The following is a 52,602-nucleotide window of genomic DNA, read 5'->3' on the forward strand; positions in this document are numbered from 1 at the left end:
CCAGAAAAGAATAGCAAATTGCCTGTATGCAGGCAATCAGACCTGGCAGTATAGTGAACAGAAAGTCGCAGGGGACAAAACAGTGCTCTGAGAAACCGATAAACCGATACAAAAGTGAAGTAAGCAAAGTGAAGGAATATAGTATGGGTACGGTCAGGGCTGTGGAAACAAATCATCCGACTTCTCAGCTTATGAAACCACCGACTCCAACTCTATGTACCCAAAACGTTTTTTTTGTTTTTTTACGTTCATTCACAATCTTTATTATGAATGGACATGGCCCCTTATCAGGGTCCTGTCCATTCATTGCAAGCACTGGACAGGTTCGGGGAAGCCTTGCTTCCCTTCCCCAACCGCCAACATGAAAATAGTGGCGAGTCCGTGCGGCAGTCGCATGTGCGCACCTGTGGCTTAAACAGTGGACAAGAATACTCGTCCAGTTAGCCTTTAGCGGCGCCTATCTGGACGAGAATTCTTGTCCAAATAAGCTTAAGTGGTTAAAGGGAACCTAAACTGAGAAGGATATGGATTTTTCCTTTTAAAATAATACCAGTTGCCTGGCTCTCCTGCTGATCCTGTGTCTCTAATACTTTCAGCCACAGCCCCTGAACAAGCATGCAGATCAGGCGCTCTGACTGAAGTCAGACTGGATTAGCTGCATGCTTGTTGCAGGTGTGTGATTCAGCCACTACTGCAGCCAAAGAGATCAGCAGGACTGCCAGGCAACTGTTATTGTTTAAAAGGAAACATCCATATCCCTCTCAGTTTAGGTTCCCTTTAAATGTTCCCTAAAAACTCACCTTTTCTGTCAAGCATACGCTCTACCTTAGGCCATTTCCCTTTTGTCCTATGGCCAAGTTGTACTCCTACTAGATAACCTAAAACACGCTGCCTCTAGGTATGTTTATTGTATACTACCCCACCTCATTATTCCTTTAGATTGTAAGCTCCCAAGGGCAGGGCTCTCTCACCCTTTTGTGTTTTGGAATTTGTTACACGTTTTATTCACATTATTTTTGTCACTGTGATTATCAATTCTGTATTTGGTACCAACTCTGTCTTTCGTATTTCGGTGTATACATCGCCATGGAATATGTTGGTGCTTTATAAATCAATAATAATCCTGTCCAGGAAATGATCAATATCTTTCATACTGTACTGTGAGTGTGTTGAAGACAACCATTCATATTACTTGTTTAAATGATCAAATCAAAATCTCTCTATCCATGGCTGATTATTAGGAGTCAAACATGTTGATCAAGTACTGAGCCTGTTGTGATACAGCAGGAAAGACAAGCACCCTAATCACTCACCCCCCCCCCCCCCCCCCCCCACTGTTAGCACATATGTGGAAGTCAATAAACCATCTGCATCCTTTCCTCCAGTGCCCGGTATGATCTCTACATATACATGGATTGTGGAAAGGTTAGTTAATTAATGATTGAGCTGTTACAGTTGAGTGCGCAGCCACAGCAGAGACTTGACAAATTCAGCAAGATTTTCAGTTCACTTTGTAAATCAAGGCAAGTCAAAGTGGCTCTACTAAAGGCTGTCACACGTAAAACATTTGTGATTTACTTTACAGATTGATTTAGGTGGCTGTTAAGGAACGATTGCTGTACAGAGACTCTGTTTGGCTCTTAGCTGAGCAGTGTTTTCTGATCTTTAGAGAAGGGAGGAGAGTAGGATGAGAGTGAGCAAACTGCAGACACCTACGGCCGTGCGTAACTATAGCAGTCAGGTATGGTTAGTCACTTACCAGCATGCTCAACCATTAACCTCCTGAGCGTTCTGGACGAGAAGCCGGAGGCTGCCGCTCAGGCCCTGCTGGGCCGATTGTCACGAAATAAAAAGGAGCACACGCAGCCGGCACTTTGCCAGCCGCGTGTGCTACCTGATCGCCGCTGCAGCGCGGCGATGGGCCGCGTGCAGCGGCAAAAGAGGGTCCCCCCAGCCGCCCGAGCCCAGCGCAGCCGGACCAAACAGTTCCGGCCAGCGCTAAGGGCTGGATCGGAGGCGGTTGACATCAGGACGTCGGCTGACGTCCATGACGTCACTCCGCTCGTCGCCATGGCGATGAGGAAAGCAAAACAAGGACCGCTCATCGCGGCCCTTCTTGTTACTTCTGATCACGGATTAGTAACACCCTCTAGTGGGCTTTCATGCAGCCAACTTTCAGTTGGCTGCATGAAATAGTTTTTTTTAATTAAAAAAAACCCGTCCGGTCACCAGCCTGGCGATCTTAATAGAAAGCCAGTCAGGTTAAACTGAATATGAGCCATCTCAAAGAAAAAAAGTTAGATACTAAGGTAGAGGAAAGCCTATGGATGGTCCAGAGGCTTCCTATCTCCTTCTTGACTCTGAATGATCCTGCAGCTCGTCCAGAGTCACCATGGGCCCCTTGACTGCATATCTGATCAGCGTTCTCCTTGTTCGGCCTGTGAGTTTAGGTACACGGCCTTGTCTTGGTAGGTTTACAGTTGTGCCATACTCCTTCCATTTTTGAATGATCGCTTGAACAGTGCTCCGTGGGATGTTCAAGGCTTTGGAAATCTTTTTGTAGCCTAAGCCTGCTTTAATTAAATTTGTCAATAACTTTATCCCTGGCCTGTCTGGTGTGTTCTTTGGACTTCATGGTGTTGTTGCTCCCAATATTCTCTTAGACAACCTCTGAGGCCGTCACAGAGCAGCTGTATTTGTACTGACATTAGATTACACACAGGTGCACTCTATTTAGTCATTAGCACTCATCAGGCAATGTCTATGGGCAACTGACTGCACTCAGACTAAAGGGGGCTGAATAATTACGCACACCCCACTTTGCAGTTATTGATTTGTAAAAAAAATGTTTGGAATAATGTATGATTTTCGTTCCACTTCTCACATGTACACCACTTTGTATTGGTCTTTCACGTGGAATTTCAATAAAATTGATGCATGTTAGTGGCAGTAATATGACAAAATGTGGAAAACTTCAAGGGGGCCGAATACTTTTGCAAGCCACTGTATTTATACATGGTCATCACCCCTTAGCCATCTTTTTTTCCAAGCTAAATAAACCCACTATGTCCAAACCAATTATTTATTTAGTTCCCTGTCTTTTTACCTGTCCTAATATGTCAATGTCCTTGATAAAGTGTGGTGCCCAAAACTATATTCTATATTCCAGATGTGGCCTCGCAAGTGATTTATGAAGGAGTAGTATACTAACATTTCATGATTTTATTTTCCATTTTTGCATCCCAGAATTGTATTTGCTTTAGCTGCTGCTGCCATTGATTATTCTTGTTTAACTTGTTATCAACCAGTATTCCCAAGTCCTTCTCTAGATGTTCCCTACTGTGAGCCATTTATCTTATATGGTGCTCTACCATTGGCACATTCAAGGTGCATGACCTAACATTTCTCTACATTAAATTTCCGCTGCCATTTGTCTGCTCATATAGCCATGCTGTTAAAGTAAACCAGAGCTGTGGAAAAAATCTGATGGCTTCCGATTTGATAGCTTCCGAGCATGGACATCTCTCTTTAACTCACACCACAGATTTTCAATTATATTCAGGTCTGGGGACTGAGAAGGCCATTCCAAAACGTTTCTACTTGTTTCTCTGCATGAATGCCTTAGTGGATTTTGAACAGTGTTTAGGGTTGTTGTCTTGTTGAAAGATCCAGCCCCAGCGCAGCTTTAGCTTTGTCACTGATTCCTGGACATTGGTCTCCAGAATCTGCTGATACTGAGTGGAATCCATGCGTCCCTAAACTTTGACAAGATTCCCAGTCCCTGCACTGGCCACACAGCCCCACAGCATGATGGGACCACCACCATATTTTACTGTAGGTAGCAGATGTTTTTCTTGGAATGCTTCATGCATAATGCCCCTTGTTATGCCCAAATAACTCAAGTTAAGTTTCATCAGTACACAGCACCTTATTCCAAAATGAAGCTGGCTTGTCCAAATGTGCTTTAGCATACCTCAAACAGCTCTGTTTGTGCTGTGGGCGGAGAAAAGGCTTCCTCTGCATCACTCTTGCATACAGCATCTTATTGTGTAAAGTGCGCCAAATGGTTGAACGATGCACAGTGATTACATCTGCAGAAAGATGATGTTGTAGGTCTTTGGTGCTGGTCTGTGGGTTGACTTTGACTACCATTCATAGCTTCTGTCTATCCGAGATTTTTCTTGGTCTGCCATTTCAAGCCTTAACTTGCACTGAGCCTGTGGTCTTCCATTTCCTTAATATGCTCCTAACTGTGGAAACAGACAGCTGAAATCTCAAAAACAGCTTTCTGTATCCTTCCCCTAAACCATGATGGTAAACAATCTTTGTCTTCAGGTCATTTGAGAGTTGTTTGGAGACCCCCATGTTGCTATTCTTCAGAGAAAATTAAAAGAGGAGGGGAACTTATTGATCCCCTTAAATACTCTTTCTAATATTTGGATCACCTGTGTATGTAAGTCCCCCTGACTCACTGAGCTAACCAAGGCAATTTGAGTTCCAATAATTAGTTCTAAAAGTTTTGGAATCAATAAAATGACAACAGTGCCCAAATGTATGCACCTGCCACTGTGTGTGTCTCCTACAAGATATATTTAACTGACATTCTTTTATCGTAATAACCAATGATTTATACAGGGAAATCATGTCGATTAACAAGGCCTAAACTTTCACATCCCACTGTGTGTGTGTGTGTGTGTTTATATATATATATATATATATATATATATATATATATATATTCTTCTAAAAAAATAAATAAAGATAACACAAAAATAAGACATCCTAGAGCTGAATGAATGAAATATTCTTGTTAAATACTTAGTTCTTTACATAGTTGAATGTGTGGACAACGAAATCACACAGAATTATCAATGTAAATCAAATTTATCATCCCATGGAGGTCTGGATTTTGAGCCACACTCAAAATTAAAGTGGAAAAAAACACTACAGGCTGATCCAACTTTGCTGTAATGTCCTTAAAACAAGTCAAAATAAGGCTCAGTAGTGTGTGTGGCCTCCACGTGCGTGTATGACCTTCCTACAATGCCTGGGCATGCTCCTGATAAGGTGGCAGTTGGTCTGAGGGATCTCCTCCCAGACCTGTTCTTTTTTTTTAATAACTCTTTATTAACTGCAAGAGAATGTCATGAACAATGCAGTACATATCTCCAGTTCAACACATAGACATTTTTGCTCAAAAGAGGAACACAATAAAAGCAGCGCAGTTTCTAGGCTAAAATGCACCCAGGGCGAGGGTGTAAAAATTGCGCCCCCCGAAGCAAGGTATGGGTGCCCGCAGTATAGGTTAGCCAGGTCTAGTTGCACTCAGTATAGATTCCCCCAGTATAGGTAGCCCAGAATAGGTACCCCAGTATAGGTAGCCAGGTATAGGTCCCCCCAGTATAGGTAGCCAGACATAGGTGAGCCAGTATAGTTCCCCCCGATATAGGTTAGCCAGGTAGGTGCCTGCAGTATAGGTAGCCAGTATAGTTGCCCCCAGTATAGGTTAGATAGGCAGGTGCCCCCGGTGTAAGTTAGATAGGTAGGTGCCCCCAGTACAGGTTAGCTAGGTGGGTGCCTCTAATATAGGTAGCCAGGATAGTTGCCCCTAGCATAGGTTAGATAGGTAGATGCCCCCAGTATAGGTAGGTTAGGTAGGTGCCTCCAATATAGGTAGCCAGTATAGTTGTCACCTGTATAGGCTAGGTAGGTAGGTGCCCCCAATACAGGTTAGATAAGTTAATGTTCCCACTATAGGTTAGATAGGTAGCTGCCCCCCAGTATAGGTTAGATAGGTAGGTGCCCCACAGTATAGGTTAGATAGGTAGGTGCCCCCCAGTATAGGTTAGAATTAGGTAGCTGCCCCCTCAGTATAGGTTAGATTAGGTAGCTGTCCCCCAGTATAGGTTAGATAGGTAGCTGCCCCCCAGTATAGGTTAGATAGGTAGCTGCCCCCGAGTAAAGGTTAGATTAGGTAGCTGCCCCCCAGTATAGGTTAGATAAGGTAAGTGCCACCCAGTATAGGTTAGATTAGGTAGCTGCACCCCAGTATAGGTTAGATTAGGTAGCTGCCCCAGTATAGGTTAGATTAGGTATTGCACCCTATTTAAACACTGCAAGAAGGTCACTTGTGGCCTAGGTCATTTGGTGCCATTTAATTCCTAAGTGCCATTTATTACAAAGTGCTTTGCAACAACTTACCAAGAATTCACCCAGGAATTCAAACAGGAATCAACAGCCAAAGGACTCTGCTGGAAACTACTACTCTGCATCCACAACTGCCTCCAATGCTGTTGCTCAAAATGCCACTGCTGGACATATGTTGCACTACCAAGTAGACTCTTTATGTACACAGGTTTGCTTGCACTAACTGCATACTCATATAAACTGTTTAGGAGTTGGAAATTTCCTGCTGATAATCATTGACACTTACCATGTTTACTGCACTTTTTCTTATGTTCTGCCTGTCTGCAAACATCTACAAGTTGCATTGCAATATGCATCCTCCCAGTGTACCTCACTCCATATTCATTTCACCTGCTCTGCTTTCCTCACCTTACTCAGCTTCTCATGAACTATTAGCTCTCCTGAAATCTCTCTCTCCCTCCAGCAGCTCAAAAACCTCACAAACATTTAAATCCCATTCACATTTGCTTACTCTCTCCCTCCTACTCTTACTTGCTGCTGGTGATATATCGCCTAACCCTGGGCCACAGCCTGCTGCCAGACAAGCATCCCCTGCTGACCCGCTTCACAGCTCTCTGTCCACAAATAACTTCAACACCCATCCTCGCCCCAACCTCATTTCCATCCATCCCACTCACAAGCACATGCTCCCCCTACCCTGCGGTCTCTGGAATGCCAGATCCGTCCGCAATAAACTTACAGAGGTCCACAACCTCTTCCTCTCCAAATCCCTCACCATCCTCGCACTCACTGAGACATGGCTCACCCCCTCTGACTCTGCCGCAGAGGCTGCCCTCTCATACGGGGGGCTTCACCTCAGTCACACCCCCAGACCAGACAACAGGACCGGGGGAGGGGTGGGTCTGCTCCTCTCCCCATCCTGCACATTCCGTGTCCTCACTCCACCTTCCTCCCTACAATTCACATCATTTGAGGCCCACACTATCCGCCTCTACAATCCCCTCCCAGCCATTGTTGCAGTCTTATACCGCCCTCCGGGCTCCACACGACAATTTCTCGACAACCTTGCCTCCTGGCTCCCACACATCCTCTCCTCTGACCTCCCCACCATCATCCTCGGGGATTTCAATATACCCATCAATGATCCCAAGAACTCTGTTGCGACCCGGCTACTCACCATAGCCAACTCACATGGCCTAGTACAACACACCAACGCCCCCACTCACACTGCACGTCACACTCTCGACCTTATATTCACTTAATCCACCACCATTGCAGACCTCGACATCGCACCATTTCCACCCTCAGACCATTACCTTCTCGCCTTCAACCTCCTCACGGAAGGCACCTCCAAACTACCCGCCCACCCACCTGGTCGATGGCAGCGAGACCTACGCAAGCTCAACCCTGGCGTCCTTGCTGACTCCCTCCATGGCCTATCCTCCACTCTCCCCACCCTAACCTGTCCTAATCTTGCTGTAGCTCAGTATCACCAAATTCTCTCATCAGCCCTAGAGAAAGCTGCTCCACCAATATTCCGCCGCAACCGACCCCCTAACCCCCAGCCCTGGCGCACTACCCATACTCGCAACCTCCAGAGGGAAACACGCGCCACTGAACGAAAATGGCGGAAAACTCGACTAAACCAGGATTTCCTACAGTACAAGACTAACCTGCAGCAGTTCCACACTGCCCTTGCTCATGTGAAGCAGGAATACTTTACCAAGCTCATCGGAGCACAAGCTTCCAATCCCCGGCGTCTTTTTAGCACCTTCAACTCCCTGCTTAAACCCACCCCCCACCTTCTGTTTCATCCCTCTCTGCCACAGATTTAGCCACCCACTTCACCAACAAAATAGTCTCCATCCGTCAGGAAATATCCAATCTTCAATCTTCACCTCCCACCTGCTCACAACCTACTCCTTCTCCACCCTATCCTCCCCTCACCTCCTTCACTCCTACTACCACTGAGGAGGTCAACCACCTACTGCAGACTTCCCATACCACTACCTCACCCCTTGACCCTATCCCTTCTGATCTACTTCAGCCTCACTTCACGGATCTGGCCCCAGTCCTCACTACCATGTTTAACCTCTCCCTATCCACAGGCACCTTCCCCTCAGACTTCAAGCAGGCCACTGTACTGCCTCTGCTCAAGAAACCCTCCCTCGACCCCTCGCTACCCTCCAACTACCGCCCGATCTCCCTCCTCCCCTTCGCCTCAAAACTCCTTGAGCGTCTGGTTCACAAACGCCTGACCCAGTACCTCAATGCCAACTCACTACTAGACCCACTGCAATCTGGATTTCGGCCTGCCCACTCAACCGAAACGGCTCTCACCAAGGTGGTCAATGACCTTGCCTTAGCTAAAGCTGAAGGTAAATACACCATTCTCCTCCTCCTTGACCTTTCAGCAGCTTTTGATACAGTAGATCATCCCCTACTCCTCCAGTCCCTCCGATCCATGGGCATTCACGATCTCGCCCTGACCTGGCTTTCATCCTACCTCTCCAACCGATCCTTCACGACCTCCTTCAATGAGTCCTCGTCCACCCCCAACCACCTCTCAGTGGGAGTCCCCCAAGGCTCGGTCCTTGGCCCCCTACTGTTCTCCCTATACACATCCTCCATTGGCAAGGTTATCTCCTCCATGGGTTTTAACTATCATCTGTATGCAGATGACACCCAAATCTATCTCCACACCCCTGACATATCCACCACTACCATGGACAAGGTCTCCTCCTGCCTATCTGCCATCTCCTCCTGGATGTCCGCTAGGTTCCTAAAACTAAATCTAGACAAAACGGAATTTATGATCTTCCCACCCCGGTCATCCCTGGACCTCCCAGATGTGCAGGTCACTGTTAACCACACTACTATTCACCCTACCTCTCAAGCCCGCTGTCTGGGTGTCACCCTGGACTTCGCACTCTCCTTCACTCCCCACATCCAAAACCTCACAAAGTCCTGCAACTTCCACCTTCGTAACATCTGTAAGATTCGCCCTTTCCTGACCCCTGCCACCACCAAACTCCTCAACCATGCCCTCATAATTTCCCGCCTCGACTACTGCAATGCCCTTCTGTCTGGACTCCCTAAGACCCGAATAGCCCCACTGCAGTCCATCATGAATGCGGCTGCCAGAATTATCCACTCCTCCCATCGCTCCACCAGGGCGGCTCCCCTCCGTGAATCCCTCCACTGGCTTCCTATCCAGTCCAGAATCAGATTCAAGATATTGTGTCTGACCTACAAATCCATCCACAAAACCTGTCCAACCTACATTTCTGATCTTACTCAGAGATACACACCAAGCCGCTCACTCCGCTCCTCCAATGAACTTCGCCTGACCGTCCCCCGCATCACCCAGTCCCATGCACGCCTCCAAGACTTCTCAAGAGCCGCTCCGACACTATGGAACTCCCTACCTCCACCCATTAGGGCAGCCCCCTCCTTCAACACCTTCAAGAAGGCCCTCAAAACTCACCTTTTCACTCTTGCCTACCACCCCTCACAATTGCTCTAAACCCAGCCGAACTCTGGTCCCCTACCTCTCGTGTCCCTACCTCTCCCTCTAGATTGTAAGCCTTTGGGCAGGGTCCTCACTCCTTTTGTGTCCTACCTGATCATGCACCTCTATTACTGTGCACCCATGCTATGCATTTGAGTGAACCTTACTTGCCTAACTCCGTGCTCCCATCCAGTGACTGACTAAGCATTACCTTGTACTCATACTGTGCTGTGTGATCTGGTTTTCTTGTATTCCTGTATTGTCATATTGCTGTTTGTCACCCCTAAATATTGTCTGTAACCTAAATTAATGTCCAGCGCTGCGTAATATGTTGGCGCTTTATAAATACAACAAATAAATAATATTAGGTAGCTGTCCCCTAGTATAGGTTAGATTAGGTAGCTGCCCCCCAGTATAGGTTAGATTAGGTAGCTGCCCCCCAGTATAGGTTAGATTAGGTAGCTGCCCCCTAGTATAGGTTAGATAGGTAGGTGCCTTCCAGGATAGGTTAGAAAGGTAGGTGCCCCCCAGTATAGGTTAGATAGGTAGCTGCCCCCCACTATAGGTTAGATAGGTAGGTGCCCCCCAGGATAGGTTAGATAGATAGGTGCCCCCCAGAATAGGTTAGATAGGTAGCTGCCCCCTCAGTATAGGTTAGATTAGGTAGCTGCCCCCCAGTATAGGTTAGATTATGTAGGTGTCCCCCAGCATAGGTTAGATTAGGTAGCTGCCCCCCAGTATAGGTTAGATAGGTAGCTGCCCCCCCCCCCCCCCACACTATAGGTTAGATAGGTAGCTGCCCCCCAGTATAGGTTAGATTTGGTAGGTGCCCCCAGTATAGGTTAGATTAGGTAGGTGCCCCCCAGTATAGGTTAGATAGGTAGCTGCCCCCCCCCCAGTATAGGTTAGATAGCTGCCCCCCACTATAGGTTAGATAGGTAGGTGCCCAGCAGGATAGGTTAGATAGGTAGCTGCCCCCTCAGTATAGGTTAGATTAGGTAGGTGCCCCCCATTATAGGTTAGATGGGTAGCTGCCCCCCAGTATAGGTTAGATAGGTAGCTTCCCCCCCCCACTATAGGTTAGATAGGTAGCTGCACCCCAGTATAGGTTAGATTAAGTAGGTGCCCCCCAGTATAGGTTAGATTAGGTAGGTGCCCCCCAGTATAGGTTAGATAGGTAGCTGCCCCCCCCCCCCCAGTATAGGTTAGATAGCTGCCCCCCACTATAGGTTAGATAGGTAGGTGCCCAGCAGGATAGGTTAGATAGGTAGCTGCCCCCTCAGTATAGGTTAGATTAGGTAGGTGCCCCCCATTATAGGTTAGATGGGTAGCTGCCCCCCAGTATAGGTTAGATAGGTAGCTTCCCCCCCCCCCACTATAGGTTAGATAGGTAGCTGCACCCCAGTATAGGTTAGATTAAGTAGGTGCCCCCCAGTATAGGTTAGATTAGGTAGGTGCCCCCCAGTATAGGTTAGATAGGTAGCTGCCCCCCAGTATAGGTTAGATAGGTAGCTGCCCCCCACTATAGGTTAGATAGGTAGGTGCCCCCCAGGATAGGTTAGATAGATAGGTGCCCCCCATGATAGGTTAGATAGGTAGCTGCCCCCTCAGTATAGGTTATATTAGGTAGCTGCCCCCCACCATAGGTTAGATTATGTAGGTGTCCCCCAGTATAGGTTAGATTAGGTAGCTGCCCCCCCCTCCAGTATAGGTTAGATAGGTAGGTGCCCCCCCCCAGGATAGGTTAGATAGGTAGGTGCCCCCCAGGGTAGGTTAGATAGGTAGCTGCCCCAGTATAGGTTAGGTAGGTGCCCCCCATGATGGAGGGGGGAGCCGCAGCTGCGGGGAGGGCAGAGAGCACCCCACCCTCTCCCTCCCATCCTCTCCCCGGGCCGCCCTCCGTGCTCCCCCCTCGGACTGATAAGCAATGGGCAGGGAAGCGCTATGCAAAACGACTCACCTCCCTGGTTCCAAGCGCTGCTCTTTCGCCGCCAGTCTCCTCTCTCCATAGACACTGGTGCACACACACGCTGCTTCCTGTAAACAGGAAGCAGCGTGTGTGTGTGTATCAGCGTGTATGGAGAGAGGAGACTGGCGGCGAAAGAGCAGCGCTTGGAACCAGGGAGGTGAGTCGTTTTGCATAGCGCTTCCCTGCCCATTGCTTATCAGTCCGAGGGGGGAGCACGGAGGGCGGCCCGGGGAGAGGATGGGAGGGAGAGGTCGGGCTGCCCTCCCCGCGGCTACGGCTCCCCCCTCCATCACAGCGCCCCCCTCCAAACAGCGCTCAGGGCGCCCGCACGGGCCGCACGGCCCTAGAAACGGCCATGAATAAAAGCAACTGTAAACATCATCTATGTCTATGCGTGGTTATTACAACAATTGGGTAAGAAAATAGTGCATTGTATGAACGCATAAGCCAGTACGCTTCTCTTCTTTTTAGTATGTCCATCACATAAAATGCTGTAAGAAAGAGACCTAAAGGATCATATGGGTCTAGAAAAAGATACAGAAAATGAAAACATCCGTATAGATTCTCTCATAGAGCTAAGACATTATATATATCCCTTAAAAATAAGGTAACAATCTGCGTCAAATCTCCCCCCTTCCCTCCCCCTCAACATTCAGATCCCAGTAGTTCCAGATCTTTTTAAATTGTTCTTCCTTTTCCTGGACTAGAGAGGTAAAATATTCCATAGATCTTATATTTCTGATTCTGTTCATCACATCCTCTACTCTGGGGCATGAATTCCTTTTCCAGAATGCTGCTATAGTTAATCTAGTTGCAGTGAGAGGGTGGTTAAGCATACGTTGGGTATGCAACCTTAAACCTGAAGCTGGTTTTCCCAATAAGTATATTCACGGATCTAGTGGAATATGTTTCTTTATGGTCTTATAAATTAAAGATTGAATTGATTTCCATAGAATAGAAGCTTTTGGGCAGTACCAGAAGATATGGTCGATAGTACCTACCATCCCGCATTTTCTGCAGCACAAATTGGAAGTACCCTGGTATCCAGACCTGTTCTAAAGCATCCACCAACTCCTGGACAGTCTGTTGCGTTGGTGGATGGAGCGAGACATGATGTCCCAGATTTGCACAATTGGATTCAGGTCTGGGGATGGGCGGGCCTGTCCATAGCATCAATACCTTCGTCTTGTAGGAACTGCTGACACACTCCAGTCACATGAGATCATTGTCTTGCATTAGGAGGAACCCAGGGCCGACCACACCGGAATATGAATATCAACCACCGACTTCCATGACTCCTCAAAAAACATCAAATCCACATAGTTCAATGTATAAAGGTAAACAATGTATTAGGGATGTATCCCTAATAATTTTACCGTATAAATTCGGAGCTCCGAAGAAGCACGTCAGCGTGCGATACGCGTGAGCCTGTCTGTGTGTGATCCAGTTATATGATAAGTGGTGGTCTCAAACATTTTTGGTCAGCCTGCACAATTTATATTTGCTATTTACCGAGTGACCTACATTGATTATCGGTGCAGCAGGCAATTGATGTCCATTATTTGTCTTATGACATATTGCATTGTGACTTTCTTGTATGGCCCTTTACCAACCTCTGACTGATTATGAGTGCATTGTACACAGTTTATTCTTGGATTGTTGGATTTCACCTTTGCTGTACCACTGCAGCAGGTTTTAATTGTTTTTAAAGGGATACAACCCTAATAAATTGTTTACCTTTATACATTGAACTATGTGGATTTGATGTTTTTTTGAGCAGTCATGGATGTCTGTGTTTGATATTCAGTTTGGTTTACTTACATGGATTGGCAATGTACTTTTAGGCTATATACAGTATCTGTGTTTGCTGCACCAGAATATGGTCTCACAAGGGGTCTGAGGATCTCATCTCAGTACCTAATGGCAGTCAGGCTACCTCTGGCAAGGGCTGTGTGCCCCCCCACCCAAAGAAATTCCACCCCACACCATAACTGACCCACTCCCAAACTGGTCATGCTGGAGAATGTTGCAGGCAGCAGAACTGTTTCTGACTGTTTAACGAGAACCTGAACTTAAAATAAAAAGTCAAAATAGCCATACACAGGTCATACTTAGCTCCCATGTAGTCTACTCCTCAATCTCTTTCTCCTCTCCTGCGTCCAGTTTTTCCACAGTGATCAATGGAATTTTCCATCCTCCATTTAAAAAATGGCCATTACCCCATAACAGCTTTTTGGTCAGCACACTGTTAAAATGTAATATCACCCAATTGAGCCATAGGGAAACGTGGACATTACCTTGCACATTCAGTTGTAACTGACAAAAGCTGATATATAACTGACAGCAACTGGTATGTTTCAGTTCTGACAAAATATTGTCAGAAATGGAAGGGATCACTGTAAGAAGAAAATGGTGAGCTTCTGAGAGGAACCGAAGGTGAGGTTCGTATGCAATATTCATTTGCAGCTAAGTCATGTGTTTATTTTGAATATTTTTACTCGCTTCAGGTTCCCTTTAAGTAGACAGGGCTTTGGCAGTGCTCCTCCTGTTCCTCCTTGCACAAAGGAGGAGGTAGCAGTCCTGCAGCTGGTTTGTTGCACTCCTATAGCCTACTCCACATCTCCTGATGTATAGGCCTGTCTCCTGGTAGCCCTTCCATGCTATGGACACTACGCGGACAGACACAGCAAACCTTCTTGCCACAGCTCGTATTGATGTGCCATCCTAGATGAGCTGCACTACCTGAGCCACTTGTGTGGATTGTAGGCTCTGTCTCATGCCACCACTAGAGTGGAAGCACCGACCAGCATTCAAAAGATGAGCTGAACTTTGTTTGGTCGCGCTGACATCATCAGAACTGTACTGTGCAGGTGCAGTAGTTCTGCGCAGTACAGACCTGATGACGTCAGCACGACCACGTGAGCCGAATGGTGGAGCGCAGAAGAAGCCGACCTGGCGAGGTCGGCATCTGCAGCGGAAAAGACCAGAAGCCACCGGAGCTGCGGTGAAGTCACAGGACGGCTGCCAGGGGCTAGAAGGAGCCCCAGGTAAGTGGATTTTTATTTTTTCATTATTTTGGACGTATCCTTTAACCTAGTCTGGGAACAACCCAGAGCTGTATTATGAGACAAGGGCACCACCTTGGTAAAGACAGAAGCAAAGCATGCATTTTAAATTTCAACTTTAGCTTAATCTTCCACAATTTCCTAACTGACCTCTTAACCTCCCTGGCGGTAAGCCCGAGCTGAGGTCGGGCTATGCCGCCGGGAGGCACCGCTCAGGCCCCGCTGGGCCGATTTGCATAATTTTTTTTGTTACATGCAGCTAGCACTTTGCTAGCTGCGTGTAACCTCCGATCGCCGCCGCTACCCGCCGAACCGTCGCGCCGCAGCCCCCCCCCCCAGACCCGTGCGCTGCCTGGCCAATCAGTGCCAGGCAGCGCTGTGGGGTGGATCGGATTTCCCTTTGACGTCGATGACGTCGGTGACGTCATCCCGCCCCGTCGCCATGGTGATTTTAACAAACCGCCAGGGAGGTTAAAGTGCACCCGAGATGGGAGGATTTAAAAGAAATTTGCACACCTGGGGCTTCCTCCAGGATCACTGCTCCCTCGTTCTCCTGCACCGCCTAGATCCTCCACAATTTGGCCCTGGATGTCCATCAATTGGGCCCAGTCAGTGCAGGCGCAGTCCACCCATGCGCACTATCCCGTCTCGCTCCCTGCAGACTTTCCAGGACGAATTGTGGAGGATTCAGGCAGCACAGGAGGAGGGGGTGGAATCGATGAGCCTGAAAAGGGTCTGGAGGAAGCTCCAGCTGGAGCTGGGAAAAAAGGGCGCAGGCAGCTAGTGGACAAAAAGGGCGCCGCCATTCACTCTCATAATAAATAACGTTTAATGGGCGCCGAGCAGGAAAAAAGGGCGCCGGACGTAAATAACGTTTACAAACGGCGCCCGGAGATTTTTAATGATTTATAAGTGTGCTTGTGGTGATTTACGTTTATAAAATGCACCAGTGCCGAATAACGTTTATAAAAATACTAAACATATTTATCTTATTTAACTAATTAAAACATTGTTTAAAGTTTTATCCCTTACTGTTTGTAAAACATTATTATTCACAAAATAAAGCGATCAGTACGTAACGTAAATTGCAATATATTTTTTGCAGCCACAATTAGTAAAACATTATTATCCACATAATAAAGGGGGGTCTTAGGTTTAGGCACCATCAGGGGGGTCTTAGGTTTAGGCACCACCAGGGGGGTCTTAGGTTTAGGCACCACCAAGGGGGTCTTAGGTTTAGGCACCACCAGGGGGGTCTTAGGTTTAGGCACCATCAGGGGGGTCTTAGGTTTAGGAACCACCAGGGGGGTCTTAGGTTTAGGCACCACCAGGGGGGTCTTAGGTTTAGGCACCACCAGGGGGGTCTTAGGGTTAGGCACCACCAGGGAGGTCTTAGGTTTAGGCACCACCAGGGGGGGTCTTAGGTTTAGGCACCACCAGGGGGGTCTTAGGTTTAGGCACCACAGGGGGGACTTAGGTTTAGGCACCACCAGGGGGGTCTTAGGGTTAGGCACCACCAGGGGGGTCTAGGGGTTAGGGATAGGTACAGGGAGGGTTCTGTGTAAGAGTAGGCTTAGGTATAGTTTTAGTAAAATTTTAGTAATACTTACTAATGTTTTACAACATTTATTACGAACGTAGTTATATTTATATCATCGTTATAAAGAATATTTTCAGATTTTATTATAAGAACAAACCATAAATGAAGGTTATTCACAATAATATACAATTATAACAATTAAACATATATTATTGTTTTTTTAATAAACGTAATTATAAGTTTAACTTTTGAAACAGGGAAGATTAACGTTTTCACAATTGCCGATTTCATAAACATTATTTAATGATTTATAATTTTGTAAAACATTATTTGTAAACAAAATATAGCACACTATTTTTATAAACGCTATTAATGATTAATTATTAATTAGCGTGTACACCCCGCGCCCTTTTTGTCCGGGCGCCGTTTTTGTACGTACGCACTCCAGCTATGTATATTTTTTAAATCTCTCCGTCTCGTGTTCCCTTTAAGAGTCTTATATTTTCTGCCTTCTTATTTTTAAAAGCTCATTCATATTGGTTGGCTGCTCAGTAGTTTTAAGAATATTACTACAATAAATATATTTTCAGTTATTTATGTTACATTTCTGTACTTCCTCTTATTTTGTTTTTCTCTTAAAAAGGAAGAAACCTATACATGGTGCACTTCCCTGTATGTTCTGCATAGTCAGCATTCAGAGGTTTTGTACGGTCTGACAAATTTGTTAAAGAATAACTCCCAAGTCAGAGCACAATGTTCAGTAAAAAAACATTTGCCTGCATACCCACATATATCAGTTGATTAAGAGGAAGATGAATCCCCCTTAATGCCATACATCTAGCGATAAATGGGCAGTATCGACCAAGAGACAAATCTCTCTCTAATCGAATCTGATAAGAGAGAGATCTGTCAGCTGCTCATACACTGCAGGCCGATTCCCAATCAATTTCAGCATGAAATCGATCTGGAATTGGCTTTGTGACATCTCATCCGTCTGCCTCCCCGCCCCGACGCTGTCCCCTAATGATAAATGTCCCCCCGGTGCCCAGTGCGAGGTATACATTACCAGTCCGCAGCCTCCGCTTGTCCCCCAGTGGCTTCCCGGGATTCCTCCTCTGCATACACGTACGCCCGACGTGGTTTCCTAGTAAGGGCACGCATGTGTGACATCAGACGTCATACACATGCGCCCTTACTAGCGAAACCACGTGGGGCTTGCATGTATGGAGAAAACAGTATGCCTGGAGCAAGCGGAGGCCACGGACAGATAATGTATACCTTGCACGGGGCACCGGGGTGAAGGGGGTGTAGTTATCATTAGGGGGGGACAGTGTTGGGGGTTTCGCATTCGTCGATTATTGCAAAATAGAGAGGACTGGAGTTCGGCATCCCTGAATTTTATGCCCCCTTTTAACGCAGGTATATAATTTACCATGACTACTGTGACAATACATTCCACATTTTAATCACCCTTTCCTAAAGAGATGGCACATACACAGATGATGTTCCCTAGTCCTTCGCACAAGCGGAGGGACAAAAAGCTAATCTGCAGGGCCTGATTTAGGCCTAGGTCACCTAGGCCATGGCCTAGGGCACCACAGAAGCAAGGGCACCAAAGCAGCAGGCTAAACTAGTGCAGCATTTGCAAGCTTGCAAATGCTGCAATGCAGGAAAATCAGGCGAACACCTGACTGTGGTACTCTGCTGCTAGCCGCCTGTGCAGCAGTCATCTTGCTCTCTGTGCACGTTTGCATTGTGGCCTGCGGCTATGAACTTGGGCAGAATTGGAGATAGAGGGGAAGAGGATGCTTCTGCACTGGAGAAAAGTCGAGAAATGAGTGACACTGATGGCTGCTGCCGTGTGAAGGCGAGCTAACTACGCATACTAAAGGGGGAGGGGAGGAGGGATTGAGGGAGTCATCTGGCTACCTATACTGGAGGGAAAGAGGGGAGGGGGCAATTGGTTACCTATACTGGAGGGGAGGGATCATCTCGCTACCTATATTGAAGGAGGGCGGCTGGTGACAGTGGCCTTGGGCGGTAAAGAGTACAAATCCAGCCCTGCTAATCTGTAAAGATTTATAAACGGGCAGTATTTAAAGAGACACTGAAGCGAAAAAAAATATATGATATAGTGAATTGGTTGTGTACTATGAATAATTACTAGAAGATTAGCAGCAAAGAAAATATTCTCATATTTTTATTTTCAGGTATATAGTGTTTTTTCTAACACTGCATCATTCTATAATATGTGCAGATTACACAACACTCAGCATTCAAAATGATTCTTTCAGAGCAGTCTGTGAAGTAATGACATCTCCTCTAGCAGAGGAAAAGTAAACAGTTCAATTACAGTTGAGATAATAAAAGTCAGATAACAGCCCTCTCCACGACTAAGTTAGTCGGAGAGCTTAATAGCTTTTTTGCATAGAGATAACAACTGGAGTTTCTCAACTCTTCCTGTACTGGAAACAATTAGACTGATGTATCTGATCTTAATGGTTTTTTTCTTAGCTGTACTACACATACAAATCATAATATCATCATTTTTTTTCCGCTTCAGTGTCTCTTTAAGTGTTCCTGAGATCAAACAAAGAGAAACATTTATACTTACCTGGGGCTTCCTCGGGCCCTGTGTAAGTCGTGGGCTCCCTTGCTGTCCTCCTGGGCCGCTCCGTTTTTTCTGCAGTTAGCTTCGGTCAGTCGCCCTCAGTTGTGCTCCATTGCCTATGCAGGATCCTGGCTGCGTGCGTCTCCTGATCGCACTCCCATGGTTCTGTGTCTGTGCAGTTACAGTCTCAGCGAACTGCCAGCCACGGGAGCGTAATCGAGGAGGGAGGTTGTTGCGTGCGACTGGGACTGCGCATGGGCAGTGGAGGGAGACTTCAATATTTACCAAAGCTGAATGCAGGACGATGGAGCAGCCTGGGAAGACTACAAGGGAGCCCATGGTCTACAAAAGCCTGGAGGAAGCCCCATGTAAGTATAAATGCTTCTCTTTATTTGATCTTAGGGTGAGCCCCTCTGAGAAACAGTTAGGTGACAAGACAATATACTCTGTACATTGCTCCAGAAGATGTCGGCGCTATATAAATACTAAAATATAATATGTGAATGTAATCATTGCAAATACCAATACGTTTAATAAGGCAAATTGTATTTTGTTATTAGTCTTGAAATCATTACTTTAACTAGTTTAGCTAATAGGATCAAATGACAAATACTGTAAAATGTTAAAGGAGTAGTCAAAATTCTGAAAATTCAAACTTGAATAACATAGGATCGAATGATAGTGTAGTAGGGACATCCAGTGGTCATTGTGTGGTATTACATTTAAAGTGTACCGGAGACGCTGCAAGAGTCTAGGGCCCATATGCAATTCACTTTTTCACCTGAGTTTTCTCCTAGGTGATAATTTTAAACTTGCCAATAAAATTTCTTTTAAGCCCCCAGCAAGCAAGAAAATACTCAAAATAATTTTAATAGTACTTTCTCGCCTACTTTTTGGTCCTTGTTAAGTTGAAAAGTGCTGGAAAGTTATTTAAAATTGAAGATGAAAAATTATCTTCTAGGAGAAAACTCAGGTGAACAAGGGAATTGCATATGGCCCTGGGTCTTCTGCGCAGAAGACGCCGACTGACACGACTGACTCTGAGCCAGTTACCGGGGCTGATCGCGGCTGAACAGAGGCACATGGGAGGATGGTGAGGGACTCAGCAGTGCTTATTGGGCTGGAGGAAGCCCCGAGTAAGTATCAAATCTTTCTTTTGCAGCGTATCTGTTTTCCGTTAAGAAAAGACCAGGATTTCCATCGATTAATAAAATATATAAAAAAATTAAAAAAAAATTTCAGACTGCTACAATATTACCGCCTAATGAGCATATATGAATGCCAATAGGCAAAAGAGAAGAACCCATAATGGTATACAAATAATACAAACAGTTCCTTAGGCCCTGTTAAGTCCAATAAACCTTTGCAGCATTAGCCAATCAGGTAACGTGTGCACTTTCTACTGGCTACAGGCAGGCCATTCCAACAGTCAATTGTGTGTACGAACAGTGGTCACCATCCTCAATGAGTCAACCACCATACACCCCGAAAGGGAGAGAACTCACCGCCCTAGGGCACAGGACGGCTGCCAGAGGCTGGAGGAAACCCCAGGTAAGTAGATTTTTTTTATTAAGTACCTCGGATATTCCCTTTAAAGAAAAACATATCTTTGTTACAGCTGATACAGATCCTGCAATAAATCTACAGTGCGTCGACTTCCTGCTTTCATGGAAGCTGTTAAGCATGTTTACAAATTAGCTGCTCTCCTGAGGCAGCCAGCTGACACAGCTGAGAGATCAAATTACTCTCGGGATTAGTCACAGATGAGGAGGAATTACACAGGCTAAACTCTCTAAATACATATAGCGTGTATTTCTCTCTGTTTTCTTTCTGTCCTGTGCAAGAGTTCAATTCCAATTTAAACAAAAGTGTCAGGGCTGAATATCTAACATTACTGTAATTTATAATTATAATACTATAGAGCACAAAAGATGTATGAGCTGGAGCTGGGAAAGTTACTATGTTTTCAAAATAGGTAAGGCAGCGTCTGAAAAGATGGCAGTGATGTTGTGAACATGTAATAAAGGCACCAAGGTGATTCGGGCACCGGAGATATTTATTAGTAGAATATTGGTAAAATTACAGATACAGTACTACTGGGCAGTGGTAACTACCATAATAATTTATCTGTAAATGATTACCAATATTTTACTATTATTCTCACTTGAGCCCTCCCTTTACTTATTCATATCCCCAACTGACGCCCCCTCCAGCGCCTAGCCTTTACCCCATCGACTCCCCCCCTGCAATCCCCACTGCTATTAGCACCGCCTTCACTGCTAGTTGTGCTCTCTCCACCGCCGCTATAGCTGCAATTAACATTGTGGTCTACGTGGCGCCCTTTTTAACAAACTGCCACTGGCCCCAATTACCTGCCCTAGGGATGTTGTACATGATGTCATCATAGCAACAGAAAACATGAAGGCGATCCCATTTACTCCAGGAGCTTTCTAATTGGCTGTTCTCTCTGAGATACTCAGATTGACTGATTCTGGTTGGCGCATAGCCTCATTTCACACTGATGTGCAGAAGATATCATTCCATATTAAATTGTGTACCCCTCGGATGGTCAGTAAGTGACAAGACCGTAAAAGGCTGCCAAATATGTCAGCGCTATATGGATGCTAAATCATAATGTTTAGACACCGGCATCTGTCGCTGTGACAATAAAGTGGATTCAGCAAAAACAAAAAAACATATTACACAATCTCTGTTGATATAATATAGATGAGTTGCACATTGCAGAACATTCCATCAGGTCTCTGGACTTTAAAGGGGAACTTTAGGAAAAAGGGGAAAAGAAAAAATAATACATTGCAGAGAGAGAAATTACAAAATAGAAGGGAGATCAAGAAATGATTGATATTCACCATGTGATTTGTTCATTTTGTTTGATCCACATTCGGCCTGCACGCAATCATCTTTAATACTGGCAGACGTGAAAAAACAGCACCAACTGCCATTATCTATAACCACAACCCCTAACAATGCAATAAGCTAAAAGGTTGTCTTTTTATAGATAAATATATGCACAGAGGGAGATACTGGTTGCTTAGCAGTTGGAAACAGTTATTTTAATAATGCAAATAGGCTCCCACGTTGTTGTGACCTAGGTTCTGACATCACACTGTGGGAGGGGTTTCACCACAATATCAGCCATACAGATGTCCCTGATAATCTATTGGAGAAGAAGTAAAGAAAGGGGGGTAACAGCTACTGATTGGGATGAAGTTCAATCCCTGGTTACAGTTCTTCTTTTAACTATGGAAATTGCATTGTGCAGCTAGTACAGCAGAAAACCTAAAAGGCTTACAGCAGAATCTTCTTACTAGGTTTTTGGAACTCTACTTTAAGCATTTGGAGCGTTTAACACCCTTGTGTATCCACATAATCCATCACCATTTACTATCGACCTTTGAATTAAAGTCTGCTTTGAGTGCAATATAAAAAAGCTTGGTAGGCAAATAAGGAATTTATTTATGGACAGATAATGGAATAACACCTGCGGACAAAAGCAGAACCATGCAAAACATTAACAGTTAGGAACCACAAAAGTCAGACTTCATTTTATTGTTGTTTTGCGAGAACAGGGTACACAGTGTTATTTTGTTGGTTGTAGTTGCGTTGTTTTTTCAAAGCTGCATTTGTTTCAGTAATAGTTGGAGCTTCTGCTGTCATCATGAAATCCCCATCACCTGGGAAACTGTAGTTTAGACCAGCTGTGTTACCCAAAGAAACAGGAGCAACTACTGGACTCTGGTAGTCATTTGCTAGCACAAGCACCTAAATATGATAAAAAAGAAAAAAAAAGAAGGAAGACTCATAAAGTAACTAACATAATAGATACAATATGCAAAAGTCTTAGGGCCTGATACTAGAAATAGAAATGATAAATTTCCCTGCCTTCACTTAGTCATTCTTGTCAGATTTATGAACATTTCTAGATTTTAATTCTCTTGAGCCTAAATCAAAATGGACAAAGTTTAATTTCCCCTTTCCTTTATAGCACCATGACCTTATGCCCTTAATCAGTGCTGTAAAGTATAGGTAACCAGAGAGTGCCCCATCTCCCCACCCTCGTCCCCAGTATAGGTAGCCAGAGAATCCCTTCCCCCCCCCCCCCCAAGTATAGGTAGCCAGAGAATCCCACCCAGTATAGGTAGCCAGAGAAACCCCCCCCCCCCAAGTATAGGTAGCCAGAGAATGCTCCCCCCTCCCAGCATAGTCAGCCAGAGAATCCCCCCCCCCAGTATAGGTAGCCAGAGAATGCTCCCCCCTCCCAGCATAGGTAGCCAGAGAACCCCCCCCAGTATAGGTAGCCAGAGAATGCTCCCCCCTCCCAGCATAGGTAGCCAGAGAATCCCCCCCCCCAAGTATAGGTAGCCAGAGAATGCTCCCCCCTCCCAGCATAGGTAGCCAGAGAATCCCTACCCAGTATAGGTAGCCAGAGAATGCTCCCCCCTCCCAGCATAGGTAGCCAGAGAATCCCCCCCCCAGTATAGGTAGCCAGAGAATGCTCCCCCCTCCCAGCATAGGTAGCCAGAGAATCCCCCCCCCCCAAGTATAGGTAGCCAGAGAATGCTCCCCCCTCCCAGCATAGGTAGCCAGAGAATCCCCCCCCCCAGTATAGGTAGCCAGAGAATGCTCCCCCCTCCCAGCATAGGTAGCCAGAGAATCCCCCCCCCAGTATAGGTAGCCAGAGAATGCTCCCCCCTCCCAGCATAGGTAGCCAGAGAATCCCCCCCCCCAGTATAGGTAGCCAGAGAATGCTCCCCCCTCCCAGCATAGGTAGCCAGAGAATCCCCCCCCCCAAGTATAGGTAGCCAGAGAATGCTCCCCCCTCCCAGCATAGGTAGCCAGAGAATCCCCCCCCCCCCCCCCCAGTATAGGTAGCCAGAGAATGCTCCCCCCTCCCAGCATAGGTAGCCAGAGAATTCCCCCCTTCCCCAGTATAGGTAGCCAGAGGTTGCCCCCCCCCCCCCCCCCAGTATGTGTAGTCTGTCAGAGAGTATGGGCAGCACAGCTAACTAACTGCAAATGACAGAACTTGTAGAGTCTAATTGTTATTTTGATATGTCAATATCCAATGCACCTAGAAAAATATGATGTAAGATGTAATCGTAAATTAAGAAATGACAACTAGACTGGCCTACCAATGTAATAAAAGACCATTATCCCCTTCTGGTACTCTCTGTACATTTCTAAAGCCAGCCTTATTATTTAAAGCCTATACGTATTTTAATATGTCATCAATGCTGTCAAAAGATCTGCTGCAGCGTTCCTCAACAAGAGCCTTAAAGTGTACCGGAGCTGAAGCTCGAGTAAAAAAATCAGATACTTACCTGAAGAGAGGGAAGCATCAGGATCTTATTGAGGCTTCCCTTGCTATTCCGCTGTCCGCCGCCGCTGAGCACAGCCCCCCGGAAGATTAGCAACAAGGTATTGCCACTAATCACATGAGGGCCGCACAGCTCCTTTTCCTCCAGCATGGCCGCGCAATAGCCGACCCAGCCTGCCCACACATGCGCAGTAAGCTGGAGCTACAGACTCTGAGCTATGGCACATGCGGGGGCGGGCTCACGCGGCTACTGCACGCTCATGGTAAAGGAAGAGGAGCAGCGCAGCCCCAATATGGAGGGGACACACACTCAGCAACAGGGGGCTTCCAACAACCGAGGGAAACCTCAATAGGATCCTGAGGCTTCCCTCTCTTCAGGGTAAGTATCTGATTTTGAACCCAAGCTTCCTCTCGGGTTCACTTTAAAGCAAACCCGAGGTTTTAAAAAACTAAAAAGTTGGATACTATGAAAATGGAAGCCTCTGAATAGTCTAGAGGCTTTCCATGTACTTCTGTCGCTGCTGGCTAAGACCCTCTTTTAGTATGCGGTTGTACTTTCCTTTATACACAAGTGTGGTCGTACTGTGCCTGCGCGAGGACAATTGCGCTTGGGCAGTAGCATGCAGCTTCTTAAGAAAGAGAAGCTTCAGCTTACCGCACAGGTTTGGCCATATACAGGTGTGAGCGGCCACAAGAACACATCCTACAAACTTGTCGCATATGTTCGGAGGGTCCATGTGCCATAACAATGGGGTCAAGGAAGACATCTGAAGCCTCTGGACCACTTCCCTCTACCTAGTTAAGTCTATTTGCTACAGCACCATTAGCTGCAGCCCTAAAGACTAGATCAGACTCAGGGGCAAACCCGGGATTGTCAAGGGGGGGGGATTCCTGAAAGGTCTCTCTCAGCCATGCACAATACAGTATAATAATAGGACACCATGCTGGGTACTGGGGTTTTGTTTTAAGAGAATCTGTAACTTCAAAAAAAAAAAAACCCAGACGCTTTCCTTGGGAGGGGGAAGCCTAATAAGGCTCCCCTCCTTCTCCTCAGCCAGCCCAATCCAGAGCTGGCACCCCCAAACAAACAAACAACAATAACATTCGCGGCTGCACACAGGCACACTAACTAGCGCAGGGGTCTCAAACTCGCGGCCCGCGGGCCATTTGCGGCCCTCGATACAATATTTTGTGGCCCTCGCTGACAAAAGCTCCCTTATAGTTCGCTTCAGTGCTCCCAAATAATCCGCTGCATCCCCGCCGCTAAATGAGGGGTGCAGAGCCCCCAAATCGCCCGGGGGGCAATCCGCCGGCATTTCCTGGAAGGGGCAGAGCTTTCAGCTTCAGCTCTGCCCCTCGTGACGTCAATCGCCGCGCGGATCGCTGCCTCTCCTCGCCCCTCTCTGTGAAGGAAGAGTGAGAGGGGCGGGCAGAGGCGGCGATGCACTGCGATTGTGAAATTCCTTATGCGGCCCAGCCTCATCCTAACTTTGCCTCCTGCGGCCCCCAGGTAAGTTGAGTTTGAGACCCCTGAACTAGCGGCTTTCTACTCGGACTCCAGAGGAAATAGCCAAGCTCAATTGGGTCCACTGTACCACGCAGACGGCTTGCACCAGCATAGTTGAGTGGACCCAATTGGGCTCGACTATTTTTGCTTTAGGATCCAGAGGCTTCACATTCCTAAGGTAAATAGCCCCCTACCCCCTGCCCCTCCCCCCCCCCCCCCCCGGCACTTTTTTCCCCTTCAGGTTTATTTTAAAAGACATATTTATTTTTTATTTTTTGCACTGTCATGTGAATTGAAATGACCTATGATCACTAAATAACTATTATTTTAGATGCCAGGGTATGATTACACGTTTGTAGGATAATGCTGTTGCCCACCTGTGGAAGACTGGAGTGATTGTCAAGAAAGCGACACCCAAAAAAACTGACAGAAACTGATATGCAGAGCTGCAGCACGCTGGCACCAATCAGGAACCCAAGCGCAATCTCCCTCAGTCGCTGCAAGAAGAAGGCACAGACTTGTAAGATTATCTTTGCACATAGGAAAAGTACAAAATCCTGGATGCATCTCGTCCTGATTTATTTCATTTATATGGCGTTACTATACTTATGCTTAAAATGGTATATTACGGTATAATAAATAACATGCCGAGTTATATCATATGTGTATATTGAATATAGCAGTTACTAATCTTTCATGAGCATTGGTGTCCTTCTTCATTGGTCCATGCCCCCTCCTCAAACATCACTTTTCCCAAGCCGCATTTATACGTTTTCTGTCCCTAGGCCAAGTATGTTGGGGCTGCCCTTCCATGTGCAGCAACACCCTCCCATTCCATGTGTAACCCGCATTTCCCTGTGTAATATCCATGTATTGTAGCCCCCTCTATATCCTGTACAGCTCCCTTTTGCATCAGTTTCCGCTTTCATGTATTGCTCCACATTTGCAACCTCCTCTTTCATATGTATCAACCCCTATTTCATGTCCAGGTGTGCCCTTGTGCTGCAGCCACCCAAGGCCCGGGCTTTTGTTGCCTTTCTAGATATCCAGCCCTGACTTTTCCTGAAGCCTCAGGTGCTGCTAGGAGAGGGCATCAGTGGGGTGGGTGAGTGGCCAACAATTTTAAACTTCCAGTAGGAATGGCGATGCTGTGAAAGGCAAATTGAAGGGTGCAGCTGAAGGCGCTGTCACAGCATGGGACCAACCACAGTGCTTACATTTTGGCTTGCACTGACCGTGTGTATGGAAGGAATACAGAACCTGACCATGTCACTAAGGGTGGTGACTGGAGAGGGAAGTTTTTTATTCTACTCCCTGCACCAATTACCGTATGAGAACTCCCATTAACATGGCTTTTAGTGTAATGCTATTTTCCTGGTTCTAGTGGAAAAAGATACACCCTTAAGTTAGCATATACGGTGCACTCAAATAAACATCAAAGTGTCAGTATCAGCAATGCCCAGTCTCCAGTTCCTAACTGGAAATGAAAACTGGGCATTGCTGTTACTGACACTTTGATGTTTATTTGTGTGCGCCATCGCACTATATGCGCTGTATATGCTAAGGGTCCCTGTTGAAAGGACCCCGGAAGTAAGTTATTGTATACTCAATTCTTGTTGACTGGAATACATTTGTGGTTTTAACTGGAGAAGAAGTGACTAATATTTGTGCTTTTTTTCTTGGGCGATGGTCACCTACATAAGTTTGCATTGAGCTGATCTGCAGAATACTAAAGGAGAGTGCCAAAGCGCTGTGGTTTTTATACAAGTACATTTTGCTGGTTCTGCTGGGGGACAATGTACATTCAACCAGCAACAATAAACACAGAAGATTCCTCCAAACACGAGCGCTTCCTGCCACTGGGCATGTAGGGCCTGTACTTGTGCTAAATGTGGTAAATATCAAATGTTTTTTTTTTTTTTAGACTTCAGGATAGCTTGATTAACAGCAGATTCACACAGGCTTTCACCAGCGTTGCATTCATGTGATGCTAGAAGCTTTTTCTGCAAATGAGCAAAGAAGTTTTAAGTAATGCTTACCGGCATTTTGTAGTCATGTTGCGTTTTTGAGCACCCTATGGGGACATGGAAGTGCCGAACGTAGCCGATCCTGGACACTTCATGGAACATCATGTAACATCCAGGACAAGAAGATCAATGAGAAACCCGGTACCATCATTTATAAAGATCTTCCATTTATTTGAAGAAACAGTGCTTAACCACTTCAGCCTTCAGTCATTTTCACTTTATGCATCCGAGCAATGTTCACCTCCCATTCATTAGCCTATAACTTTATCAATACTTATCACAATGAACTGATCTATATCGTGTTTTTTCCGCCACCAATTAGGCTTTCTTTGGGGGGTACATTTTGCTAAGAGCCACTTTACTGTAAATGCATTTTAACAGGAAGAACAAGAAAAAAACTGAAAAAAATTCATTATTTCTCAGTTTTCGGCCACTATAGTTTTAAAATAATACATGCCTCCATAATTAAAACTCACGTATTGTATTTGCCCATATGTCCCAGTTATTACACCGTTAAAATTATGTCCCTATCACAATGTATGGCGACAATATTTTTTTGGGAAAAAAAGGTGCATTTTTTCCATTTTGCATCTATCACTATTTACAAGTTTAAAATAAAAAAAAAATATAGAAATATTTCATCTTTACATTGATATTTAAAAAGTTTAGACCCTTAGGTAAATAATGTTGTTATTTTTTTATTGTAATGTTTTTTTTGTTTTTTTTTATATTAAACATTTTATTTGGGTATTTTTGGGAGGGTGGGAATGGAAACAGTAGTTTTTATAATGTAAATGTGTGTTGAATTTTTTTTTTTTTTACTTTTAGTTGTAGTTTTACTTTTTGGCCACAAGATGGCGGCCATGATTTTGTTTACATGACGTCACTCTAAGCGTAACATACGCTTAGAGAGACGCATGGGGGAGGCAACAGCCAGAAAAAGTGAAGCTTCTGAGAGAAGCTGTCGCTTTTTCTGCGGGGGAGAGGAATCGGTGATCGGGCACCGTAGCCCGATTCACTGATTGCCTGGCTTACGAACTGCTGGCCGGGAGAGCGTGTGCACGCGCACGATCGGCCGCGGGAGCGAGCGGACGCGCACATGGCCTCCTGGGCGTAGCTAGTATGTCCAGGAGGCCAAAGTAGTTAAAGTGAACCTCCAGACTAAAAATCTACTCAGCAGCACTGAAAAGGCTTAGTGTTTCTTTAACAGTTTCATAGCATCAGGACTTTGTTTTTCTTACTCAAGCTTCATTTTTAGCTGCACAGAAGCTAAGCTCCGCCCCATCAAAGAAATCTGCCTGGGCATTTTTCCCCTGATGCTGTGCAAAGCATGATGAGATTTCTGATGTTGTTCTCGTTGCCTAGCAAGCCCAGCTTGGAGGTTTGATCAGGACACAGGACAGTTGGAACTGTGTCTTATGCTCCCTGTCACCTCCTTTCAACCAAAAAGATGGCTGCCCCCATGAAATCACAAACATTTGCCTGTTCTTTTAAAACAGGGTGGGTAAGAGATTATATTACCTATCTATTTTAATGAACATAACTAATGTAACTTAATGACAGTATGTTTGTTTAGGCTGAAGTTCCTCTTTAAGCAACGAGCGGCGCAAGTGCCGCAATTTAACCACTTGCCGACCAGGGGAATTTTCACTGATCGGTGCTGCGTGGACTCTACAGCCCGCAGCACCGATCAGGAATGTGGCAGGGCGATCAGACTACCCCCTTTTTTTCCCCACTAGGGGGATGTCCTGCTGGGGGGGTCTGATCGCCGCCGGCCATTAGTGGGTAGTGGGGGGGGGCTCCTCAAAGCCCCCCTCCGCAGCGTTTTGTGCGCTCCCTCCCTCCCCTTACCTCCCTCTCCCTTCCTGGGCTGCGCAGGACGGATATCCGTCCTGCGCATTGTGGGATAGGCTTCAGCCTATCATATGCCGGCGATCCCCGGCCAATCAGAGGCCGGGGATCGCCGATCTGCCTTACGGCGCTGCTGCGCAGCAGCGCCGTATCATGTAAACAGCGGGGATTTCTTCCCCGCCTGTTTACATTTTGCCGGCGAGCCGCTATCGGCGGCTCTCCGGCTGTTCACGGAGACACCCTCCGTGAACTGACATGGAAAGTCCATGGTAACCCGCAGACGACCAGTTTACGCCAATCGGCGTTAGCTGGTCGTCAAGAGGTTAAAGAGAGTCTGAAGCGAGAATAAATCTCGCTTCAGACCTCATAAATAGCAGGGGCACGTGTGCCCCTGCTAAAACGCCGCTATAGCGCGGCTTAACGGGGGCCCCTTCACCCCCAAATCCCCCTCGATACACCCGGGGAGCGCTTCCTGGTTGGGGCAGGGCTAACCGCCGCAGCCCTGCCCCACGCGCGTCTGTCAGCGCGTATCTCCGCCTCTCCCCTGCCCCTCTCAGTCTTCCTTCACTGAGAGGGGCGGGGGAGAGGCGGCGATGCGCCGCTGACAGACGCGACTGGAGGCAGGGCTGCAGCCGTTAGCCCTGCCTCCAGGAAGGGAAATTCTGCGACCTTTTTACGACACACTTTTGCGGGGGGTGGGTTGGGGGTGAAGGGACCCCCGTTTAGCCGCGGGATAGCGGCGGTTTAGCAGGGGCACACGTGCCCCTGCTATTTATGAGCTCTGAAGCGAGATTTATTCTCGCTTCAGAGTCTCTTTAAGTGTACCTGAGATAGTTAAACAAAAAAATTATACATACCTGGGGATTCCTCCAGCCCCGTTTAGGCTGATCGCTCCCTCGTTGTCTTCCCAGGCCACCTGGACCCTCCACTAGGTGGCCCGGTAAATTTGCCAGTCGGAGCAGGCACAGTCCGCCCGCGTGCTCCCCTGCCGCATTCTGCACCGGCGCAGTAGTGCTGTATGAGCACGATGGGGTACACATGTGCTGCCCAACTGGAGTAATTACCGGGGCAGCTAACGGAAGATCCAGTTGGCCTGGTAGGACAGTGAAGGGGGCAATCAGCCTGAAGCGGAAGCCCCAGGTTTGTTAATCTTTTTACTTAATCATCTCAGGTTTCCTTTAAATCTCGTGTGAACTGGCTCTAAAGGACACAACTTCATCATAGGCCTGGCAGTGTGCAATGTGTTCAATATATTTTAAACCTAAGAACTTACAAATATAAAATCATGCAATATAATACTTACAAAGACTTTATGGTTGTATAGATTACATAAACCAATACAGGGAGGATTGTAATTATGAACATGGCTGGCAGAATCAATGCAATATAGACAAATTGCTGTCATAGCTGTCATTGAACTGATTACATTCATAGCCAAAGCTCCTTTGACCTTTGAAGAGAAAGAGAAACATCTGGGTTAGATAGTCTCGGCTGAAGGAGATGTATATTTATTCTTCGAGCTTCAGTCTCTAGGCTAATATCCTCACTCTAATTTCTCCATAACAAGTGAGATTAGACCTCATGCAATTTTTTTTATACCTTTTGTAAATGTTTAGCATTGCTAATAATCTTGTATACCGGTAACTTTCCAGTGTAACTCAGGCACATAAAAGTGCACCTAAAGAGCAGACAAAAGAGCCTTTACAAATGTGAGCGCCCTTTACAATCCAGTAAGCATGTCATGACCAGTCAGAGCCGGATCACCCACAAGGCAAATCTAGGCAGATGCCTACGGCCTGGAGACAGTCTAGGGGCCTGGAGGATGCTAGCCCCAACCAAATCTTACTAAAAAAGCCAGATGACCATAAGTGGTGGGCAAAAACTTGCCTAGGGCAGCATTTCATCGTAATCCATTTCTGAGTCTATGTTTTGCTGGGGGCAGCAGAGAAACGTTAGTGGGTTGTCTACACTAATGCAATTTGAGTCAGAGTCTTCCTGGACACTTCACATAGTTTTTGGTAGCAAATACAGTAGATTTTATAGTCCACCATCCATAAAATTTGTGTTTTCTCTTCATGGAGTGCGACCATCCCTTTGATTCACTGCCGTCCCAAGTGGGGTTAAGCAATATACCCTATAATTACATCCTCTTACTCTACTACACTATACAGTATTAGCGCTCGATTATGCCCTTGTTTACTTTACAGACGATTCTTCCATTATAGTTGCTATTTGATGTAATTATTGTGCTTTAACCTAAATGACTGTTTGCTGATCATTACCACCTGTATGGTATAAATAATTAGTAATCATGCGCTGGGCCAGATGCCTTCAAAACACCATGAGCAAATATACAATTTATGTTTTAAAAACAAAGGGTTGTCACTTTAGATATTGATTTGACTTTATTTTTTTTTGGGGGGGGGGGGGGGGCAGGGGGGTTATGCTACAGGTTGAGATGGGGTAGGATTTGCAATAGTAACATAAATTAAGGGGGGCAAGTGGCACATACCTCCCTCCATGAACGCAGAAAGAGTGGCATTGGGATCTTAGCAGTAGGTACCCACATATCATTCCAAAGGATTTCCTTTAGTAAGGGTTTTTGGGAGGGGTGCGTATTCTGAGATTGGGGATTGAGTCTAAGGAGATGACCTGGAAATAAAAGCCTCAGCCATCTGCTTTAAAAAATATATTTTTTTTTCATAAGAAAAAAGGTTTATTAAGTAAGCACTAGTCATTTACAACACTGCCGGTGCATGGCAGATAAAGATACAGCATCTCGGCAAAAACAGGTCTGGCACAGATTATCAAAATATACAAATAGGGTACAAGTGAATATTACAAGATAGAGAACAGTGCAGGCATACACACTGGAATGTCTCATATATATGACACATCCGCTTTAAATATTTAATATTCATATTTCATGTTTACAATTTGCATCCTGAAGGTGCTGCAATCTTAAAAAGATTCTCAGCTCATAAAATAGTTTGTTACTTTGAGCTCAAATTATACTAAACTGCAGACTAAAATAAAAAATAAAATACCGGTAAAGTAAGTAAGTGACAGCAACATGGGAGAAAAGTAATTTATGGATCATTTTACTCTGGAAGAAACATACTCCTTAATTGTATGTGTTTACATGTATTTTCAATTTTTCGTGATAGTGGACAGCGCTATAACGAGGGGACTGAGAGGGGACAGGGAAGGCTCAATAGGATCCAGAGCCTTCCCTCTCCATAGGCAAGTGTCAGACTTTTTTTTAAATGAAAATTGCTTTAGTTGGACTTAAAACAAATGTATTCGTTATCTATGCCAATAAACTTGTGGAACGGCTTGTGGAGTCTTCCTAAACAGTAAATAGAAGGCAAAAATCTATAATCTGTTGAGAAAAGGGATTCTGGTAAGGCTTTAGTGCAGGAAAGTTCAAAGGTTCATTACTTCTGTTTGTTGAATCAAATCTTAAAAAGGAAGCTATTAAACTGAAGATAAAAATATGACACTCAGTTCTATGTTACTAAAGTACTATGTATTATCCGTACTGCACATATAATTATCTCATAAGTTTATTTTCACTTCAGATTTTCTTAAACTATACAAATTTACTTATGAAATATTTAATTTTAACATATTTCTGTTACACTGTAAATATGTTACACTGACACATTTTCAAAAACAAAACACTAAACCAGTCACATGACAAATGAAGAGCAGCAGAAAGTAATGGTAGGTACATACGATGAAATTTTCTGGCAGATTTGCTGTCAGATCGATTATTTCCAACAAGTCTGATCGATTTTCCAATCGAATTCCCATAGAAAAGAACAGTAACGGTCAGAAATCGATTGGAAAACAATCGGAAATCGATTGGAAATCAGATCAGACATGTTGGAAATAATCGATCTGACAGTAAATCTGCCGGAAAATCTCATAGAGTGTACCTAGCATAAGGCTGCTGAAGTTAAAGAGACACTGAAGCGAAAAAAAAAATGATGATATTATGATTTGTATGTGTAGTACAGCTAAGAAATAAACCATTAAGATCAGATACATCAGTCTAATTGTTTCCAGTTCAGGAAGAGTTGAGAAACTCCAGTTGTTATCTCTATGCAAAAAAGCTATTAAGCTCTCCGACTAAGTTAGTCGTGGAGAGGGCTGTTATCTGACTTTTAGTATCTCAACTGTAAGTGAACTGTTTACTTTTCCTCTGCTAGAGGAGAGCTCATTACTTCACAGACTGCTCTGAAAGAATCATTTTGAATGCTGAGTGTTGTGTAATCTGCACATATTATAGAGTGATGTAATGTTAGAAAAAACACTATATACCTGAAAATAAAAGTATGAGAATATTTTCTTTGCTGCTAATCTTCTAGTAATTATTCATAGTACACAAGCAATTCATTATGTCATATATTTTTTTTCGCTTCAGTGTCTCTTTAAACCAAGCCCATTACACTGACTTTTAGATTATGCTGAAACAAAACTTACCAGACGAACACATTGTTTTTCTCCTGCTGCTATCGACAAGGATCCAGAGATGATATACTGCAAACAACACAAGCCTTATTATGCATATATACAGCTTGTAGCAAAAACTACCTTGTTTCCCTGAAGATAAGACTGTGTATTATATTAGATACTAAGTTGTACTATATTAATTTTTGCTCCAAATAAATGTGCTAGGGCTTATTTTCAGGGGATGTCTTATATTTCTATGAAGTGGTGCTTGAACCTTTCACTGATTTTGCTTGAGATGCCCCAACTGTAGTTTGCCTCAGGGTGGAGTAGCAGAATGGGTGCTTCAGCAGTACCAGTACCTAAGGTGGCTGTGCCTAATGTTGATGCATTAGGAAGTGTCTCTGAGCAGAATTTTCCCTGTTCCCTTGTACTGATCCATAGGTACCGTATCGTATGCTACCATACAGTACTGATCAGGCACCTGCCCTGCTGTGTGCTGGGATGACAAGGCCGGTGCTCAATCGGCACTGCACCACTAGGCATTATTTTCAGGGTAGGGTTTATACTTCAAGCATGATGGAAATAGCAGCTAGGGCTTATTTTTGGGGTAGAGCTTATTTTTTGGGAAACAGGGTATATACGTTATTGTTATATTGTTATATTGTTATAGCTATAGTTCAGTACATTGTATGATAAGATGATAAGGAAGGGAGGAACATTGTACCATGATAGCCATCAGTTACTGGATAAACGTTTGGGTACGGATGACATATCTTTTATTGGGTAACTCAATGAATGAAAGCTCTAAAAAAAAAAATCAGGTTTGTACATTTGGTCGGTATTATGTATTATATATATGTTTCTTGTGGTATGACAAGATGGCGCCGTAAGAGGTGCCTCGGTCACATGGCTCCCCGCTTTTTTTTCTGTCTTTTAGCTTTTTTAGTTCGGTTTAGTAGTTTGTTTGTAGCTCCTATTAGTTCTAGTCTTGTCTAGTTTGTCTATCAAGGAGGAAGGAGCACTCCCAAATCTCAGCTGCGGCTCCCGGAGCCACCCGCCTCCCAGCCCAGGTCTCCACATCACCGGACTCAGACCCTCCGGAACCCGCACTGCAGCATCTCTCACCTGCCTCCTGCAGCATCCCTCTCCGGACTTCTCGTTCTCCACAGCAGGGGCATCAAGGCCACAGCAGCGGCACCAGCACAAGGCCTGCTCGTCCTGTCCCCCCCATCTGCCGCGGACAGCAGCGCACCGCTCCAGCCCCAGGCCGCCTCCTGGCCTCCACGCTCCCAGCGGCAGCTCCAGCTACAGGCCTGCTCGTCACCCCTACCAGCCTCGATCTCCACAGCAGGGGCACTGCTCCGGCGCCGGTCCCGCCTCCCGGACTCCACGCTCTCGGCAGCGGCTCCATCTCCAGGCCGATTGTCCCCCTCCAGCCGCGGACAGCAGTGCTCCGCTCCGGCCCCAGGCCCGCCCCCCGGACGCCACTTCCCAGCAGTGGCCCCATCTCCAGGCCTGCTTGTCCCCCTCCAGCGCGGACAGAAGCGCACCGCTCCGGCCCCGCTTCCCGGACTCCACACCCCAGCAGTGGCCCCATCTACAGGCCTGCTTGTCCCCCTCCAGCCGCGGACAGCAGCGCACCGCTCAGGCCCCAGGCCCGCCCCCCGGACCTCACGCTCCCAGTAGCGGCACCATCCCCAGGCCTGCTCCCCCCACCAGTCAGCAGCGCTCCGCTCTGGCATCAGGAGCGCCCATCCAGCACGGGGGCCCTGGGTCACTGCCCGCAAAAGATCCACAGGTTCCGACAGGCACGCCGGGCCCTCCACCGCCGGCATCCAGCCGTCCCACCACGTGGCTGCCTGACGCCCTGCCTGCAAGCCTCTGCCTACCTACCACCACCAAGGGGCCCCCACTCTCGCAGCCCTGCCTGCCACTCCAGCGACCAGGATACGGTGAGCCTGCCAAACCACTGCAACTGTTACTATGACTCTGCTGCCACTGTGATGCTATGACTGCTGCCACTGTGATGCTATGACTGCTGCCACTGTGATGCTATGTCTCTGCTGCCACTGTGATGCTATGACTGCTGCCACTGTGATGCTATGTCTCTGCTGCCACTGTGATGCTATGTCTCTGCTGCCACTGTGATGCTATGTCTCTGCTGCCACTGTGATGCTATGTCTCTGCTGCCACTGTGAAGCCTCTCTGGGCTCCCCCATCTGTGCCTGCTCCCACCTGTGCTGCCCAACCTGTGCCACTACCAGCCATCTGTGCTTGCCCCCACCTGTGCTTGCTTCCACTTGTGCCCCTGTCTGCTCCTGGGAACTATGCTTGCTGCCCGCTCTGTCTCCCCAGGCTCCACTGTTCCAGCTGCTGCCGTCCCAGGTGGGAGCGCGGGGAAGCAACTCTCAAGGGAGACTAGAACTGTACGCTCCCTATCCCGCACTGAACTCCTGGAATGGGAGCCCCTTGCTGGCTGCGACCGGCCCTTTGAAGCCACCCTGCGGGAGACAGTCAACTCCCACATCGCGCTCCTAACTAGGAGCGCCAGGGGCCCTCCAAAGAATCGCCACCACAGGGGGAGAAGGGCGGGGGCTCGGGTGAGGCTGAAGAGAAGAGGACTACTCACTCCCATACCGGCCATACTCCTAGCGAACGTCTGCTCACTCCAAAACAAGGTGGATGAACTGCTCCTACTGCTCGGCCGTAAACCCTCGCTAAGCAAGAACACCCCTGTGCTCTGCTTCACGGAGACCTGGCTCAACGAAAATGTCCCGGACAACGCTGTACAGATGCCAGGCTACTCCCTCTTCCGGGCAGACCGGGATCGAGACCTCTCCGGGAAAACGAGAGGAGGCGGCATATGCCTCTACGCAAACTCCGACTGGTGTACCAACATCTCACTCCTCAGCAAGTTCTGCTCCCCTGACGTCGAACTCCTAGCCATCAACTGTAGGCCCAGGTACTCACCTAGGGAGTTCTCCTCCTTCATTCTGATTGGGGTCTACATCCCCCCTGGTTTCCAACACCAGGAGTGCCCTGAGAACACTGAGTGATTATATCTCGGAGTGGGAAACTGCCTTCCCGGAGGCCCTCATCATCACCTTAGGGGACTTCAACAGCGCAAACCTGCGACAGGAGCTGCCCCACTACCAGCAGCACATCACCTGCCCCACCAGGAACCACAACACCCTAGACAAATGCTATACAACCCTCAGAAACGCTTACAAGGCCTCTCGAGGCGCTCCCCTAGGGAACTCAGATCACTGCGTGATCCACCTGACCCCCACTTACAGAAGGCAGCTTGAGTCGTCAAAGCCCATCACTAGAACCGTCAAAAAGTGGACAGAGGACGCAAAACTGAGGTTGCAGGCGTGCCTGGAATGCACCGACTGGTCGACCCTGGAGGCACCCACCTTGGAGGAATGGTCTGAAAACATCCTCTCCTACGTCCGCTTCTGCGAGGATGCATGCATTCCAACCAAAACCTTCAAAGTCTTCCCAAATGATAAGCCCTGGTTCAACAGCAACCTACGACGTCTCCAGAAGATCAAGGAGGAGGCACATAAGTCGGGCACCCCAGAAGAGTACAGGGAAGCCAGGAACACCCTGAATAGAGATCTGAAAGCCGCAAAAAGGACCTACTCTAATAAGGTAGGCCTCAGCCCACAGTCCAACAACTCGCGAGAAGTCTGGAAGGGACTCAAGGCGGCAACGAACTTCAAACCTCCCCTTCATCAAGCAGCCCCCAGTTCACAATTAGCGGAGGAACTCAACGAGTTCTACTGCAGATTTGATCTCCAACCCAAGCAGCCTGGGGCCCCGGCAGCCCAGTCAGCTCCAGACTTCAGGCATCAGGCATCCGCGAAGGAAGACGCCCAGGGCCCCTCAGGGGCCGGGGGCATCCCCGCTCTGACCGCAGTACAGGAGGGGGATGTGCTACGACACCTCCGCAGACTCAACCCTAGAAAAGCCTCAGGACCGGATGGGGTGTCCTCTCTCTGCTTGAGAACCTGCGCAATCCAACTAGCCCCCATCCTCACCTCCCTCTACAACAAATCCTTATCAGAAGGAAAGGTCCCTTCCTGCCTCAAAAGGTCCACAATTATCCCCGTCCCCAAAAAAACAGGGAACAGGGAACTCAACAACTTCAGACCTGTGGCCCTGACCCCCATCATCATGAAAGTATTCGAGAGGCTAGTGCTGGCCCACCTGAAGCACTCCACCCGCACCCTCCTTGACCCACTCCAGTTTGCCTACAGGGAAAACCGATCAGTTGACGATGCCATCAATGTCAGCCTGGCATACATCTCGGAACACCTCGACAGTCCAAAAGCCTATGCTAGGGTCCTTTTCCTAGACTTCAGCTCGGCTTTCAACACCATCTGCCCGGACATTCTGATCGACAACCTTGCGCATCTTGGGGCGGATTCCCTCCTCTGCGGGTGGGTAAAGGACTTTCTCTCCAACAGAACTCAACGGGTCAAGCTTGGCAGTTGCATCTCCAGCGAGAGATCCACCAACGTTGGAGCCCCGCAGGGCTGCGTGCTATCCCCTCTTCTGTTTTCTCTGTACACTAACAACTGTACCTCGGCCTCCGACACCGTCAAAGTTATCAAATTCGCAGATGATACCACGCTTATCGGCCTCATCGACAGAAACGGGGAGGACGCTTACCGAAACGAAGTTGCGAGGATCTGTAACTGGTGCAAGGACAACAATCTTGTTCTCAATACAGCAAAGACCGTGGAACTTATCGTGGACTTCCGGAAACTCCCTCCGGCCCCCCTACCAGTGTTCATCGACGGGTCCGAGGTCTCCAGAGTCCAAAGCGTACGGTTCCTAGGCTCAACCCTAACAAGCGACCTCAAATGGGGGCAGAACACCACCAGAACCCAGAAGAAAGCTCAGCAGCGGCTTTTCTTCCTACGCCAACTGAAAAAATTGGGAATGTCACGGGATCTGCTCACCAGCTTTTACTCTGCGACCATCGAATCCATCCTCTGCTGCTCCATCATCGTCTGGTACGCAGGAGCAACCGCTACAGACAAATACAAACTCCACAGAGTGATAAAAGCTGCAGAAAAGATCATTGGCACCCACCTGCCCTCCCTAGATCTCCTCTACTCCACAAGAATGGAGACAAGGGCCTCCAAGATCTTACTCGACCCCTCCCACCCGGGCAGACGATACTTCGAGACCCTTCCACTGGGACGCCGTCTTAGATCCATCCCCGCCAAGACCACTAGGCGCATGAACACCTTCTTCCCACAAGCAGTTCTTCTGTTGAACTCACTGAACTCAAACCCCCCCCCCCCTTCCCGGCCTACATCCCGGGGTCACCCTAGCCCCAGGCATCCCTCCCTCTCAGCTGTAAACTCTGACTGAAACATGGTCTCCCACAGTAGCGATCACTCCCCCCCCCCCCCCCCCAGGACTCCACTTAATACTGAGATGCTCTAAATGTATGTATGTCCTGCTTGCCTTTGCTATCTCTGCCATGCGTTGTTAAGTGTTGTTATATGTATATGCCATGTGAACCACAAGCAATTCCAGGCACACCACTCGGTGTGTTTGGCGATAATAAAGATGATTCTGATTCTGATTCTGATTCTGATTCTGACACCACCTCTTTAGACACAATATCTGAGGCACTGGGCCAGACCCACAAAATGATTTGTTTACGTTCCACTAAAATATTCCTATTCTTAAGAATCTGATTTTTATGATGTGTCTAAACTTTCCTCTTTTAACATAGTTTTTATACTATTATAGTGGTTTTTGGATGCCTCTTACCACTCTTCCATTTTTACATTATTGGCAGCTGACAATTATGTTATCTTACCCTAATTCCCTTTCCCTTTTTGTCTTACTAATGTCCCAACTGGCCTACCAGAGAACGACCCCAAACAATCATGACCCGAGTGGAGACAGGCTTTCTTCACAGGCAATTTAAATCAGTTGCTCAGGCCCGGATTTACATCACAGGAGCCTATAGGCACAGATATCCTGGCACCCTAGACTTCACCCTCCATGAGCCTACAACCCCCCCCCCCCCAAACCGCGCCACAAGTGTGCTGGCTGGCCCAGCCAGGTGTAATTTCTCCCTTACTTCCCTTGCCCGTCATAGGTAGCAACAGGTGTTCCCTAGCATTAGGTAGCCACAGGTACCCTCAGTATTAAGTAGCTAGTGGTGACTCCTAGTGGAATGTCGAGACCTTGGTGAGTAACCTCTCATTTACATACTGCTCAGGACTCTGCATAGGGAAAGAAGGAAGAAGGCGCTCAAAGCGGGGAGTCAGCCACCTTTCCATCATCAAGCACCTGTAGGCACGTGCCTACAGTGCCTTATGGTAAATCCGGCCCTGCAGTTGCTAATTTCAGCAACCAAGCCATGTGAGTAGTTGCAGATTGCATTACGCTATACAGCTATACAGCTATACTAACCAACTAACCTACCTACCTAACCTTCATGGGCTTCCTGCTTCCCTTGTTCCCCCATCTCTGAGGTTTTCCCGGAGTGCACATCTTTGAATGGCTGCTCCAGGCAACATTGTTTGTGCAATATATTACATTGTTGTATGTAGAGCCTATCATTTGTTGTCAATTGGGATTACTTAGGAAGCTTGAAGTGGCAGTAAGTATACTAGTTAAAAGCTTATCAGACCTGTTGCATTTGTTTCTATTGCCTTTGTTTTTAAGGCCTGTTTTAACAACTTTATTTTCACCTAATTTGAGCCATAGGCATAAGGGTACCTTTAGTAGCGTTATGAACCATAAACTATGAACTGAGTGCTGCACCTGTGTATATTCATTCTTGGAACTGCCACGGTTAATAAAAGCAATTAAGATGCATTTCCCAGGCCATTACTAAGTGTAAACAACCTTTATATGTGAGCTGCAAATGGAGTGTCTCAGAAAACGGAGATATCAGTGGAGCAGTAAATCAGGCAGAATTAAATTCTTCTTGTTGGTTTTCTGAATGTCCTGTTATTGAGTAGGAGTAGAGATGTCGCGAACCTCCGATTTTTGGTTGTTTGTTCGCGAACCTCCGCGAAATGTTCGGTTCGCGAAAAAGTTCGCGAACCGCAATAGACTTCAATGGGGAGGCGAACTTTGAAAAATAGAAAGAATTCGACTGGCTAGAAAAATGATAGAAAACATGTTTCATGTTGCTCTAATACCTGGAGGCAGACATGATTGAGTGAAATACACATCAAATGTCCCAGGCTAACATCTAGGTTTCACACAGACCCCTATTTTAGGACCCCTCCACCCGCCAACCTATTCCCTCCTACCGGAGGGTCTCATCAGCCAGAGAATTATATTATTTCAAAAGCCAGTTTACATACCATAGCTGAGAATTGAACCCAGGTCTCACTGTGTGGTGGGCAAGTACCTTAACCGCTGTACCACAACAGTACTAACTGAAGCTAGCCTAGCATTTACCATTTATGCTCAATCCAAGAGAAAAATTAGACAAGATAGCAGCGTTAGGAAGACTTGCCTAAGGTCTCCTACTGAATAGGTGCTGGCTTACTGAACAGACAGAGACGAGATTCGAACTCTGGTCTCCTGTGTCAGAGGCAGAGCCCTTAACCATTACACCATGCAGCCACTGCTTACAGAGATGTAGCCAGACATGGCCTTGTATTTTGTGTTCAACAGTCGTCCAAAGAGAACCACAGATAGCCAGGTAGATTCATCTCTCTCTCTCTCTCTCTCTCTCTCTCTCTCTCTCTCTCTCTCTAGTAGGGATGGATGTTCACTGCTTTCCGCGGAATTGTATTTTTGAGCATAAATGGATTGAGCATAAATGGTACATGCTAGGCTGGCTTCAGCATGTAGTGTTGGTGAGAGAGAGAGATGAATCTACCTGGCTATCTGGGGTTCTCTTTGGACAACTGTTGAACACAAAAGACAAGGCCATGCCTGGCTACATATCTGTAAGCAGTGGCTGCATGGTGTAAAGGTTAAGGGCTCTGCCTCTGACACAGGAGACCAGAGTTCGAATCTTGTCTCTGTCTGTTCAGTAAGCCAGCACCTATTCAGTAGGAGACCTTAGGCAAGTCTTCCTAACACTGCTATCTTGTCTAATTTTTCTCTTGACAACTGTTGAACACAAAATACAAGGCCATGTCTGGCTACATCTCTGTAAGCAGTGGCTGCATGGTGTAATGGTTAAGGGCTCTGCCTCTGACACAGGAGACCAGAGTTCGAATCTCGTCTCTGTCTGTTCAGTAAGCCAGCACCTATTCAGTAGGAGACCTTAGGCAAGTCTTCCTAACACTGCTATTTTGTCTAATGTTTCTCTTGACAACTGTTCAACACAAAATACAAGGCCATGTCTGGCTACATCTCTGTAAGCAGTGGCTGCATGGTGTAATGGTTAAGGGCTCTGCCTCTGACACAGGAGACCAGAGTTCGAATCTCGTCTCTGTCTGTTCAGTAAGCCAGCACCTATTCAGTAGGAGACCTTAGGCAAGTCCTAACGCTGCTATCTTGTCTAATTTTTCTCTTGGATTGAGCATAAATGGTAAATGCTAGGCCAGCTTCAGTTAGTACTGTTGTGGTACAGCGGTTAAGGTACTTGCCCACCACACAGTAAGACCTGGGTTCAATTCTCAGCTATGGTATGTAAACTGGCTTTTGAAATAATATAATTCTCTGGCAGATGAGACCCTCCTCCCTCCGGTAGGAGGTAGGAGGGTGGAGGGTGGAGCCCACAAGAGCCTAATTAAAATTTCCCTAGCAGAGTGTGTAGCAGCTGTCCCTTAATTAATTAGTGTAGGCAGACAAGTGAGTCAAATAGTATAAGGACCTTGCTTGGAGGGGGGGTGGGCCTTTCAGCATTGAGAGCAGTGTGTTTGGCAATAATGTGTCTGCTGACTGTGATGTAGAGGTAGGGTCAAAGTTTTGCTCCATAGAGCATTATGGGGCGAATCGAATTTCCGGGAAAGTTCGCGTTTGGTAGGCGAACGCGAACCACCGAAGTTCGCCTGGAACCGTTCGCCGGTGAACCGTTTGGGACATCTCTAAGTAGGAGCAGAAGGAGCAGGTGTTCATAAATGTCAGACTAAACAGCTGGCTTTTCAGTTTGGATTTAGATGCTTCCAGGGATGGAGATGTCCTGATCAGGTGTGGCGGGGAGTTTCAAAGTGTAGGGGAAGCATGGCAGGAGGTTTGTTTGGAAGGCCTGTATAGAGAACATTGTGGACCACACACATAAATGTGTTACAAGCATTCGCATACAAAAACATGAAAACCTGGTAAAAAGAATATACTTACAAGTGCCGCTCCCCAATAACTTATTCCACTGTATGTACTGATGGATACAAAGCTCTCCAAGGTGAATAGCAGCACTGTCCCCAAAGAGATGTACAGGAAAGCCACCATGAGCTGCGTGATCTATATAGAGAAGATATGCAGAAGTGATTCACTTTATGTATTGCAGAAACAGGCAGCAGAACTCATTTTTGTGTATTTTGATTACGTTCCCCTGTTGCAGGATTATGATTTGTGACATATGCAGAGTGCATGGGCCTTTGTCAATTGATCAGTCTGGAAGTCTCTATTATATCTGGGATATTAACTGACAGGGCTGGATTTCAGGAAAGACCCCCAAGGCCCGGGCCTTGGGCGGCTGCAGCCCTGGGGGCACCTGGACATAAAATAGGGGTTGCTGCAGATGAAAGAGAAGGCTGCAAATGGGGAGCAACACATGAAAACGGAAGCTGATGTCCAAGAGAGCTGTGCATGAAAGAGAGGGAATGCAGTACAGGGATGATACACATGGAAGAGCGGGTGGCATGTGGAATAGGAGGGGTGCTGCTGCACTTGGAAGGGAAGTCCCAATATACTTGGCCTAGAGGCAAAAAAAAGTATAAATCTGTCCTTGTTATCTGTATTAGGAATGAAAGCAAAGTGATGCTGTAAGTAAAAGGTTTGCATACACCTACTTCACTGTCTTCTTAAAGAGCTATGCTCTTCACTGACAATTGGGAAAAGGTGAGGACACATAGCTTGTTATGCTGCCTATGCTGTGTGGGTGAGATCTCTGACTCACAGGTCTGGCAAGCTAAAAATCCCATATTTTAGCAGTGTATTTAGTTGTCATCCTCAGTTCATCTTTAAAGAGAGCCCGAGGTGGGCTAAAAAAAAAAAATGACGTAAAAAGTAGGCTACCTGATCTGAGGCTGAGCGAATCAGGTATCCACAAAAACCGCCGCTCCTCTTGTGGGCCGCAATGGCCCTCTTTCACTTTTGTGACCTATGTGTCATGACGCTGCACTGAGAGATTGTGTGTCTCTCATAGCGTGCAGGGGGGTGGGGGAGCAGCAGGAGGCGTGGCCAGGGAGAGAAAGCTGTCCAATGGCAGCTCAGGAAACCCTGCAGGAATGCCCCTGGCTGGTGTTTTGAACAGGAAATTCCTCTCCCCTGTGTTTACTTCCAAGTTAGCGTTGAGTCTTGTTGCTAAACTCCGGGGGGGGGGGGGGGGGGTATAGCGCGGCGGTGGGGGGGCAGAGAGTGGCAGTTGGGGACACAGAGCCATGTCATTAGGCAGAGGACATGCCTTTGTGTCCCATCTGCCCCCGGAGATCGATCTCGGGTTCTCTTTAAACTCAACACTTCATGGTTTCCTCTGTCCTGTTTTTTTTTTTTTGCCTCGCTCCAACTGTTCCGAAATGTGTTGCTAGCATCAAAATCAAGTTAAACATAAATTGTTCATAAAATAATTACCCAGTTTCAGTGTTGGCTGTATTAAATATTACAGGGCCTAAATGATTTTCAATTCATCACATTTCCTGTATACAGTACTGTATATCCATGACCCTCATTCAATTCACTTTTTCCTTTTTCTCCTATGATTTCTCCAAGGTGATAATTTTTCATCTTCTGTTTAAAACAACTTTTTAGCACTGCAATTAAAAAAAAGTACCAAAACGTAGTTGAAAACGTTCTGTCAAAATAATTTTGAGTATTTTGTTGCTTGCTGGTGGCTTAAAAGGCATTGTACTGATAAGATCTAAAATATCGCCTTGGAGAAAACCTAGGATAGAAAGGCCTCAATTCACTAAGCTTATCTCCTGTCTTTAATAACTCTTCTAGAGTTGTTACCATGGTGATAAGGCATGTAGTATTCAGGAAACATTTTACCTCAGGCAAACCTAAAGTTAACTCTTCTGTCTTTAAGTTAACTCTTGAATCCTTAAAATAACTCCAGAGTTAAAGACAGGCTGTTTATTAACTGCATGTGAAAATAACTACAGAGGAGGTAAATTAACTACAGAGGAGGTAAAATAACTACAGAGGAGGTAACTTAACTACAGAGGAGGTAACTTAAGGAATGAAGAGATAAGATAACTCTCTCTTATGTGGAGGTAAGTTTTCTCTTGCCTTATTATCTCCAGCATGATCTTAGTGAATTGAGGACAAAGGCGTCAATTCACCAGAGAGGATTTACTAAGAGAAAAAAGGTAGGTAGTTTATCTCATGAGGTATTTTAACACTCTGGAGTCAATTCACCAGTGTGAGAGGACAGAGAGAAAAATGTTGGATAGCAGGGGATAATGGAGAGATATGCATGAGGAAAGTGTGAGAAAGCAGAGAGTTAGGTAATCGGTATTAATGATTTACATGGGATACTTTTCCTCTCTGTAAGCTTGAAAGTGAAGCATTGTGGGTAGGAGGCGGAGTTTTACCACTACGTGACCAGAGTATTCCCGCCTTTTACTGCCGGATCATATCATAAATCATATCACGAGTGAGTCTGAACTTCTTCACCACCTCTGTCTCAGTAAAATTATCAAGAACTGTTCTCTCACGAAAAATATGAGGGGCGATTAAACAGACCCTCCGCCTGCGCCTTTGTCTCCTCATAATAGAAGCAAGCTCTAAGGCCTAGTGCACACCAGAGTGGTTCGGCTGCGTTTTGCGATCTGCTTGCGGCTGCGGATACGCTTGGGGTATGTATTTCAATGGGCTGGTGCACACCAGAGCGGGAGGCGTTTTGCAGAAACGCATACTCCCGGGCTGCTGCAGATTTTGGATTGCGGAGGCGTTTCTGCCTCAATGTTAAGTATAGGAAAAACGCAAACCGCTCTGAAAAACGGCACTTCAGAGCGGTTTGCCAGGCGGTTTTTGTTACAGTAGCTGCTCAGTAACATTTGTGCAAAGAAACCGCAGAACCCATCTGCGAGCCAAAGCACTCAATGAGTCATGTATATAGAAAAATAGAAAAACTTTTTATTATTTACATTAAAACTCCCTATGTTGGGATAAATGGATCAACATAAATATACAACTCAGCATTGAATATAAAAGAAAAAACGGTCTGTAAGCCCACTCAGCATGCCCTATGGTGGCCACCTGGATGTAATAGTATCCCCTTAAAGTGATAAAGGTCGCCTGCTAGCCTGTATAGGCGTAGAGTATATATAGGGGTATACACTTTCATGGATGGTGATGGAGTATGTCCATTGGTTCAAAAGTATGGTGGTAGATAGCACATTGCAAGAAATCAATCCCACTATCCAATTGTCAGCTAGAATGCTTGTGGATGTCCAATCACAACATCCATATAGGTTTTCAGCAAGCAACAAAAGTTCCAGCTCTGTAACAAGTAATGAACTGTAAAGCCTGTAGATGTCCAATCGCAACATCCATGTAAATATTCGTAAGGCAAGGTAAGTTCCAACTTCATGCAATAACTTTGTTTTATAGCTACCACTCCTGGAAAGATTCCATGCATCACACATCCATGCACCGCTTCAGATTGTCCATCTGAGGTAGAAGAATGAGATGTAATAAAGGTCCGCAAGCATGCTGGAAACATCCAGGGATATGATCTGCAAGCTGTAGTGGGCTCAATTGTCGACCGGTTTCGCCTCACTTTGGTTGCGGATGACGTGCTTCCGGGTGAGACGCCTTTTATGGCGTGGGGCGCGCCGGAGATGCTATACTCAGCAATCACACGGTCTGGGGTCCTGAGGAGCCGGATTACCGGCGAAACCGGTCGACAATTGAGCCCACTACAGCTTGCAGATCATATCCCTGGATGTTTCCCCCATGCTTGCGGACCTTTATTACATCTCATTCTTCTACCTCAGATGGACAATCTGAAGCGGTGCATGGATGTGTGATGCATGGAATCTTTCCAGGAGTGGTAGCTATAAAACAAAGTTATTGCATGAAGTTGGAACTTACCTTGCCTTACGAATATTTACATGGATGTTGCGATTGGACATCTACAGGCTTTACAGTTCATTACTTGTTACAGAGCTGGAACTTTTGTTGCTTGCTGAAAACCTATATGGATGTTGTGATTGGACATCCACAAGCATTCTAGCTGACAATTGGATAGTGGGATTGATTTCTTGCAATGTGCTATCTACCACCATACTTTTGAACCAATGGACATACTCCATCACCATCCATGAAAGTGTATACCCCTATATATACTCTACGCCTATACAGGCTAGCAGGCGACCTTTATCACTTTAAGGGGATACTATTACATCCAGGTGGCCACCATAGGGCATGCTGAGTGGGCTTACAGACCGTTGTACATTTTTTTCTTTTATATTCAATGCTGAGTTGTATATTTATGTTGATCCATTTATCCCAACATAGGGAGTTTTAATGTAAATAATAAAAAGTTTTTCTATTTTTCTATATACATGACTCATTGAGTGCTTTGGCTCGCAGATGGGTTCTGCGGTTTCTTTGCACAAATACTACTTTTTAGCCAGACCACTCTGAGCCATGAATGATACTTATTATAAGATAATACCATAAGAAACGGTAGTGTGTTGGTTTGGGACGTGGTTTACAGTGCTGCTCAGTAACAGCTTTACTGTAACAATACATGAAATCTACTACACCAAAAACGCTTCACAAAACCGCAAAATGCTAGCTAAAACGCTACAGAAAAATAAGAAAAAGCGTTTCAAAATCTGCTAGCATTTTGCGGATCTGCTAGCGGTTTTTGGTGTGCACCAGGCCTAACAGAGTAAGCTCAAAAGGCTCCATCTTCCACAGCAGAAGCTGCTGTGTGAAAACCACGATATCTCCAGGTTCATTCAGGGGATAAAGAGATGAAAAAATAACGAATGGCCACACCCCCTTTCTTCCCTGGTGAATTGTGATTTGGAGAAAAACTAACTACTAACTATCACTTATTTATCTCATACTTATCTCACATTTATCTCTTGCATTTCTCTCTGTCGATATTTTCCCCTATACTTCTGGAGAATTGCTATTTAGAGATATCACAGGAGGTAAATTACCTCCCAAGAGATAAATAGGTTGGTAACCTCTGGTGAATTGACACCCAAGTGTACTGTATAAGGGCCCTTGGCCCATATGCAATTCACTTCTTCTCCTGAGGTTTCTCCTAGGTGATATGTTTACAACTTGCCATAAAATGCTTTTTAAACCACCAGCAAGCAAGAAAATAATTTTAATAGGACTTGCTTACAAATTTTTGGTACTTTTTCAAATTATAGAGAATATGAAAATTATCTTCTAGGAGATAATGCAGGAGAAAAAATGAATTGCATATGGGCCCTGGGCCCAAATGCAATTAAGTTTTTCTCCTAGGAGATCATTTTTCATCTTCTCTTTATTTAATTTTTCAGCACTTCGCAATGAAAAAGCACTAAAAAGAAGGCGAAGTAGTACTATCAAAATTATTGTGTGTATTTTCTTACTTACTGGTGGTTTAAAAGGCATTGAAAAATTGTAAAAATATCACCTAGGAGAAAAGTCATAGGAAAACGTTTATTGCATATGGGTACTTACATGTATATCTAATAAAGTCCTTCGTCCTCAACAGACCAGTATTATTCCAAATATTACTCCTAGGATCCCGACACACACAGGCTTGGCAGGTTAGCAGAGCTGCTATTTTCAGAGCTCAGTGCTCTCAGCACACACACTCCTGGCAGCCTCACCTGCTGCTAATTTAATCAGCAGTCCACTAGGCAGCACCTGCACAGATCCCGCTCCCTCTCTGGCTCACTGAATACCAGACATGGGCTAGAGTGGGACAGGGAGGCCCACCCAGGTCCAGGTCCTTCCCTGTTCCAGAGCTCTGGGACCCTGCATGCAGTGTATTGGACCATAGCAACCAAAGGTTGCCAAACTATCTCGGGCTCCTTCCCCAGTACTCTTTCTGCTCTAAACAAGCTATTGCCCAAAAATATGGCGGAACGAGGTAGAGCAGGCACACCGTCGTTGCTGTCCTGGGTGCTAGTGACATAGGCAGTGTCACACAGACATACAGTAACAAAGTTTGTCAGCACACCAGAGTTTTCACATATAATTGTGCAAAAATCCCATGAGTACTGATGTATGACTGATTGTTTCGGTAGCCTCGCAGGGTCCCCACACACCTTAATAAAAGGGACTCTGCAAGGCTACCGAAACAATATTATATATATATTTTTTTTTATTTTTTTTTTACATATTTTTTTTACATATATATACTACTAGCTGATGGCCCAGCGTTGCCTGGGTATGTATTTGGCTGGTGTTGGCTCCGGCCACTTTTTCTAACCCTAACACACAATTACTCAATTACTCAATGACCTAGTTTGTAAACTTTGCAGTCTTTGGCATTCATAATTTGCATTGAAATGAAACAAATTTGATTGGCTGTTTGTGGCTCCACACCCTTTTCTGAATTTGAACTCTAGTCACCCAATGACCAACTGTACCAGGTTTGAGGCTTGACCAACAGTGCAAGAAAGGCAGCAATTAAATATTCCCCTTGAAAATCAATAGATGAATTTTGATTGGCTTTTGTAGGCTCCACTTACTTTTATGAATATTAATCCCAGTCCCCAAGTGATCAACTGTGCAAAGTTTGAGAACCCTATTATTAACAGTGTAAGAATGGCTGCAGTTTACATTTTCCCAGTGAAATTTGTATTTGTCTCCGCCCACTTTTTGTTTATGGGAATAAAAAGTATCCTATGTTATTCCAGTTAATGTACTATGTGTGTGACAAATTTCATTCAAATCCGTTCAGCCATTGTTGCGTAATTGAGTAACAAACATCCAAACTTTTTGCATTTATAATATAAGTGAGACCCATTTTCTTCATCCACAACCCATTTTCTTCATCCACAGCAATCAAGCAACCGCATCCATTTGCTATTGTAGGAATGTAGTGTAACATCTAACTGGAAAAAACATCAGAAAAAAAAACCATCTGAATTTACCCCGAGAGCTTTGGGTTGCCCTTTTAGGACAACATGATACAATCTTGCTGGTTGTGCTTGAGGAGGTTGCGCTGATGTTGGAACTACCATTGGCAGATTGCTGTGAGTGATGACAATACAGGGTCCACTGGCTGTATTTTTAGGTTCTGCCATAATTCAGTCTAGAAGAGAAAAGTATAAGTGTGAAGTTTTAGCATGGGTATTATTTTTGCCATGTATCTTCTAAACTCTGCTAAGGTGCTAAGGGCATATTTTTTGTCAAAGGATAACATTTTGAAGTTCTACAGTTTAAAAAGCATCTATCACTAAAATGCATCCTTAAAATGAATTAATAGAGTAGAACTCATTGCCTTTCCATTTGGGCACAAGGATCTGGAGTATCAGGCGACTCCAATCTGATTAGAGTTTATGAGGTTAGTATTTGGTTCCAAGTTAGTGTTCAAGTTAAGGTGGCCTTATATTTTTAGATGGCCACCCAATTTAACCATCAGAAGTGTGCCTGTCTGTAGCGTGCTTGAGCCCGATGGAGGAGCATTTACTTTGGGATATGACAATCTCTCAGCAGCATGTACAGTGGGAATGCGAAAGTTTGGGCAACCTTGTTAATCGTCATGATTTTCCTGTATAAATCGTTGGTTGTTACGATAAAAAATATCAGTTAAATATATCATATAGGAAACACACACAGTGATATTTGAGAAGTGAAATGAAGTTTATTGGATTTACAGAAAGTGTGCAATAATAGTTTAAACAAAATTAGGCAGGTGCATAAATTTGGGCAACACAAAAAATAAATAAAAATCAATATTTATTAGATCTTCGTTTTGCAGAAATTAAAGCCTCTAAACGCTTTCTGTAACATGCTGGATCGCTGAGCCCTGCTAGATTCTCCTCCTAAGTGCATAAAACGGACGCCTGACTGTATGCATCCGTTCCTGCACAATGCGGAAACGTGCCCATGTGTTCCCAACCGCGGAGATGCCAGTGGCTGCGCGCACTGCACAGGAAGAGGAGACGCAGCGACAAGACCCAGACAGTGGCAGTCCTGACTCTTGAAGGGACCGGGAGCAACGCAGGACCCCTCAGGTAAATTCCTGACAATCTCCCCTCCTATTGCAGTTACTGAGTGATCTGCTCATACAGTGACATGGGACATGGGATATGCAGAAGTCGGAGACACACACGTGCCAGTGACGGAAAGTGGCGCACCACTGTGGACATCAGCGGGCATGCCAGATTGTGGCGGTTTGCCTATTTACCACTGAACTAAACTATTGGACCGCCGCTTGCCATCAGGAGATGGTAAGACATTGGACTGTAGGTCCTTAAAGTCAGCGCTGGGATTGCCACCATTGACAATTCTCTTCTGTGGGTCTTGGGGACAGACTTGATCCCTGGCTGCTTGTGGAATCATTTAGTGCCGGTTTTATAACTATTTGTAAAGCGCTGCAAAATATATCAGCGCTTTAAATACTAAATAATAATAATTCCTATGTTGTTATCTTCTGTAAAACTACTTCTTTAGGCATTTGCATCTTTCTTTCTCCTCCCTTAAAGGACCACTATAGCAAAAAATTGTAAAATTTAGAATACATGTAAACATATACAAATAAGAAGTAAATTTCTTCCACATTAAAATGAGCCATGAATTACTTTTTTCCTATGTTGCTGTCACTTACTTACAGTAAGCAGTAGAAATCTGATATTACCGGCAGGTTTTGGTCTGGTACATCTCTTCATGGGGGATTCTCAGCATGGTTGGCCCCTTGAAATGGATTTATACAGTGATGCGGGCCAGCCTCCAAGCTTGGCGGAACACTTTTTTAGCAGTTGGACAGAGCAACTCAAGTCATTCAAGCAAGTCACTCACTAAGCGCTTTTGAAAATAAAGAAAACCCTGAGCATTTCCCATGAAGAGATGGGCTAGTCCAAAACTACTTAAAGTGACAGCAGCATAAGAGAAAAGTAATGTATGGTTCATTTTACTCTGGAAGAAATGTATTTCTTATTTGTATGTGTTAACATATATTTTAAATTTTACAATTTTCGCGATAGTGGTCCTTTAAGCTTTTTTTCCTCTTAGTGGTCCTTTAAGCTTTTTTTTCCTCTCACCACAGTACCATTGGACACTGCCACCATCAAGAAGAAGGGAGCCCCAGAAAAGCATCTTTAAATCTCCTGCTGGGACTCTTCAGTGATCTATTGAGTAAACCAATGAGAATCCTCCAAATGGGAAGGCCTAGAGGACGAACACGCTGAATCCAGCGCTGGAGACTTAGGCGCAGCAGCGCAGGAGACTTCGGCGCCACCATAGGCCGTAATAGGAACTACGGCTATAGCAGGCACAGGGAG

General features: G+C 45.8%; 1 protein-coding gene across 1 annotated transcript; it reads right to left on the reverse strand.

Annotated features, from left to right (window-relative positions):
* Positions 1-22,410: 22,410 nt before the first annotated feature.
* Positions 22,411-50,403, reverse strand: LOC137536773 (membrane-spanning 4-domains subfamily A member 4A-like). The gene is made up of 6 exons (XM_068258980.1): positions 50,251-50,403; positions 43,313-43,432; positions 34,055-34,111; positions 30,870-31,016; positions 26,066-26,185; positions 22,411-22,626 (listed from the first exon to the last, which is right to left on the reverse strand). The coding sequence occupies exons 1-6, from the start codon at positions 50,401-50,403 to the stop codon at positions 22,411-22,413; spliced, it is 813 nt and encodes a 270-aa protein (XP_068115081.1).
* Positions 50,404-52,602: the final 2,199 nt, after the last annotated feature.

Source organism: Hyperolius riggenbachi, chromosome 10 (genome assembly GCF_040937935.1).
Source record: "Hyperolius riggenbachi isolate aHypRig1 chromosome 10, aHypRig1.pri, whole genome shotgun sequence".
Taxonomy (NCBI): Eukaryota; Metazoa; Chordata; class Amphibia; order Anura; family Hyperoliidae; genus Hyperolius; species Hyperolius riggenbachi.

What these genes read in the sequence shown, in the direction of transcription:
- LOC137536773 (XM_068258980.1), bottom strand. Translation starts at nt 50,403, where the DNA reads ATGGCAGAACCTAAAAATACAGCCAGTGGACCCTGTATTGTCATCACT. An exon ending in GGCAACCCAAAGCTCTCGGG is followed by an intron (nt 43,433 to 50,250) that starts GTAAATTCAGAT and finishes TTCTCTATATAG; the next exon opens with ATCACGCAGCTCATGGTGGC. An exon ending in TATACAACCATAAAGTCTTT is followed by an intron (nt 26,186 to 30,869) that starts GTAAGTATTATA and finishes TTCTTCTTGCAG; the next exon opens with CGACTGAGGGAGATTGCGCT.